We start from the raw sequence: 72089 nt of genomic DNA, 5'->3' as shown, positions 1-72089 counted from the left end.
TGTTTATTTTTGTGTTGTTAAAGTTGTTGGGACTTTATAACAATAACCAACCTTCCTCTAAAAAAAGTTAGGCCATAACATGCAGCCAATCTTTCCAAATATAGTTACAATGTACGTTTCATGATGAAATTAAGACAAGGTCTAAAATCATTTAATTTTGTTGCACTTGAATATTATAAGATACTATTCAACTAGTGTTACAAATTCTATTTTGACAGGTTTTGCGAAAGAGTTGTCTTGTGTTTTGGTTACTATTCCAGAAAAGCATATACCCTTCATATCCTTGTATTCGTAGTTTTGAAATTAGAATTTCCCCTTTTCAAATATTTTATTTCTTATCCTAATGGTTTAGTGGAATTACAAGACAACAAACACGGGAAGATGGAAAGATGTATACAGACATTGAAGACCAAAATAAACCAAGACGGCTTGCTCAAAGATTCTTTGAGGTGTTTGAGGATCCATGGTCAAATGCTTATGAAGTACTGAAACCAAAAAAAAGTATGAAAGAGGACGAGAAGGAAGAAATAGATGAGAAAACAGTTGAAATCTTACAACATGTTGTAAAGGTATGTAGGTGCTGTTTATAGCTTGCAGGGGCATAGTTAGGCCAAACTGACATGTACATAAAAAAATACATAAATAAATAGAATCACATTTCTCTCTGTTTTATTCTATAAGTGAACAATAAAATTGAGGATGGAAATGGAGAATTTTTCGAAGAGACAATAACCCGACCAAAGAGCAGAAAATAGCCGAAGGCCACCAATGGGTCTTCAACACAGCGGGGAAATCCCGCACCCGTCTTTATTTCAGCTTTTAATTCTCAAAGTTAATTCTGAGAATCAAAGCCATTTCGTTTCCTTTCTTCTACTGAATATGCCCATACAGTGTCTGCTGAAATTCACAGTATATGTTTAGTAGACCAAGCCCAGATAAACGATCGGTTTTCATTGTATTTATCAAGTCTTCTCATGGTACTGATAGACCGTTCTGCCGTTGCTGTCGGTGACCGTCATACATGCAAATACGTTAATATAAATAAGAAGAAAGGTATTTTTACCAAGTAAGGAAAATAAGCACGTTACATCTTGAAGCATGGAAAATTAGCCTTAACAATCCCCGTTCAACTTAAGTTTGAAAAAATCTGTTATTAGTAGGTTGCCCATTGCCCAAAAAGTCCTCGGAAGTAACGGATAACACACGGCTATTTTTTTTTTTGCAAATTAATGGAAAATCATTATATTTTAAAATTATGATTGTCGTCGTAAGTTCCCATGGTCACGATTTTTTAAATTTCGTGTTTTTACATGGTACCTTCAGATACCGTATTGTACGGGATATCTTTAACATGAAAAATAAAATTATTACGCTCTTTGTTGGTGGTTTAAATAGTACTTATAATATAATTTATACATTAAATATATCATATAACAAAAGCGGAAAGTATTTAAGTGCTTTAACTATTTCAGCATTTTAGTAAGACTAATTTAAAACTTTTACCCTAAATTTACCACATTTTCATCGAAAGCAAAATTATTACGTGTATCATCACGATAATTTTTACACAGATTAAAGCAATAAGACATGGTGCATGTGTGTGTGCCAAATTTCACGTGTGAATTACAAGATGTTTTGAAAAAATAAGCAGTTAAAAACACAAATTAAGTCAAAATTTTGACATTGATTAAACACAGATTATCCCTTGACATAATCATTTTGTTGCTTACACTATTAGGTCATTAACAAGGACAGTGGTCACTCATTACTTTTCTCATTTTTGCTTGTTGTGTGGTTGATTTATTTGTTTTGATTTATAAATTATTATTTTCTTCGGAAGAATATGTTTTGTGTCTGTTTTAAAACTTTTATTGAATAGATACATTGTATTTTTGTTATACCTGTAGTATAAGAATCAAATCGGTCGGTTTCGTGTCACACCCGGAATATGGCACATCAATTTCGACCTAAATCCCCCTCTACATGAAAGACAACAAAAATGTAGAACCGTTTCAGCTATAAGTTATACACCAGCAGAAACAACTGCAATAATTTCAAAGCTGAATTGGTAATAGGTTTGCATGTTGGAGCAAACCACTGAAGCCAATGACCTATGTGTGCCAAGCTGGCAGAACGAAACAATTTTCCGGATTGACCTTTATTCGTGATTTGTTACGCATTCTTATTTGTTTTCCGCGGCTTTGCTGCGCGTAAATTTATTATCACTTTTGTACACATTTATATCCTTAAATATCCTGCATTTCATGTTGCATAGTACTAGTATTCATTTTCATCCGGTTTTGTGCAAAATCAGTGATTTTCAGTTCATACTAGACCAAGTTATTGATTTTCAAGATCTTTCTCTCCTCCCTCCTTTTGTTCCCTTACTGAAAGCTAATGAAAGGAAGTTATCACTTGATAGTCTGAGAAAAGTATGATCATAAACACCATTACCGTAAAAACTAGGATTATACTTGTACAGCATATTTTACTAACCGACTGAACTATGTCGAAATTCTTAGAGAAAAGGATAATATACATTCTCGGCGCGATATATCCTTTTTGTGCTGATGCGATGTAAAGCTATCAACAATCAATCAATCAATACATTCTTTATATGCCTGTTCCAAGTCAAGAACGAGCCGGTATTCGAGAGGTTGTCGTTGTTTCAAGCCTGTCAATTGTTTTTTGGCAAATTGTTTTGTTATAAATTATGCCGTTAGTTATCTCAAATGAATTGTTTCATTTTTTTTTATATCCGAGTCTTTTATAACCGACCATACGTTATGCATTTTTCTCATTGTTGAAGACCGTACGGTTGCCAATATTTGCTTACTTCCGCATCTCTTTGATTTTATATCAAACAAGTATTACTTAAAATTAATATTACCAATCTTCCATCATGTCCATGCAAATGAGGTAAGGTCAGTTGAACTCGGCCACAAAGACATGTACACTTTGGTACCATCCCATACACCAAATATATTTAACCCACTACTTATAGTATCTGAGATAAGGACTTGACCACTAGAACTTAACCTTGTTCATTAATCCATTAAATGATGTGCAGGTTAGGTGAACCATGTATGACCGACATATAGTTGTTAATATCTGTGTCATTTGGTCTCTTGTGGAGAGTTGTCTCATTGGTATTTAACCACATCTTCTTTTTTATATATAGATGTAAGAAGATGTGGTATGAGTGCCAATGAGACAACTCTCCATCCAAGTCAAAATTTATAAAAGTAAACCATTATAGGTCACAGTACGGCCTTCAACACGGAGCCTTGGCTCACACCGAACAGTAAGCTATAAAAGGCCCCAAAAATTACTAGTGTAAAACCATTCAAACGGGAAAACCAACGGTCTAATCTATTTAAAAAACGAGAAACGAGAAACACTTATAAACCACATCAACAAACGACAACTACTGAACATCAGATTCCTGACTGGGTGCCATGAGGACAAGTGCAAACAAATGCAGCGGGTTTAAACGTTTTAATGGTAACAAACCTTCACCCTTTTTCTGAAACAATAGTGTAACATCACAACATAGAAAGACACACTATAAAATATCAACTGAAATAGCTTAACTCAATCAAAGGACATATTAACACCATTGAACATACACTGAACAAATAAATTTGACCTATGATACAATGTAAATAAAAATAAATAACTAAGAGAAGAATAATAAAAGACCTTGCAAGGATACCAAAAATTAGTTACCGAATATAGTTATCCTAGAACTCAATATAAAAGAGATGCGAAGGATAAAAAAGGAACATTCAAACTCACGAGTGAGACATTCACATAACGAAAAAAACTATACTGTTTTTTAGGAGTCACTAAACCATGAAAATGAGGAAAATGGAAAATAATAATATGGCAGACGGAACTTCGTAACACAATAGATATATAATATACAAAGTATGATAATCCAATTTCTCTACCCTCTGATATATATAGATTATAACATGGCATTTTCATATCAGACCCTTTATCAGCCCTAAGCAGAAGCGGATTTCGGGGGGTGGGGGGGGGGGGGGGGGGGGGGGGGGCGGGGCGTTTGTGGGAAAAATTTGGTTGATTATATAGGGAATCACTGAAGCATGACTGGAGCGGGCCCTCTCTTAGGCAGTCAGTGGGCCCCCTCTTATAACAATTTCAGGTCATGATATCAGCCTGAGAGCCGACAGGCTGGAGGGATGATTTTGACCATGGGCTGATAAGGGGTCTGATATGAAAACTGACATGTTATGTTCTTTTTATCATATACTTCAGCAGAAGCCATACAGACGAGAAAACTTTATAAAATTTTATAAAACTCATTTAATGTATTATTTGTTTTGCATTTTTTAATAATATATTTTCCTATTTCCTGCTATTAGTTTTTTATACTACTTAGATATGTTTTTAACTAAAATGTACCATTGAGGTTTATTTTCTGGAATTTGCAGAATGACGTCGAAATGCTTTGCGATAACGTTAAAGAAAGGCATGCGATAATAACCGGAATCGGTTGATATATACCGGAAGCAGTTCATAACGAAAGTCATATAACACGGCTAAGACAATTTTTCAAATTTAATGAATAAATATATGTACAAATTAGTTTTATCAAAGGGTACAATTATATCATTATTTTCTTTAAGTATATGATAAATACAGGTATGCGAATAGTTTACGGGGTGCCGCCTCCACCATCAGATTGTATGCTCTATGCCTCGCATTCTGCGACTTGCTTCGAATGCGATTTAAAAAAGAACAACTGAAATAAGCTCTCTTACCTAAACTTGGTCGATGGGCTTCCAACTAAACAGGAAATAATGAAACGTAATAGCTAATGCTAGCTCTGGCAATTTTTCTATGATGTTTCGATCTGATAAAATTCGGATCTATATTAACTCGCGTGCTCGTATATATAAGCTCATATGCGGATAATGAAATCAGAGATCTGTATTTTAGATTGATATTGTTAAAACCCTCTTTTTGTAGATAAACTTCATGTCAATTGTAGGCCAATTTATGCTCAATAAGGCATATACGTGTGTAAGATGAAGTGTTTAAACTGTTTCTAATTGTCTTTTTGTTTTCATAAATTTCTATAGAGCTAAGATATATTCAGACTTGCTAATTTAATCCATTATACTTTAATATTACACCAGTTTTGGAACTAAGTACAATTGTGTGTGCTTCCACACTCACCAAAAGAAAACTTTTTTCACCCAGAAAATCATTACAAACACCTATCAAAAGACGGATAAATTACATTTCGGAAGGGCAACTTATAAATGTTAATATCTAATAAAAATCTCTACATAAATATCAACTCAGTCCTAAATATAGAAACTATAGTTATAATCCTTTGAAATATTCGAATTTATTTTGCTATAAACGCATATATGTAGGGGCCAATAGCTGTCGTGACACTGCGTTTTCCTTGAAATTTTATAGCTTTGACCTATGACCCAAATTTAAGAAAATCGTGACCACCTTAGACAACGACGACATCAATATTTCGATGAGGCTTGTTCTCCTCTTTCCAATGATATCAAATACAGTCGTGTGTTATTCCCTTAACCCAAATCGATCAAATTCGTTGACTGGGCACCCTACTATATGACGATATATGTAAGTCAGGAAAATCATATGAATGAATCGTTGCCCATTATCTCTTTAGAACGTCAAATTTTATTTCAACTGTTATTTTGAAATCTTCAAAAAACAATTCAGGATAAGGAGGCATGGTGTAGACGTTGCAATTGTGTTCTAACACCCCTAGTTAGGTCTTTATAGCCATTTTAAGTGTTTGCATCAGCAACATATTCATGAAGCTGATTCCGTAAATGAAAAGATTAGACTAGTTTCCGAAACGGAATATAGTTACAAGGAGACTATTAACATATTTGTATGATACTTTTTAATTTGTTTTATTACTTTAGTTTTATTCTTACTAGATGTACCATATTTTTATTTTTGTAAAATTTTCGATGTGTACTCAACTGTGTTTTTGCGTACGTGTTGCTACGCGCCTTGCTTTGAATATTGTACACGGCTTTTGATTAAGTTGTTCACACTATACGGACTCCATATACAGGAGTGTGCTCCTTACGCAGAAACTGCTCCAACAAAGTTACGAGGAGGACAGATTAAAAATGACACTCCGTAAATTTAAGGGACACCATCACCAATTGGTTGATCCATACGATGTGTCTTTGTCCAAACTAACTAAGGACATGTTTACCACGTGTTAGATTATGGTTTGTCATTACGTCGTTTGATCTTTTAATTACCGAATGTGACTTATTCCCGATTGTGACTGTTTTGCTGAGTGTGAAACCGCATTGCTATAAGACGTGTCACGGTACCTTTCTTTCCCAAATTCATGTATTTAATTTTGATGTTATATTTGTTGTTCTCGTCGGATTTTGTCAAATGTCTTAACTTCTTTTCTGTTATATTCGTGTGTTATGGTAAAGATAATTAATCACCCTCTTCATTTATTAGATTTTAGTTTGGTTCAACGAAATTTATACGATATATTTGGTTTACAGTTTGATTCAGAAGAAACACCGACATAGCTAGATAATACAATTAACTATCTATTTACTACCATTTGATATTAATAAGTATTGTAATTTTCATTGTTATTAATAAATGTAATGTCAGTATTACAAATCTTATCTTTAATCAATCCTAATCCTATCTTATTTTTGGGAAATATTTTTACAAATTCAAATGTGACGTCACTCTGTGTTTTTTCTAGAATTTCAAATGTGACGTCACTTTGTGCGTTGAGGCGTTGGCTAACTCGGCTGTGTATTTTTTTATGTGTTGGATTAAGTTGTTTTATGTAATGTATCCGTTTTTATTCTGTAGTTAGTCCCCATTTTGGTTTTATCATGTATATCTATTATATAGTCATTTTATAAAATTTACTGTTTGCAAAATTATAAATTATTCTAAATAATAAGGATGTTCTTGTCCCAGGCAGAAAACCCTGGCCGTGTTAGGCGCTATTGACTTTTTGGAAGTTTTGGTCCTCGGTGCTCTTCAGCTTTGTACTTATTTTGGCTTTCAAACTTTTTTCATCTGAGCGTCACTGGTTGGTCTTGTGTGGACGAGACGCACGTCTGACGTATTGAATTTTAAGCCTAGTACCTTTTGTTAGCTATTATTCGTGTGTTTCTTTGTCCTATATGTTCTCCCATTTATTTGTATTGTGGTCCTGTCATGTGATGTTGTCGTTTGGGTGTTGTGTTTGACGTTGCCATAAAAGCGGGAGGTTTGGCATGCCACAAAACCAGGTTCAACCCACCATTTTTTTCTTAAAATGTCCTGTACCAAGTCAGGAAAATGGCCATTGTTATATTATAGTTCGTTTCTGTGTGTGTTACATTTTAATGTTGTGTTTTTGTTGTGTCGTTGTTCTCCTCTTATATTTGATGCGTTTCCCTCAGTTTTAGTTTGTAACCCTAATTTGCTTTTATCTCTATCGATTTATGAGTTTTCGAACAGCGGTATACTACTGTTGCCTTTATTGAGCATAAAGCTACAGGGAGATAACTCAGTAAAAATCAGTTGAACGCTTTTAATCACATTCTATTGTTTAAGAAATATTAAGCTTCTCAGTTATCAAAATTAGTGTTTGTCAAACTGCATCCAATAGATTTTTTTCCGATAAAGTGTGTGGTTCAAAGTAAAAATTTCTATGATTGTTAGAAAGTAATAAAAATTAAATTTCCCAGCATCAAAATGATTGGTTGTCTTATCAGGAATTCAACAAAATACACAAGACGATTTAGTACAAGACCCTTCAAGTAAAATATAGAACTCTTAGTCTCCAGAGAAACATTAATGAGATTTAAACAATGAAATATTATAGAATGACAAATCAAAGAATTCAAATAGAGAAAAATATTTCACAAGAAACCGAACAACACATTTATTCACGAAAGCGTGTAGCGCATGAGTTAATTATAAGTGTTGTTCGGTCGTGAGTTGTATATTTTTCAATATTTGAATACTTTGATTAGTTATTCTTTTTTTTAAATTGACAATGGGATTTTTAGTGGAATTAAAGTAGAAAATGTAAAAAACTATATCTATTTCTAAGCATTGTCATGGAAAAAGACAACATCTTGACAACGACTATTGTTTTATGACGTCAGAGTAGTGAAATTAGTGAAATAACCAAGTTTATTTCACATGTGAAATTATCTGTTTTTAATTCACTCGGAAATGGCGGTAACTCATTGCAAGCAATGTAATAAATGTTTTTATTTTGCAGGTGATATATGAATTCTGTAAGAAGGTTGCGGATAACCAAGTCTCTGAACTGATGATGGGAATGGTTCCACCTATAATTGATCCAATGAATACAAAGAAAGAGATCATAGTAAGTAGTTATAGAAGGTTTTATTGAAAGCAATGCATTTGATTAGAAATCGGAAGATGTGGTATGAGTGCCAATGAGACAACTCTCCATCCAAGACGTCACAATGTGTAAACAATTAAAGGTCAAAGTAGATTAATTTATATTTGCTAGCTATATACAATGACTACAACCTGACCCTATAAGAACAATTCTGTCTGTTTACCAGTTCATTCTCTTGATATCATAAAATTTATTTCTTGTACATTTATTTTCCCCCGTGAATGCGTTAAGGGTTAGGGTTAAAAAATACTGGTCATCCGTCAGTCCGTTCGTCAGTCCTTCTGTCCGTCTTTTTTCTGTCATACCGGTCTTGTTAGCGCTCTCATGTGTACAGTTCTGAACAGATGTTTTTGAAACTTATATCATAGCTTCATATCAGCAATGTTTTGGACGAGTTCTAAAATCAATGTAGATAAATATTGAAAAGATTTATTTCCCTTGGATATATGGATTTTACTGATTGAAAAATGCGTTGTAAGCGCTCTCATGTGTACAATTCTTGACAGAATCTTATGAAACTTATATCATAGGTACATTGTCTTCTAAAATCTGTGCTGATCAAATATTATTAACGAGTTATGCCCATTGGAAAAATTAATTATAGGTGTAATATCACCATTGATTTTCCCCTTTTAGTTATTGTTAAATTTGCACTTTAAAATTTCACATAATGTTTCATTGCATAAAAAAAATACCCATCACTGGAAGTTAACCAATCAAATGTTCACTCTTTCTTTTTCTTCCTGTGTACAAGCTTTAGTAACCATGTAACCTCAAGTTTCCAAAATATTCTATAGAAACACCAAATAAAAAAATAATGGTGCTTTGAAACACCCAAGATATATGTCTATGACACAGATTTTTTTTACTGCAATGAAATTTAGGATTAATTTCCTACAACTGTCAAATTCAAGGGAATATTTTTTTCAACCCTTTTTCGTATGCAAACGGATGTGACGTACTATGATTTGGTGGTATTGCACCTAAAGAGGACTTTTTAGTTGAATAAAATGAATGTGAATTTTTTTCTTCTGTGATACTGGTTATTTCAATATTACTGTTAATTTTTGTCATAATCAGTTCAATAGTTTGCGAAAAATCTAGTATAATGTAAGACGACATCTACAGCGATTTGTCAGGACAAAATGTCGTCGAAAAATCCAAATGAAGCCGCATTGTGATAGAAAATAGTATGGAACAATAAAGGATCAAATGTTTATCTTATCCGCCTACAAACAGTTGAATATGCTACAAAAGATGACTTTAAGATGGTAAATGCCACTAATGGACCTGTATGTCTTCATTAGAGATTTCCAATAAAATGACTTTACTCGACATAACCGACCTAACTCAACGTATTTCGTCCTATTGCATTGAAGCATGACGGAGGGGAGCATACACTGCATGCACTTTTTGCTTTTTGAACACGCATTTTTTGCTGATATAGACTTAATGTAAAAACCAATCCCAACTACTTTTTTTAATCTTTAAATATTTTGTTATTAAATTTTAAATGATTTAATTGACAAAAAATATTTTAATGGAATACTTAAGCTATCAACTTGCAATCAAATACACCCATCATTTCTTGTCATTTCACTTGACCCATATTTCAGTTCTTCTCAAAATGTGAATTTAAAAAACCACCAAATAAAAATTTGGCATGAAAATATTAAAATAATGAAATTCGAAGCGAGAAGTTTGTCTCTTTTGTTTTTATAAGTTTTAACGTTTAAAAAGTAGATTCCAACACACCCGAATGTAAAAGGTGTACGCGACTAACTTTTAAGAAAAAACATTTCTATAATTTAATTCAAGATAATTTGACAGAAATTTATATCATTGATACATTTATCAAAAAGTATTTTTTAGTCTTCAACTATAATAATGCATGGGACGAGGTTTTTGTCCATGTATACCTAAAAGTGCATTCGCAGATACAGGGGTAGAGGGCGTACTCCCCCCTTTCGATCGCCAAATAATTTTGAAAATCTCACGTTTTCCACGTTATCTATACAAATGTTTATTATAAAATCGTCTAATTTTTTTTTTCGCGTTGCTCCGCTCGGCAGTATAAATTTAATTATCGGGAAATATGCCCTCTTTCAAATATTTTGGATCCGGCTATAATCACAAATTGTATGGCACCAAAAACAAAATTAAATGATTGTCGTTTGACATTGATAAATACGTATTAAAAACAACAATGTTTGAACATTAATTTAGACATCTCGCACGAGATTTAAAAGTTTAAGACTACAAACTGAATTGGATTTTTTCCTGGATTTAGAGCTCACTTAACACGGAAATGTGATACTGGCGTGTAATCTAATGGACACATATTCTCGTTTCTGATGTTTCTTTTAATATAGATATTCATTTATTTAGCTATATATAATTCCACTAACAAATAATCATGTATCTTTTACTGATAAATTATCATTACATTTTATAGAAACTAATATAATCTGCTATACAGTTATGAACACTAATGGTCCTACAGACACTCTGTGCTTTTGACATAACACAAGGTCTTGCTTTTCTAGAGTGTTTATGTACTTTTTTACTCATTTTGTGATATGTACGAAAAAGTAGATGTAGTATGATTGCCAATTCGACAACTCTTCACAAGAGACCAAATGACAGAGAAATTAACAACTATATGCCACCGTACGACCTTCAACAATAAGCAAAGCCCATACCGAATAGTCAGCTATAAGAGGCCACAAAATGACAAATGTAAAACAATTACAACTATAAAACTAACGGCCTAAATAATGTACAAAAAAATGAACGAAAGCACAGCAACAAACGATAACCACTGGATTACAGGCTCCTTACTTGGGACAGTCACATCCATACATAATGTGGCGGGGTTAAACATGTTAACGGGCCCACTTACCTAATACAGTGGTGTAACAGTACGAAATAATTGATTGATATTCTAGACTGGATAATTATTCTGTATTTATTAGTTGTTGTTGTTTTTAAGATAGTGTTCAGTAGCTGTGAATACTCTAAGATCGGTACATGGAGTTTATTTGGAAATACTAGTAATTGCTGTTTTTGTGCTTCGTTTTAGTCGGACGAGTCAATCCCTTTCTAACTGTTTTAATTATGAGTAGACATGATCATTTGATAAACATACTTCTGTGATCTCTATTAGCTTTAACTTGGACATTTATAAAAACTATGTAGAAAAGAGATGCATGCGTGAAATAAGTTCTCGACATAAATTGGCTAAAATATAAGATAAGAATTTAGCCTCAAGCTATGATACTTACAAGCTATAATAAATACGACGAATATTTAGACTCAAGCTATAATACTTATGATGATGATGATGATACTGATGTTTGTCTTATATCCAGCGACAAATATTACATATATATTAAGGATGATGAAATGATAATGATAAATGATTATACCTTTTTGTACATGACCATCACTTACAGTCGCATTTTTATATGCTAGGTAAATTAGCGTACCCAATACAAAGACACACTTGTCTTTCTTCGATTAAACCAACACCTGCTCTTACTCGTGAATGCATCATGCTTGGTGGTGAAGCCGAAAAATCCAGTCTTAAAATCATTCGATCAAGGGGTCCAACAAAATAATTGAACCCGTAGTCGAGGCTAATCTGCTACCAGTCAATCCCATATTTGATAAAAACCTGTTTATATATTTCATGCATTATGTGCATATATTACTATTCTAGCAACACTTGTTTTGTTACATAATTTGTTTGGTTTTTCTCCTTGTTTCTTTGTATCAAAAAGCTTAGTTTTTATTGTAAAATGGTGTTTCACAGCTTCCATTATCCTTGTGACTTGCTATTGTATTAATATCCAGTAGGCATGCAATTATTATTCTAAATAGTATAAAATATTTTTTAATAAGTAAAGATTACCCCGTTTTGATCCAGACTTCCTTACCACTAGCATCTAAGATACATACACTGATAAAATATTGTACCTGCACTCATATTGCAAGCACTCTGTCTGTCCGTCCGCCAGTCTGTCCCGGTTCAACAAATATTTTCAATTTTCTCTTCAAAAGCATTAGTATGCTTAGCATGCATTCTTTTTTTTCGATTTATTCCTTACACTCCGACATGTATATACCTTGATCCGTTTGGAGCGTACAACTATCAAACAGAGTCCATATGGCGTGAATTACGACTACCATGGCTCGTGCTGTCGTCAACAATAAGCAAATACTAATACCGTATTATCAGATACTATAGTATATAAGGCATTGACTTTGAAAAATGTAAACAGTTCAAACGAAAATAAACATTTTTACAAGAGTAAAATTAACCCAAAAATGACAGAAAGTAACCAACGACATCCACTGAATTGAAAGCTCCTGACTTGGGAAAGCCAATACAGAATTTGGCCTGATTAAACGCGTTTACCAGCGCTCAACACTCTGGTGTAACAGCACATGCAATATAAGAAAAAAAAATCTGTAAAATTCAGTTGGAAACAGCTCAACTAATCAATATTGAATTAAGCCTAAAACAATTACATTTTTATAATGAAAGACAAAGAGAACCGATCTTAAAGTACCCACAGGTACTGAAAGCTAATTCTTACATGTTAAATTACCTGAGAATATTAAACGTATTTAGTTAAAAAAAATAAAAAAATAAGGAGATATGATATGATTGCCAATAAGAAATGAAGTGGATGTAAGCAATGATAGACAACCGTACGGCCTTCATCAATGAGAAAAATCCATACCGTATAGTCGACTTTAAAAGGAACCAACTTGAAAAATATGAAACAATTCAATCGAGAAAACTACCGGCCTGTTTAAAACAAAACAATTAACGGAAAACAAATATAACAGATATGAACCAACGTCAACAAGTGAACCACAGGCTCGTGTCATGGGACAGGCACATACGGAATGAGTGTTCAACCCCCTTCCCCTAAGCCTGGGACAGTGGTGCAACAGCACGACATAAGAACAACCTGGAGAAACCTGAAGGAGAGAGCTTGGTTTACATATGGAATTTGTGGTCCTCAATGCTCTTCAGTTTTATACTTGTTTGGCTTTCTAAATATTTTGATCTGAGCGTCACTGATGAGTCTTATGTAGACGAAACGCGCGTCTGGCGTATCAAATTATAAGCCTGGTACCTTTGATAACTATATACATATCTAAAGTAATTATTAATATAAAATGTGTTTTCAGCCGTGTATCACATTCACTGGTGATCCTATGCATGGATATGTCGTAGAGTTTAACTTTTATATGTCAATATATACCTCTAAGTCGAGACAAAAATTGAAACTAACATTTTTTGCTTAACTCAATCAATGTGTGATAGTTTTAGAATCCACTTCTTATTGGATTAGTAAGAGTCGTCTTAATCCAAAAACAACTATGAAAGTACCAAGCCTTACTAATTAAAAGTACATTTTAAAAAGAAAATTACTGTAAAGACTGAAGTGGCATTATAGTTGTCTTAAAAATGCAACAAGTATATAAATCTCGTCCACTTTTAATCAAAAATACTTGGGGACAGGACATTTTTTTAGCCAATTACTATGTACTATAAATTGATAGTTTACTATCCACAGCGGTCAATGTTTATATGCAGATTAGTCATCAATTTGCTAATCAAGTACACCTTCCAAATTTCAATCTATATAACGAATTGGTGTACATATTTATTTACATATATCATTATTAATTACAAAATTCTTTTTTTTAATGTTGACTTTCATTTGAAAGAAAAGTGTATGTCAACTATTAAAGTTAAAAGAAGTACAAGAACTGTATTAATATTTTTTTAAATATACACATCCCTTTGTCGAACGTTTTCCCTGGGAAAAAAATCGGAGATTGTAAATAAACCAAGATTAACTGCAGAAGAAAAGAACGTTTGAAATGATGCTTAATAAAGTATGATGCAATCCCAGTTATCAACTTTAACAGAGACAAATTCTGACTAACACTTTGAATTCGATATTTCTGAAATTGCTAGAAAAATCTCTGTCTAATAATAAATACCCACGGAAATTAAATATTATAAAACATTAAAAGACGAAAGGAAAAGGGACACCAATCTGATAACGAAAAACCAAAGCATGTCAAATATTAGATAATAAATGGTTCATTTGCAAAGTATATCGAAAAACAAAGTCATGGTCAAAACCATGATAGACGACTCAAATCAATTGTATGATAGGTCAAGATACGTGTATATACGTGGTCTTATGACAGTGAAGTTTTGGCGGGAATCTCAATAATCACGTGATATATAAAAATCATGATTTCTTTCGTTTTTCATCATCTTAGAAATATTTGATATTGATCAAATTTATCATGAATGGGTTTGATAGTGTAGGAATACTTAGTTAAAACTTAAGTGACGCATTTAACAAAATTAATAGGTTAGCAATAACCGGTCCCGTTACGTGCGTACGTCGAGTTAGGTACGTATGTCATTTTATTGGAAATCTCTATTATAACTTATAAGGTCACTTTTGGTCCATTTATACCTCTCATTTTCGTATAATTTCAACTTTTTAGACCAATAAATAAAAAATTTGGGGTAACTCATTATTGAAAGAAATGTGATAATAAATGAGTAATTGAAGTATTCAAGGTGAATGAACAATCCATATAAAAGTTTACTGACTCCATAGAGGTTTATATAAGTCTATACGTAAAACTCAAATTTACGCAGCGTTCCAGAGAGGGACATAAAAAGCTTCCCTTTAAGTGAATAATTTTGTTCTAATTGCTTTAAAAATAACGTCATTTACTTATAACTGCATATTTATTAAATAATTACTTAGGATAAAGTTTTTTTATTATAGCAAAATATATTTAAAGAAATAAGAAGAAAAAGTCAGAAAAAAGCTCCGCTGTGACAACACTGAGTGTGGCTTGCTCTGTATATTAATATTCATGGTACAGCCTATTTCAAGGCAATTTTCTCATTAAATGTGTTTTTGAGACTCAATCCATTCAGAATATTTAATTTTTGTAATATTTCACTCAAATATCATGAAATTATAACAAATTAGAGTACATTCAAGGTCAAAGGTGAATGTGCAGCTTCCCATATAAGGTGTATTCCCTCATTGATTTCCGCCTATGAGTCTTTGTTAAATTTGCACTTTTCAAAAAATTGTGCAGAATTTGTCGTTGTCTCAAATAAAGAAATATTTGGCATAAGTAAAGTTTAATCCTGTCCAGTACTATAGAAAAAATATCACACCATGTGACTTCAAGTTTCCAAAATATTCTAAAGAAACACCAAATAAAAAAAATGGTGCTTTGTAACACCCAAGATATGTGTCTACGATACAGATTTTTTTACTGCAATGACATGTAGGATAAATGTCCTACAACTGTCAAATATTTCGTATACAACCGGATGTGACGTACTATGATTTGGTGGTATTATACCTATAACGGAAATCGCATTGCATTTGCTGTGAAGTCTTCATTTCTCTAAGATATTTATAAATTGTTTAAAGAACAACAAAAAAATTGTTTGAGTTATTGCCTTGTACCTTAGATAGATAAAATATGTGCAAATAAACTCATCATAGATACCAGGATTGAAATTTTGTATTTGCGTCAGACGCGCGTTTCGTCTACAACAGACTCATCAGTGACACTCGAATAAAAAAATGTTAAAAAAGCCAAATACAGTTCGAAGTTGAAGAGCATTGAGGACAAAAATTCCTAAAAGTTTTGCCAAATACAGTTAAGGTAATCTATTCCTGAGGTAGAAAAACCGTAGTATTTCAAAAATTCGAAATTTTGTAAACAGTTAATTTATAAGTATGACCATATCAATGATAATTCATGTCAACACAGAAGTGCTGACTACTGGGCTGGTGATACCCTCGGGGAAGTAAAACCCAGGGGACATTGGAACTCATCTTTTATTTTTTTTTGGTTGACATGAAACTCACAAAATAAATAAGATTTTTTATACAACATCGGAATAATAATTGCACGTAATCTAATGTTCATGCAAACACCAATTTTATACATTGCAGAAATCAGGTGATTATGATACTGTAGCAAAAACAGAAAAGATGGCTAAAGACTACAGAAAAGCTGTCGCCCCAGCAACCATTCCTATCCTCAAACAGGTAATTCTATACAGTTAAAGAAAGTTCAGAAATTGAGACTCTTTGTTTTGTATGAAATAACAAATCAGATTAAACTGTGAGATCATGCGAATTCCTTGGATTTTTACCTTATACTTTTTAAAGTTTTAAATTCAGAATTCTTTTTATATTCTTTAGAAACTGTCATCTTATATATAAGAATAAGAAAATGTGGTATGATTGCCAATGAGACAACTCTCCACAAGAGACCAAATGACAAGGAAATTAACAACTTTAGGTCACCGTACGGCCTTCAACAATGAGCAAAGCCCTGTGGCACCGTTAAAGTCCACAATTCCTCTAAAATCCACAACACCGCTAAAGTCCACAACAAATTTCCGTTAAAGTCCACAACGCCGTTAAAGTCCACAAATTTTCTGCTAAAGTCCACAAAGTGACCTCCGCTAAAGTCCACTAAAAACACCGTTAAAGTCCACAATAACAAGTTCCGCTAAAGTCCACAAAAAAAACACCGTTAAAGTCAACACAACTTTTTTTTATTATTAAAAAATCAATTCCTTTTTTTTAATCCCGATGGTATAGATCTAATAAAAAGCATGGAATTCTGTTCTTGGAAAGTATTTCTTATCCGCTTGAATTATATTTTTGATAAATGAAAAGATTCTAATTTTGATCCCCATAAAAGATCTTTGTATTGTGATTTTCTATGAATCAAATAGGCAACATTTCTGAAAAGTTATCTAGCTATGGTGCTCTTTTTGTATTTTCTTTGGTAACCATTTATACACACTGACATATCTTGGAGCCTATATTTGACATTGAAATTTCGTTTGCAAATATCTTTGCAAATATCTATAAAACATAAGAACGAAATCCATTCAGTTTCTGTTATGCTCCACAGCAGCCAAAACGGTCCCTTATTCCAAAAATAGACTTAAATCATAATGTTCTTGTTTGAAATCCAAATAATGATAAATCAAAGAATTCCACACATGCATTTTGTGGTGCTAAGCAGATTTCGATCACTCATTAGTTTGCATGTTTGTTTGGTTTTCAAAAAGTAAATGTATTTGTTTCAGAATGCGTTGAAGATGAATTGAATAGATTATAAGCAGATGCGGTTCTGTATTATGTCTTACCATGATGAGTACAAGTATAAAAGATTTGCGCACATTTTTAGAATGAAGCGCTTCCGCGCTTCATACAAAATTTACTTCGATCAACGCTTTTACACCCCAATGAATTTACAAAAAGAAGCATTCAATTCATAAATACAGGCATTTGTTAAAATCTTAAACTAATATTGTTACAATTACATGAATAAAGAGAATAAGCGAACATTCAATCAATTGAAATGAATTATTTATTTTTCTTGTCTGGCACTCTCGCCCACAAGGAACATTAGATTTTTTACATTTACATGTTTTGTTCATGCATATTCCTTTCCATTTACATTTTTTAGTAAAGTTCCTAAATATTCTAAAAACTTTTCTTCCCACATTATGTTTACTTCCAATAACTTCAATTTCAGCGAGTATTATTCAATTTCGTGCATTACAGTCATGCTAAATACAGAAGATTACCATATCAAATGAACATGATTTTTTTGAATAATTAAAATTTTAAGTTTTTATTTCAATTGCAATTGAACTTTTTGTATTAATTTAAGATTTCTGTTATGTTGATCTGTAATATACATTTGTATCTAATACACAAAATTAGGCAGACCGTACGCGTACAGTCCGACCGTATGCGTATTTTGAAAAAGTACGCATTCGCTCCAGACCGTACGCGTACGGTCCAAATACTAATATGGTCTGGAACATATATGTTGTAGGTCACTGTAAAACAATTTGAAGATGCAAATTTGATCAAAACACTCCTAAATAAAATTGGCCGAAGTTGCATAAACTAGGTTTCAGATTTAGATGAGAAAATCATCAGACTCTAATACCATGAACTTGCAGATTACTTTAAGCAAGACCTTTGACCACCAACTTTACTTCCGGTTAATCAGTTAATAGGTCGAATGACCTGGTCGGCAAACATTCCAACTAACAACTTCAAAATTAAAATATTACTCTGATTTCAAGTTTGCCAGGAATTTCTAAACAAATCAAAGTGGCTGCTCGTGTCTTAGTTCCTTCCCTTGATTTGTATGGTATTAACAAAATAGGAAAGGCGATCAACATTACTTTCGTTTTTTGGTTTTATGAGAATTGATAAAAATGAAGTATAGAATGAACATTCAAATTCAATAAACAACAGGAAAATTCTGTATAACATATACATATCTAAATATTATTAAAACTAGAGTATCATGTGATCTTAAGCTTGTATCGTTCACTTGACCTTATATGATCATTGTTGGTTTTAAGGAACACATAGTTTAAGCTTTTTCTATTGAAGCGTATTCTAAACTTTGGACCTCTAGTGCTCGGTCCCCATGGACATGCATTTCTTAAAACTAAAATCTTCACATCCATTCTACTGAAGCTTCGTAAGAAAATCTAACGATTGTTGTGTATTCAACAACCACCAATGGAAATGGTCTGGGGGAAACGTGGTGACAAGTTCAATAAGGAAATGTTCCGCTTCTCAGGAAAGAAAGGAACAAAGTTAAGGCTTACAGTCTGGCCTGCAGTTTTATTTCATGAAAATGGACCTTTAGCTGCACCAGGATATGCAGTTCCAGAATAATTAAAAAAACAATAATATAGTGGCTGATTTTTTCATATGAATTCAGCACAATTGCTGTGATTATATATTTATTTTTTTACTTATAACTTCAAGGGATAATAAAACATCTGTATAGTTTTTATTATTTTTTTTAAACTATGTTACATTTTCTCCTCACATCATTAGAAATGCATTGGGAGTTCGATAGAAGCAGGCTAGTCATGAGTGTGGGAGGATTATAGGTTTTCTGTTTTTCTTTCCAGGAGGGGACATAAAGAAAATTAACTGTGACGTACACCATACAAGTTAAGTCAAAGTGAAAATACTAGTAATGTGTTGCAGTAGGATACTGTGGATTCATTTTTAATCGTGGGTACCAATTTTCGTGGGTTGAGGAAAACTTGCATATTCGTGGATGTTTAATTTCGTGGTTTTGGCAAAGTCTGCATACATTCTTTTAGAAAATTTGTAATTCGTTGAACATTTATATTCGTGGTTGTGGAACCCACGAAAATTGGTATCCAACGAATATTAATGAATCCACAGTAACATGCATTCATGAGGAATTCACTCTGTAGGTAGTACACTAAAATACTTCTTAAGTGTGTTTGGTATAAAGCAGGATTTTTCTTGTCACGTCAATATGTTATCGATCCGTATAAAATTTGAGGTCACTATATCTAAGGATCAGGTCATAGTTATGAAATATAGATTTGCGTGAGACAATATTACAGTTTAAATCAAAACAGAAAGAATCATACCTAAAAGTAATCAGAAAAGAACTAAATGTAGAGATTTTTTTTAAAAACTTTTTAAGGTATTTTCATTTAAATTTAATGTGAATTATAACAAATTTAATGCAAGCTTTCTCTCAATATACTGTAACAATTGACTATTCAACGATGCATCATTCTTCAATAAAATAAACGTAAACTTGTAATTGTATTCCACCTGGCTCTACTGTCACAGTGAGTCAGGGTGCTAGGATAGTGGTATTTGAGCTTGCTCACTAAAGACGACAAAAAAATCATAATCCAAAGTATAACAGACAACACTTCTTCGGTTAAAATTATTTACATTTTTTTGAAATATATGAAAACATATGGAAGCAAACATATGTTTTAAAAAATATGTTTACATATGTTTGTAAACATATGAAAAACATATGATTTTCATATGTTTTCATATGTTTTAAAGGGCATTTAAAAAAAATATTTTGAGAAAATGTCAAAATTTGTCATTTAATTATCACATACATTTCTTCATTCATTATCTATATAGTGTACTTCTCAAACAGGAAAGTGCACTCAATTCTTTTTTTTTTATCAATAATCCCATTAATCTCTATGATTCTTTATTCCATATTTCTGCTTTTTTTAGTATCTGTTCTTTATATTTTTTTGTTCTTTATTTTGCATTTTTTGTCATTATTTTCTATATTCTTAAACCCCAATCTTGATTCCAGACCATCATATATATATATACGTAAATGTACGAAAGCGTGCATGGTACGTCGAATACGGAAACCCGGAAATCTTTTCACCGTTACCGTTTTTTTTATACTATGATGCAAAATCCATGGACGCTCACGCGATCTGCTGTTGTCATTTAAAAAGTTTGAATGGACAGAGATAGATGATACAAAGAACTTTGGTTTTTCAAACTGGTGAATCAAAATTTATTATAAACAGATAAATTGAAATGGGTGACTTGTCGATTAACTGGAAGAAACCGGGGAACGAAACATAGAAAATTTATAGAAAGAACAACAAGAACTACGTACAGAATATTGGAAATATATTGAAAAAATGATCTGTGATATACCAATAAACGAACCTGGTCAATATGAAACATCAAAATCAAAACCAAAAAATTTGTTCAGCTACATCAAAAGCACACGATCTGATAACACTGGTGTTGCACCTCTGAAAAAAGATGGTAAACTCATTACAGACACTGAAGAAAAAGCGAACATTTTAAATCAACAGGTCCAATCAGTATTTACAAACGAAACAGATGATAACATCCCAGACAAAGGCAGAAGCCCCCACCCACAAATGCCAAAGATAACAATCAACGAATCAGGTATTACAAAATTACTGTCGAACCTTAATCCACATAAAGCTTGCGGCCCTGACAATATCAATGGCCGTGTCCTTAAAGGACTAAAGGAACAAATCTCACCAATCCTTACCGTAATATTTAAAAAGTCGCTTGAAACTGGAGAAACACCTAAGGACTGGAAACATGCTAATGTAGCCCCAGCCTTCAAAAAAGGTGAAAAATACAAACCCGTAAATTACAGGCCAATATCTTTAACCTGCATATGTTGTAAGCTCATGGAGCATATCATTACAAGTAGTATCATGTCTCATCTAGGAAAACATCATATATTATACGATCTTCAGCATGGCTTCAGAAAATCAAGGTCGTGTGAAACACAGTTAATAGATTTTATTCAAGAACTAGCACAAACAAATAATAGCAACACACAAACTGACTTAATCATAATGGACTTCGCTAAAGCGTTCGACAAAGTCTCACATCGTTGCCTCCTATACAAGCTCAACTACTATGGTATTGAAAATTACACACTAAATTGGATTCAGGCATTTCTACATGACCGAACACAAACAGTCGTCATCAATGGCATTTCTTCCAGCTCAGTACCCGTAACATCTGGTGTACCACAAGGAACAGTATTGGGCCCAATACTGTTCCTCATCTATATAAATGACCTACCTGAATATTTACAACACAGCAAGCTAAGACTCTTTGCAGATGACAGCATAATTTACAGGAAAATAAAAACACAGGATGATTGTCATAAACTGCAACTAGATCTAGACTTAGCAGCACGATGGGAGTCAGATTGGCTCAAGGCATTTCACCCTGATAAATGTACCAACCTTACCATCTCACAAAAGAAAAATAACTACCGGCATAATTACATCCTCCACAATCACATTCTCGAATCAGAAACATCTGCAAAATACCTCGGCATCACCTTACAATCCAATCTTAAGTGGAACAAGCACATAGACAGTATAGTATCAAATGGGAACAGATCACTTGGTTTTTTAAAAAGAAATTTAAAAGTTACTAACACAGAAATAAAATCAAGAGCATACCAGGCACTAGTAAGACCCAAACTAGAATATAGTTGTAGTGTCTGGGACCCCCATATGAAAGATCAACAGATAAAATTAGAAAATGTGCAGAGACGAGCTGCTCTTTATGTACACAACAACTACGATTACACGAGCAGTGTCACAAACATGCTTAATCAGTTGAAATGGCCACCACTAGCTGAGAGACGCCTAAAACCAGACTTATTTTATTTTACAAAGTAATACACTGTCTTGTAGCCATTCCATCGCATATTCTTGAACAAACAGACAGCAGAACAAGACAAAACCATACTCAGACATACAGACACATCCAAACTTCCAAGGACACTTACAAATGGTCGTACTTCCCGCGAACAATTATTCAGTGGAACTTACTACCACAAACTGTTATTGAAACCGCCACTGTTGACAGCTTTAGAGATCAGCTAACACCAGCTGTTCTCTCTAGCTTCAAATAAACAAATCCAAACCAAAACATGTACATAAATTGCATATTTTTTAATCACAATCTGTATATACAAACACTTAAATTGTTAGTAAATATTTTTATTAATTCATATAAAAAAAAAATTGTCAATCACGCATGCGCAACAACATGTATTCTTCAGTATTGAAGCCTTGTTGACCTAAAAGAAGAAGCAACGAAACAGCGAAAGTTTTTGTTTTGATGGATAGTTTTACGTACCATAAAAGCACAACGAAAGGTAAATATTATTATGCACATTTTGTTTAATTATTGGATAAAAGCAGGAAGATGTGTGTGCTTTATTTTTCACGAAAAACTATTTGACTGTAGTGTAGATATAATTTTTACAGCAATTAGTAGCTATTTTACAATTAATAGATAAGGGTGCCCCTGGGGATCAATTACTCCCCCTTTTCATTTAATTTAGATTTAAAAAATGTATATATACCTTTTCATACATTGCGTAGGTAATAATGTACATGTAACCTTTTCCAAATTTTAATTATGAGCATGATGAGTTATTCCAGGACATGCTGGAGCGGACAAGAATCACATTCTGGCATTACCGAGAAAATCATCACATTTGATTAAAGCTCAAATCTGAGGCTCAAATTCCTTATGTTATGTTAACTTAAGGCAAAACAAGACTTGCAACTAAGAAAATTACAGGGCTTTGCATATGACAAACTGTACAATAAGCCTTAATTATCCTGAGTCTGAGACTACTATTACTGAGTACTATAACAATAACATGAATAAACATCTAATAATTCTTAGCCTTATCATACATGTATTATACTTCTGATAGTTTTCCACACCTATTCACATATTTTTAAGCTGAAAAATATGACCCAGGCTATTACAGCGGCAGGTCTTATCACCTTGTACATTATAAGAAGTGGACCCCTAGAGTGCATGAATGGTCCACTTTACATATACTTTAATGTGAATATAAAAATAAGAAGATGTGGTACATGTACATGTAAGATTGCCAAACAAAACAAGGAACAAATAAACAAATATGATATACAGCAACAAAGTGAACAAACGATAACTTGAACCGCTGAATTACAGGTTCCTGACTTGGAACAGGAACATACAGGATGTGGTGGAGTCAGACAAGTTTATTGGTGCCAAACCTTCCCCTTAAGGGAGCTATAATTTGTTTTTTATGTGTGTGTGTGTGTGGGGGGGGGGGGGGGTCTAGGATGAAATTTGAAAAAAAAAAGCAGGATGAGACACTTTGCCCCCCAAAAAAGGCAGGGTGACAATTGATGTAAAACAAAAGTCAGAATAAACTATAAATAAAAAAAGACAGGACTGAATAGAGTGGAAAAATGGAAATGCAGGACAAACTTTTTCATCCTACATCCCCCCCCACTCCCTAAATCAAATAGTAGCTCCCTAACAGTCTAACATGGGATAGTGGTGTGAAAAGGCTTAACTCATCTGACATGAGATCTGTGCAAAGCAGATTTAACCACTTTGATTCATCACTTCATACAACGGTCATATGAATTTAATAAACATACATTGTAAGATGGATTAGAACATTCAAATAATTTAATACTTTTTACATAGTTATTTTTTTTTTCAGGGTAAGTCTAGATCTGTTGTTCTTGTTTTCAAAGATCAAAATAAGCCAATTTTGTCATATAAAAAATTTTAAGGCAATAAATTTGGCAGATATATTAATATTGTAACTTCATTTTATTATACATTTGTACATGTCATACATTATTTCTTTTAGCATTTTCAATGAAAGTACATTTTGTACTTCAAGAAGTAGAAGAATCTAAGCAACAGAACAGAATTCATTTGAGGCATTGCTTTCTAGATTATATAATGGATTCATAGATTGTCATATTGATTTATGTGCATATAAGGAGCAGCAGGCAATAATTATTTTGTGATGAGAGGTATGTAATGAAAAGGATAACTTTGTTTAAATATTTTGTTTATTCATGTAAAATAAAGGCAACAGTAGTATACCGCTGTTCGAAACTCATAAATCAATAGAGATAAAAACATATCCGGGTTACAAACTAAAACTGAGGGAAACGCATCAAATATAAGAGGAGAACAACGACACAACAAAAACACAACATTAAAATGTAACACACACAGAAACAAACTATAATATAACAATGGCCATTTTCCTGACTTGGTACAGGACATTTTAAGAAAAAAAATGGTGGGTTGAACCTGGTTTTGTGGCATGCGAAACCTCCCGCTTTTATCCTGGATTTGTACCACACTTGGACAGAAGCTTGTTTATGATCAAAAGCTAGTATCTAGAAGGAAATTTTGATAAAATTTTGTTCCATTTTTTCAGTATTTTACTTATAAATGGACTTAGTTTTTCTTCCAGTCAACATTACATACATTCTGCAGTTTAAGTTTTTAAAACATTTATTAGATTCATAAATTATCCTGGATTTTTACCAAACTTGGACAGAAGCTACTTACAATCAAAAGATAGTATAGAGAGGAATATTTTTATTAATTTTTATCCTCATTTTTGTTGAGCCTGCGATTAACACCAAAAGTAGGCGAGACACTGGGTTCCGCGGAACCCTTACAAATTTTTTAAACTAGATACCCTAATAATGATTATGGCCAAGTATTGTTAAGTTTGTCTCAGTAGTTTCAGAGAAGAAGATTTTTGTTAAACATATAAAAATTGACGATTAACGGTTAAAAATTGACTTTAAAGGGCAATAACTCCTAAAGGGGTCGACTGACAATATTTGAGATACATATAATTGTGTAGCGATTTTAGTTTGACAGTTTAATTTGTTATTATGTAAGATGTCTTTCTTTTAATACTTTGAGTTAAATTACATTTCAATATGAATTAAATTTCAATAGGGCACCGCCCGCTATTTTATTTATTTGAACGGTGTCTAATTTATTTAAATTCACCGCCCGGTACCCCATCTTTGGAACCGTCGGGGTACCGCCTGTAATTATGTATAGAAGGGGAAGCGAAAGAGATCAATAGAGAGATATATAGCTAGTTAGAAGAGTTGAGAGGATCGTTAGAGATCGAGAGGACAGTGATATTGTGTTAGTGAAATCGGGATTATTGTTAAGCTGTTTTATTATGTTAAACTGATATTATACATTTAACAGATTACATTATGATTTGAATTGAGACTTTGTGTTGTGATTTGTTTTCTTTGTGCCATTTGAACATGGATTTTACGTAATTTACGCTACCTCAAAATAACACATCGACAAACAAGAATCCATAAAAAAAAAACGACAACGCTACAAATGGTGGCAGCGGTGGGATCGCCATACACAAAGTTTTATATATTCGTAATGAGGATAATTGTTGGAATATCAGTGAGATTCAAACTATTTGGCTACAGGTTAGAATTTTCGTTCCTAGATGGATTTGGTTTATCTTAAGTTTGATACTTGTGATCGGATAGTTTTCTGTAACATTTCCTTTTCATGACATTGTTTGTTGGCTGAAGCAAAGCGTTATACTATTTGTGGCTACTCTACTGATAACATTTCTAGTTTCGGTAATTGTGAAGTTATTCAAAGATGAGACCTCAAGACGTTTGGAACACTTTGACAACCAAAAAGAAGACAGAAGAAGGCCAACAGATACCGTACGTCAGAAATTGAACTTCGACCAGAACATTCCACATTTTAGAGACAATAAAATTTTTATAATGCTTTCTTTTCTTTTTTTGTCTCTAAGATAGTTCTTGGTTGGTAGATGCTAAGTTACCCTAACAGTTCGAAGGTACCCGTTTTTGTGTTCGACTGCTACCCTGTTATTTATTCGTTCCTTATTCGCTTTTTATCCGTTGCATTTTTATAATGCTTTCTTTTCTTTTCTTTTCTTGTCTCTAAGATAGTTCTTGGTTGGTAGATGCTGAGTTACCCTATTAGCGCGAAAGTACGCGTTTTTGTACTCGACTGATATCCTTTTATTTATTCGTTCCTCATTCGGTTTTTTTTCCGTTGCATTTTTATAATGCTTTCTTTTCTTTTCTTTTCTTGTCTCTGGTACTAGTTCTAGTTTATTGGAGTTAAATTAACCCTAATAGCGCATATGTACCAGTTTCTGCCCTCGACAGTCACCCTGTTACTTATTCGCTACTTATTTGTTCCTTACTCGGTTTTTAAACATTGCATCTTTTTAATGTCTACTTTTCTTTTCTTGTCCTGGTGATAGTTATTGATTGATAGAGGTTAAATTACCCTATTAGCACGTGGGTACCCGTTTTTGCGCTCGACTGATACCCTATTACTTATTCGCTACTTATTCGTTCCTTATTCTCTTTTTATACGTTGCACCTTTTTAATGCTTTCTTTTCTTTAATTTGTTATGATGCGATTTTGTAGGACTGTATTAATGAGGAATAATATTTTGGAAAATGTTTTTTTTTCATTTTTTCTTCTTGGTAGGTTTGTTTTTCTGTAAAATCAGTTTGTTTTCAGAATGCTATATATATATATATATATATATATATAAGTCTGAAAATTATACCCAACAGTGTTAGAATTAGACTTTTATGCTGACAAATTTTTGTCCCTCAACGGGATTCGAACTCACACCTTTGATACACTACAGCACCAATCGCTTAGCCTCATGTCCAGCGCTCTAGACCACACGACCACATCCGCTATATTAAAATATAACTTCAATAGTCGTAGTGTTACCTTGTCACGTAAGGCGAATCTAGAGATAGACATAAGACATGTGTTTTAAGCGTGTGAAGATGTTATATTATTATTAAATACACAATGTATTTGTTATTTGTCAGCAATCTAACTCAACAATTTTTATATACCGTATGGGATAATGATTCAATTCATTATACAGTCACTAGAAATAAGTATATCATACAAACAAGTCTAAGCAAGTGACAACCATACAATATATATGCCCACTGGATCTCAGTGTGTTTGAGACGCAGGGTTAATACAAATATTTATATAAGTCTGAAAATTATACCCAACAGTGTTAGAATTAGACTTTTATGCTGACAAATTTTTGTCCCTCAACGGGATTCGAACTCACACCTTTGATACACTACAGCACCAATCGCTTAGCCTCATGTCCAGCGCTCTAGACCACACGACCACATCCGCTATATTAAAATATAACTTCAATAGTCGTAGTGTTACCTTGTCACGTAAGGCGAATCTAGAGATAGACATAAGACATGTGTTTTAAGCGTGTGAAGATGTTATATTATTATTAAATACACAATGTATTTGTTATTTGTCAGCAATCTAACTCAACAATTTTTATATACCGTATGGGATAATGATTCAATTCATTATACAGTCACTAGAAATAAGTATATCATACAAACAAGTCTAAGCAAGTGACAACCATACAATATATATGCCCACTGGATCTCAGTGTGTTTGAGACGCAGGGTTAATACAAATATTTATATAAGTCTGAAAATTATACCCAACAGTGTTAGAATTAGACTTTTATGCTGACAAATTTTTGTCCCTCAACGGGATTCGAACTGACACCTTTGATACACTACAGCACCAATCGCTTAGCCTCATGTCCAGCGCTCTAGACCACACGACCACATCCGCTATATTAAAATATAACTTCAATAGTCGTAGTGTTACCTTGTCACGTAAGGCGAATCTAGAGATAGACATAAGACATGTGTTTTAAGCGTGTGAAGATGTTATATTATTATTAAATACACAATGTATTTGTTATTTGTCAGCAATCTAACTCAACAATTTTTATATACCGTATGGGATAATGATTCAATTCATTATACAGTCACTAGAAATAAGTATATCATACAAACAAGTCTAAGCAAGTGACAACCATACAATATATATGCCCACTGGATCTCAGTGTGTTTGAGACGCAGGGTTAATACAAATATTTATATAAGTCTGAAAATTATACCCAACAGTGTTAGAATTAGACTTTTATGCTGACAAATTTTTGTCCCTCAACGGGATTCGAACTCACACCTTTGATACACTACAGCACCAATCGCTTAGCCTCATGTCCAGCGCTCTAGACCACACGACCACATCCGCTATATTAAAATATAACTTCAATAGTCGTAGTGTTACCTTGTCACGTAAGGCGAATCTTTATCTGCATCCTTTTTCCTCTCTTCTTCCTCCATCAACCCTATATATATATATGTATCTGGTTTATATAGTCCGTTCATCCTATTTTGACTCTTGAAAATTCAAGAATCTATCCTAAATTGAGGTAAATTATATGGCCTTCCAAATACCGTTTCGATTCCTAACATCACTGAAGAGACATTAATTGTCGAAATCCGGATATGGTGTACAAATTTTTGCACCTCATTTTTGCGGTATACCATCTTTTCCGCAAGTTTATTGTTTTCTGTTTGGTATTAAATTAATAATTAAGATCCATTTTGTTACATCACGACTTCTCAAGGAATTATTGCTCTCAAATAAGGATTTTGGATAATTTCTATGTTTTTGCTTATCATCTCGAAAACTATAATAGATATATAGAATCTGTAAACAGCTAAATTAATCACCAATACTAGATTTACAAAAATGTCAATATGACCTTATCAGTGGAAAACTTTTCAGGAGTTATTGCCTTTGAATGATGAGTTTTGATATATTTTCTTGTTTTGTCTATTATTTTTAAAACTAAACTAGTATATAAGTATTTAGTAAAAGAAAGTTGATATGTGATAGATATTAAAAAAAAAATGATACGGTATATATAAAAAAAAGAAGATGTGGTATGATTGCCAATGAGACAACTATCCATCCAAGTCACAAGTTGTAAAAAGTAAACAATTATAGTTCAAAGTACGGTCTTTAACACGGACCCATGGCTCACATCGTAAGGCAAGCTATAATGGACCCCAAAATGGCTAGTATAAAACAATTCAAACAGGGAAACCAACAGTCTATAGATGTAAGAAGATGTGGTATGAGATCAGATGACACAGAATGCTTACATTAAGCGTAATTGATACTTAAATTAAGGAAGCTCTGATTCGTATTTTCTGAGAAAAATGCGTTGAAAATTTCATTCATGACCATTATGTGTAAGATTGTATAAGTATTAGGGAAATAGGAAGTTGTGAGCCTGACCATATCCTTTGGTGCGTTTTCACTTCCATCAACTTCATCAAAGAAAGTGACCAGTTAAAAATGTTTGTGAGCTGTCAACCCTCCACCAGCCTGAAACAATTGTGTGATACAAACTAAAAATCAGTCGGAAAAGACTTGCATGACTCATCATAATCTTCGGGAGTAATACAATATATTAGAAAGTTGGACTTTTGAACTGTGCCTTGTGGTACCTGTTGCATTCTATACATATATGATTAACCTATAAACCTAGCTTATAAATGTGATCGCATATAAGAAAGGTTTATCTAGTACTGTTAATTAGAGAAAGATTAAATATTTTCAGCACAACTGTGTCAGTATTTACATGAACTACTATACGTTATTCATGTTATAAGTTTATTATGTTATTGAATTGATTTAATTTAAGTCTGTTGTAAGAAATTATGTAATTCAAATTTTTTTACTATATGAGGGGTTTACAAAATAGAAAATGAAGGGTAAAACATTAAAGAATAGAGAAAAATTTAGAGAATAATTGGGTCCTTAAATATAAAGACTAAGAGGAAAATGATCAAATATTTTAAATATGGAAATAAGGAGATGTGGTATGATTGCCAATGTGACAACTATCCACCACAGTTCAAATGAAGTGGATGTAAGGCAATCGTACGGCATTCAACTATGAGAAAAAACCCATACGGTATACATGGTATAGTCGATTATGAAAAACCCGATATGAAAAATATGAAACAATTCAAATGAGAAAACTAATGTTGATCTGGTAAGGTTCATTCGACTTTGACATGATTTACATGGATCATTGATAATGTTTGGGTGATGTGATATTTGTAGTAGCACCTTACAACAACCATAATAGCCCTATTTCTCGTATAAAACATAATCTAAAAGAACTCGCCAAGGAATTTCTTTTTGTCCCGGCTGATAAGTCGGGTTAATAATATCATTATTGTTTGACGTAAATTTTACATTGAGGTTCTGCAAAAGGAAATCACGAATTCACCAACATTAAAACTGACTCCATTTTCGGAAAATGACATCTGTAACAAACATAAACTTTTAGCTACTTCTTTACAAGCAGAATCAAATACAATGAAAGTTCCAACTATGTACTGGCTTTCGAAGCTGCACAAAACACCTTACAAATATAGATTTATTTCGTCTTCAAGCCATTGTTCCACTACTAAACTGTCTATTCTACTTACTAGTACACTTGGTACAATCAAAAACCTGGTAATAAATTGTTCAAATAAGGCCTTTGAAAATAGTGGAATTAATTACTTTTGGAGTGTTAAAAAATCGTTGGAAATACTTGATAAATTGCATGCTTATATTGATGATTTCGAATCTGTTCAAAGTTTTGATTTTTCTACTCTATATACCACTTTGCCTCATAATCTTATTAAGGAAAAAATCCCACACCTAATTAAATGGGCATTTAAAAAGTCAGAATGCGAATATATATGTTCTAACTCTTTTATGTTATTTTTTAGTAACAACAGACAAAATAACTATGTCAATTGGACCTGCTTTGGTACGACAACTGCCCTTGAATTTTTACTAGATAACATTTTTGTTCGCTATGGAGATTCAGTATATATCGTCAAGTTATCGGAATTCCAATGGGGACTTACCTGTTTCTGTATTGTTATGTATTACAATTTATGACCAAAATCAGCAAAGACCCATCGAAACAACATCTGATACAAAAATTAGATAACACTTTTAGATATTTGGATGATATATTGGCTCTCAATAATGACGACTTCAGTATGTACACTAAAGAGATTTATCCTGCTGAACTGACTTTAAATAAAGCTAATACTAACAAAGAACACTGTCCTTTCATGGATTTTGATATCTATATCTTTAACGGGAAGCTTAATACCAAAATTTATGATAAAAGAGATGATTTTTCATTTCCTATTGTTAATTGTTCATTTTAGATGATGACGTTCCCTTGTCACCATCTTATGGTGTTATATATCTCAACTTGTTCGATTCGCTCGTGTATGTAATCAATCAGTTTAATTGAGGTCTGGAGCTGGCATGTTAGTAACTGCTAGTAGTTCTTTATCAATTTATGTATCATTGTCATTGTGCTTAGTTTCAAAGTCTAAAAAGTAAACTCAAATCTTTAATTGTCAATGTATGTCCCAGTGGAACGTATATATTGAGCTCTTGATATAACCCTATACGAAACTCCTTACGTCGTTATCGTTCGGGTCATACTTCCCTTTCTCTACAAAGCGTAAAGAAGCGTAGCATTATGTCACCACTGTTTCGGAGTTTGTCCTTTTACAATACTGTTCATATTAAAATTCTAATAGGAACAATCATTTTCTATTTCTGATAAGACCAGTCTGGTCGTGCTGTTGTCAAGGCTAACTAAATCTTCAATAGTGTCACAAAATGATAAAGTCACCTTCTTTTGAAACGATTCGATGTGTATTGACCGGTCTATATCTTCTTGAACAATAGTTGAACTTAGTGGTGACTCCGGAATAGTTGAATACAGTGGTGACTCCGGCATAGTTGAAGGCATCGAACGTACTGAAAGGGTACATATCAACGGTAAAGGCTCTTTACTAGTAGATGGAACGGACGATTAAACTTTGCTGGTTACCGGAAGTGTAGTCATAGAGGGTACAGACTCTTTACTAACAGATGAAATTGCCGTCTTAACCTTGTTTGTAGATGTAGGAACCTCAATTGGTTTAATACACTGCCATTTGAGTAATAAACTATGAATATCTATAACAGTGTTTTCAATGTTAACAAGTCGACTTGAATCTAACTGTTGGTTAAACATGCTGATGTCAAATCTGATAAGTTAAGACTCAGTCTGCTCTCTTGCGGTCGTTGGTTGACCTTCGAAGCTGCCGATGGAGTTTCTGCTGGTTTGGCAGGTGATGGCGGATTAGATAGTTTGGCAGGTGATGGCGGTTCAAATGGTTTGGCAGTTGATGGCGGATTAGATAGTTTGGCAGGTGAAGGCATTTCTTCAAAATGGCCGGCTACTTTTGTAAGCATTGGTGGTATATCAACGTGATAAATAACTGATCTACTCAATTTAACTACGTTTGTTTTGTTGCCAATTGATCTCATTGAATGGCTGAAGTCACTTTTTTTAACTGCATTTTAAAAATTCAAAAAAAATATATTGTAGGTAAATGTGTTCAATATCCTAAATTTAATTTCTTACTCCATGTAAAATAATAGTAATAAATAACTTAATTCGTAAAGATTATGCATGTCACATTATTTATCCTTACAGCATCTATCGTATGCCAATAATTTATCAATGAAAATGACTTAAACCCTGATCAACGAGCCAGTATGTAGACAATATCTATATTGACAAATTAATAATAATTTATATTAGTTCGTGTATTGTAAGACGGTCCTCTTATACTAGCGGTACAAATAGAAGAACACAGATCTTGCCAAATGTTCACTAAATGGTTTTCAAGATATTAAACAATAACTTGCATTTTAGCCGGCATATGTTCTATATTTGAATGTGGCTGACACAAGTAGGATCATCCTGTAAAGTTTAGTTTTAAAAAGTGTAGTAGTTTTGGAGAAGAATATTTTTGAAAATAGTTTACATCAGAAATCGCCAAGTGATGTCAAAATTTTATCATAGCTCTTAATAGATATAGGAATATGTGGTATGAGTGCCAATGAGACAACTCTCCATCCAAGTTACAATTAAGCTAAAAAGTGAGAGCATAGCCTACAACAATAGAAGACCAATAACATTATACCACTGCAATGTTGTCAGATAAGAACAAAAGTAACATAGAATTATAAAGTTACAAACTAGTCTTCCACTTATTATCTTATGTTTTCTCTGCATATATATCATATTGAATATAAAATAAGGAGAATTGGTATGATTGCCAATGAGACAACTATCCACCAGAATTCAAATGACGTGAATGTAAGCAATTATAGGTCACCGTACGGTCTTCATTAATGAGGGAAAAACACATACCGTATATAAAAAGCCCCGATATGAAAAATGTGAAACAATTTATTCAAAATTACAATGTACAAAAAACAAATAAAACAGACATGAACCTTCGACAACCACTGAATTACAGGCTCTTGACTTGGGACTGGCACTTTAAGAATGTGCCGAGGTTAAAGATCTCAGTTGTGAGCAGATCCTTACCTCTGACAGTGGAGTAATAGCACAACATAAGAACAAACTGTAAAAATCAGTTGCAAATGACTGTATACAACAACAACAACAAAAAACCCAAAAACCAGCATAAGAAGTAGACACAATGCACAGATTTACCCATAGTTACTGATTTACCTATAGTTACTGGTTCACCCATAGTTACTGATTTACCCATAGTTACCGATTTACCCATAGTTACCGATTTACCCATACCATAGTTACTGATTTAACCATAGTTACTTAAATCAAGTTCAAAGCCAATAGTTCTGCTGTGCTGATTCTTTGTAGTTTGTAATCTTCTTTTACTGCTGTTATTTATTAGTGAAGGTTTAAGGCTTAACCCTGTACCACTGTCATGTATCTACTCGGTGAACGTTCATAATTGTCTTGCTCTTTGTTTGAAAACATGTTTCAATTAAAATTTAACTTTTAAATTAGATACCATGATAATTTGAAACATATTGGTTTAGGGATAATTAATAAATTGTCATGAAGTGTAATTGGACGACCATTTGATATTTGGGGATGGGGGCATGAGGATTTCGGATTGACTATTCATTTTCATCGGTTATTACGCATAAGGGTTTGTTTTTTTTTGCGGCTTTATCGCGTGAAAATTTGTTTGCACTTCTGTACACTGTGTTGCTGAATATACATTTTCAATTTTTTATGCAAGGTTATTTATTTCAGCTCTTAGCAAGCTAGGATATTCATCTTAAAAATCCTTCCCCCCCCCCCCCCCCCCCCCCCCACAGAAAATCAAATGGCCGTCCCCTATTTTTCAATTTATCATTGGAGGAGGTACAGTGTTCTTTATTTGCAAACCGATTTCTAGTTGTCTCATAAACATTTATTCCACTTTTCTTTTATTTCATTTAACAAAATCGTGAGTGTTGTCGTTATTTGAAGAGGATTTTAGAAGCAGGCTAAATAAATTGTCTTTCTTTTGAAAAAAAGATATGTGTGTGATTAAAGGTCACTGGGCCAACTCGATCTTTATATACAGCCATTTCACAAATGTTGTAGGACTTTCAATATCAAAAACATACGACCTTCGGTGGGAAAACTAACAATACCAGTCAATTGAGAAAGTCAAACGCACCTGCCACGTGTGGGACTCGAACTTACAACCCCACTATTGACAGGCTAGTGATACACTAGTTTGACTACTTAGACAAATCTAGATATGTCCTATTTTATCTAAATAAAATTTACATTTGTGGCATTTTACATTAGAAAACGATCATTTGTATTAAATTAAGCCTTTAAACTGAATTATTATATTCAATATTTATAATTTATTATTGTATCCGTGTGTCCGGCTAATTCATGCCAACTATTTTCTGCATCGGAACCTTGCCACTAATGGACAAATCGACCACCGAGGCATATACATATAAGTGGATATATCATGAATATTATGTCAGGGTTACTTTGAAATAGGTCACTTGAGCAACTACGTTAAGTTCATTTGTTCATGTCCATTTTCAATATATACTAGAAAAGCAATTGAACTTCATAAATAAAAATCTTGAGAAAGACACATTATACAACAATGACTGGTTACAATTTTGTTTACTCTTAATTAAACATTGCCTAAACCACTATTATGTTCTTCTTCGCTATACTCATACGAACATAAAGATTGTATTAATAACACGTAAATAAAACAAAAAGCAATGTGGGATGAGAAATTGTACTGACCAGTTTAATATAAATAAATTGTGACAATTCTGGTCATGTAAATCATGGTCTCCGAATCTCCGAATAATGGTAGGAAATCTACAAATATAAAAACGTTCAATCAGAAAAAGAGATAACTCTATTTAAAAACATATCATGAATGCAAAATATACATGTCGATCTGATCAGTGAATTTTCTCGACAAGAGAAAAGGCGCGAAATCCAGATATATATGTATGAAAACCGAATTACCGAGTCTAAGCATATGCGAATATATATACGCCAAATTAAGAAATGAATTTATTTATTGGAGGGTTATCAATGTATATACAAAGTTTTTTTTGGTTTTGTCTTGGTCTATGTAATATTAATATTATACCTTAACAGAAGTCCATTACTGATGTAAGATTAACAATTCTATTGGGTAACACATTATCACGTAACATGGAATGATTCAGTTAAAGGGGTACCCAACACATTGATTATTAAAAGAGATTTTGCTCGTTTAATTTTCATAAAAATTTGACAAAATATTTACTATGACCTGTTGACAGAAATATAAAAAAATCCAAAAAATTGAACCACGCAATTTACAGGAATGATTTCATTGGATGTATACTAATTTTGATCATTAAGAAGCTTGATTTCTCTTGACAAATAGTATGTAATCAAAACATTCAGCTGATTTTTATAGAGTATTTTTTAAACTCTCTTAGGTGTTCAGTATTTCTAACGTTGATTCTGTTAACGTCATTTAAACGCAAGCCGAAGGACGAATAACCCTTAAACAACATAACACCCAGCGATGAATAACCCTCACAGACGTATATAGACAAAATAGCAACGGCCAGGTAAGAAGCCAATCGAATGACGAGGAACAAGGCTTGGGAATTCATCAAGTGCCGATGATATCCTCATAAACGGCCCTATTCAGGGCCTTTAATATTTTACAGAAAGAAAATGATCTACCTTTGTTATACATACGAGAAATTCTTACGACAATAAATTATTTTCACAAGTGTTTAGACAATATGTTACTACAGTAAGGTAAGTGCCTAAATGGTTCAAACGGATTTTGCACTTTTAGTTCGGTATAATAAAAGCAATTGTGACCCCTTATAAACGATAAATATCCAAAATTGTCAACCGTAGAAAGTTATTTCACTTCGGGCTGCTCCCTTAGGGAAACAACCTTTTAGGGATGACGATTTTGAATATTGACCTGTTCTACGGGCCTTAATTGTATAATGTCTCACTGATGTTCTTGGGTTAAAAAAAAATAACTTACTGTTATATCGTCGTCGGGTGTAACAACTGTTATATCGTCATCAGGTGTAACAACTGTTATATCGTCATCGAGTGTAACAACTGTTATCTCGTCTTCGGCCGGTGTAACATGCTGCACGACAAATCTGTCCTCAGCTTCTTCTAATGCAGCAAGATCATCTACAAAAAAAATGTAATATACTTTATACAAATAAAAACAAATCTTTGTACCCCTCCATAATCCAAGCATAGCTAAATAGCAACCATATTACATCTTATTTTTATATCATATACGGTCCTGTTATAAGTTATATGGTTTGCTACTGACCCCCTACGGATTTATAGTGGGTTAGTAAAATCCATAGGTGCTGAGGCCGAATGCCTGGAAAAAGTGAGGGGCATTTTACAAAACGACTGAAATTATTACATAAATAAAAATGTTCACAAAAGCCAAGCCTTTTTCACCAAAAAGGCAAACTAGGGTAAAGAAATGAACACGTTAACCATCCGCCAGTAAAACGCATACTAGAAAGTGAATCTGTCTAGCGGGATGTATGAATTCCCATCATTTCGTTATTTGGACATTTAACCAGGTGCCTCATGCAGGGACAGGGTTATGCTTTATGCATGTTAAGAACTTTCTAGCGGGTCGGTAGCACACTAGGTACTTGGGGACAGGACAATTTTTTTTAGCCCTCCCCCCTTTTTTCCAAAATCCTTTTTTTTTTTTTCTATTGATTTCAATTATTTTCGCGTTTCTCTGTATTATATGAACAGAAATATACGTTACACCCCCGTTCTATTGTTATACTTCATAGTTTCTACTTCTGAAACAAGTGTAAATTGAATAGATCTATTGTTACGAATAACAATTGATTTTGACCACAGGGTGTGACGAGCGGGGTTTCTGGAAACCCCTGCTTCTACATCCCGAAAACACAGTCCATTGTTATTCATAACAATAGAAATTGATTATTTTTTAAATAGCATGAACATTATTAATAGTGTTCACTACAAGTTGTTTCGAGAAATGTTAAAAAAAAAACATTTTTTAGGACATTCCAATATTAAGCATCTGTTTTGAATAAAAACAAAAAAAAAAACCTTCCAATACTCCTTTGCTTGAAGCTAAAATTTTTGATCCCAGTCATACAGTGGCGGATCCAAAAGGGGGGGTGGGGGGTGTCAGTGTTTAAGAACCCCATCTTTTTTGGACGATCAATGCATTTGAATGGGGACATATAGTTGGAACCCTCCCTTTATTCTTGGTTGGAACCCCTTTAAAAAAAAAAACGATTCTAACTCCCGGACCCTCCTACTCCCCCTGGATTGCCCCCAAAAAGGGAGTTCTTAATATTCAATCTGTATTTTTGTATTATGAGCATGTCCGATCGTCGGGTTTCTAATTTAGACACACTTATCCATCAGTATGTTCGAATATGAATGTTTGTTTATTCTTGAGAAGAGGGGGGTCTTTTTTATTATGAAATATATTTATGATTGCCTTCATTAAACTGAAACAGGTAAGTTCTTTGGATTATAATATTGCCTTTATCTTTAGTCTCTTCTACCAAATCCAACGCTTGACCCAAAATGTCGTCCGTCTTATACCCGTCCATATTGACAACTGCATACAAGGAGCATGATGTTTTTTTTTTGTAATAAGAATACACGAAACGGCAACCTTGACTTGCTGATCCATATTAGCAAATGGATTTAACTGGAATATGCAAAGCAGCAACTTTGACATTTGTGAAATCTACTCACTTGTCAAAGTTTGAACGAAGATAGTCAAAGTAAGGGTACTAGAAGGGTTTCATCTGGTTTGATATTGTCAATAAATATGCTATCCGTTCTTTTTCATTTAATAATCACTGTTAACAAATATAGGGTTAAGCATCGGGTGTAAGTTAGTTATACGGGATACGGGGTTTCTTATCCAGACACACCTATCCCTCGGTGTATAACTATTACAGAAACATCTTGTGTTTGCTATTTACTATCAATTCCAAGTTTACTATTCACAGCAGTCACATATATAATATATAGAGAGCTCTTGGAGGGGTTAAAAATATGTGCAAGTACTTATTATGTCGATAGGTAGTGTATTGTTCGAATCTAGCACGAAATATTAATTAATATGAATTACTGTAACGTTCTCTTCTTAACTCTTTACATAGATTAGACCGATGCTTATATACTAAATATACATGTACACTGTGGTGTTTATTGTTGTAATTATCAATTATGTCAATCAATTGTAACTGATTTTATGCCCTTTATGGGCCCTGCAATTTGGGAAATAAAAATATTCTATTCTATTCTATTCTATAGATTCCTCCAACCTTGGGGCACACACAGCGGACTGTGTTTATATCATGATCGGAAACGGATTGAAAATAAACATATATAGTGTTTCAAGAATTACCCGTGATGTGACAATGTGTTTGAAAAGAGTATGCAACCATTATATTAAGATGCCAACTGATCGAGCACAGCTGCATAACATGATGGAAGGCTTTTATAGCATTGATGACTTCCCAAATATCGTCCGAGCAATCGACGGGACGCACATTAGGATACAATCTCCATTAGAAGATGAACATCTATATGTGAACAGAAAAAAAACTACCACTCTATTAATGTTCAAGGAGTTTGTGACTCTAACATGAAATTTCTGAACCTTGTAGCTAAATGGCCAGGTGCAACTCACGACGCCTTCATTTGAGCTAATTCTAGCTTAAATGAAATGTTTGAGGACGGAACAATTGATCATGGATGGCTGATAGGAGATAGTGGGTATTCACTTCGACCATGGCTTCTCACTTCTGTGCTAAACCAAACAACGAGAAATCAACAAAGATACAATACTTCCCTTATGAAGACGAGGAGCGTTGTCGAAAGGAGTTTTGGAGTTTTAAAATCACGTTTCCGTTGCATAGATGCAAGTACTGGCACATTGCTTTACATGCCATTAAAATACTGTGACATTTTTATTGCTGTGGCTGTTTTACATAATATGTGTATAGCAAATAAATCCCATTGCCGGTAGACATTGACGGGAATCGCCCAGACCAAGGACACATAGACAGACAACAATATGTGGTCCATTTGAATGATGGTGCAAATGTTAGGAACAGGTTGCTAAATGGAATATTTGGACATTGAATAAATTGTATCATCTAATTACTTTTTAATATTGTATTTTTTATCATTTCAACTACCAGAGATTTATTAAATCCTTTACTCTTTGTGCAGAAAGTTTATTAATCGTTCAATGCTTAGGTTGACAGCTTTGAAAAAAAAACAACACTATAGACTCATTAATAATTTAAAGAAATAAAGACTAACAAAAAAGGTGTAATATAACATTATGCGAGTTTTATAAAATTTAAATCTAGGCATCATCAGGTGTGCTCAGTGTTTGTTGGTCTAACAATTGGACTCCCATTTGTGCTAAATTAATGTTCATTGGTGCCAAATACAGTTGGTGTTTCTGCTGTTCAATGTTAAATCGCTGTCTTTCTATATCAAGTCTTTCCGACTCCATAGTCAATCTCTGTTTTTCGACACAAAGCCTTTCATCTTCTGTTTTTAGTCGTCTCTCTTCGATGGCAATCAAACTCTTTGTTGTTTTGTCCTCAAGTATCTTGATATATTTCATGCTAGGATGGAAGTGAAAAAAGGCAGGCAGGGGCGGATCCAGCCATTTTAAAAAGGGGGGTTCCCAACCCAGGATAAAGAGGGAGTTCCTAATTATTCAATCTGTATTTTTGTATGTTGAGCATGTCCGGTCGTCGGATTTCTAATCCAGACACACCTATCCCTCACGAATGTATGTTTATTCTCGAGAAGAGGGGGGGGGGGGGCTTTTTTTTTTTATAAAGCCGTAACATAAAAAATAAATTTATGATTACCTTCATTAAAATGATACAGGTAAGTACTTTGGGTTATAATATTGCCTTCATCTTTAGTCTCTTCTACCAAATCCATCGCTTGACTTGAAATGTCGTCCGTCTTATACCCGTCCATATTGACAACTGCATACAAGGAGCATGATGTATTTTTTTTTTGTAATAAGAATGCACGAAACGGGCAACCTTGAACTGCTGATCCATATTAGCACCAGGATTTAACGGGAATATGCAAAACAGCAACTTTGACATTTGTAAAATCTACTCACTTGTCAAAGTTTGAACGAACATATAGCCAAAGTAAGGTTACTAATGGGGTTTCATGTAAAAAACAATAATGTTTTCTTATAAATCATGGTTTGATTTTGTCAATAAATATGCTATCCGGTTTTTTTTCATCTAATAATCAATGTTTACAAATATAGGGTTTAGCATTGGGTGAAAGTTAGTAATACACCTCGGGATACGGCGTGTCTGGATAAGAAAGGCCGTCGGGGTTTCTTATTCAGACACACCTATCACTCGGTGTATAACTATTACGGAAATGCATACTATATTTACAAGAATTTTCGCATAAATCAATGTTTATATTGTAAATTTTAAAGAACTTGCGACAGGTTTAGGATATTTTTGCTAAAATCATCCTAAGACAGCTTCGAGGTCTGAGATATGTCCTAGGATAGTCATAAGAGGATCTTAAGACATGTCCTAAGATATGTCTTACTACACTTGTCAAAAACAAGAAGATCAAAGAAGCCAGGTTATTTAATTTCATTTTCAGATATATTGATGATGTTCTTTCCATTAACCATCCGAACTTTTCTGATTGGGTTCCATTAATATATCCACCAGAACTTGCAATTAAAGAAACAACAGACACGGCTTCCTCCGCCTCATTTTTAGACTTATACCTCGAATTTGACATACACAGTCATCTCAGTAGCAGAATCTATGACAAACGAGACGATTTTAATTTTGAAATTATCAATTTCCCCGACCTTAGTAGCAATATACCAACTTCACCTGCATATGGGATATACATTTCCCAACTTATTCGGTATTCAAGAGCTTGCAGCTCCTACTCAGACTTTGCAAAACGTCACCAGTGTCTGAGCAGAAAGTGGATGAACCAGGGGTATGTCAAAGAACGTCTCGTCCTTTTTCTAAAAAAGTTCATCGGAAGGTACCAAGAACTTGTTGATAAATATTCCGTATAAACTTCACAAATAATACACGATGGTCTTGAAGTATAGATTTTGCGTACTGACGTTGTTTATCATCTTAATAACGTGTTATAGTATTCTTCTATTTGTCTTTATTAATATTACTTTTACTGTTAAGTCTGTTTTTTGTAGATATACAGTTTGACGTGACTCTGTATTTATGTATCCCGTCATACTTTGAACGACAAAATTAAAGTATGTCTACCTGTGCGAATTTCAAACGCGCGATTTCACGCCAGTACTTAAAACCTTCCATCCTTTATGGGTGGATTTTACATAGATATATAAAATCGTATAATATAAGCAAAATGAGGATGTTAAATTTGATGTATGCCTTTTTGTGCTTCTTTGTTACATTTGTTTGTTTTTATAGTGATTAAGATGTTAACACAATGTTGACTGCTGTACCCCTATTTTTGACATTTTTACCTATTGTGTCTGTTTGTTTTGTTCACGCATCGTTGTCAATATAATGGAATTTGATGCGACTGTCATACAAGTGAGAGGTGTAGCTAGCTATAAAACCACCATTTTCTACATTAGAAATTGCCTGTACCAAGTCAGGAATATGACAGTTGTTATCCATTCGTTTGATGTGTTTTAACTTTTGATTTTGCCATTTGATTGGGGACTTTCCTTTTTGAATTTTCCTCGGAGTTCAGTATTTTTGTGATTTTACTTTTTACGACAGGTCTTAGGATAGCTTCGTGAAACCGGCCCCAGAGTACTATACACACCTGTACAAAGACTGTAACTGCAATTTTTGTACTCAACAGTACATTTTTCGTGCCACGAAGATAATATTGTAAAGCAGTTTTACAGTTCATAAAAAAAATAACAGTATTCAGGTTAAAGGCAGCCCAATCCTTGCCAAGGTTTGATCTCAGAATCTTTAAACTATTTAAGATTTTCAAAAATCTTCTCCTCTAGATCTACAACCAGAAGACCAATAGACTTTATCCAGACAAGGTTTTTATAGTTAGTCCCTGCCAATCAATTAACATGGCCATGCACTACATTGTATAAAAAATAACAAAAGGGATAAAACAACTGTAATTTCATGAAATTGTTTAACTCATGATACTGTTAACCAACTATTTTTTGTACAGATAATTTTTTTTTCTATTAAAACTTTTCTCACTGGTTTCACATGATATACTAGTACTCATGTTTGGAATGTACTCATAAAAGGCTTTATAAAGAGAGATCCAATTTTTACGGTTTTTGACGATTTATATTTGTATTGTTTTTCTGCACACAAAAATCTCAGAAAATAGATTGTTTGCAAAAATAATTAAGTTTACAGAAGTGATGAGAATTTATCAGATTTTTTTAGGTTGATAATCACTGAATAGATATTGACTGTTGATCAATGACTGATGTTTTAGTTACAATTCTATTTCTGTTGGATTTCATAATCAGGGAACGACTATTTAAATTTAGAAGGGGGGGGGGGGGGGGGTATGGGTTTTTACCTAAAAAAATATTCCGATCCCCAATTTGATGAAAAAAAAATAATGTGGTCAAGCAGATGACAAAAAAAAGTTCTGAATCCAGATTTCCCCCATACCTTATAGTGTTAAATTTTGAAAAAGAAACAATTGATGGATAGCGTCCAAAAAACAAAAACGAAATGGTCGCGCTGTGCGCAAAAACAATTTTCTGACTCACACAAAAACCCCCACACCCCCCCCCCCCCCCCCCCCCCTTCTCTGAAGTTAAATGGTTGCTCCCTTATTATTTAACCATCAGTCACACCAGATTGTCATGATAACTATACTTGACATTGCAAGTTATTTAGGTCATTGTCTTCAAGTTCTGAAGCTAAAATGGATGCGCAAATGTATTTTTCGAGTCATTTTGGTTTTTTTTGGCAAATAATGTCCGTTCAATGATGTTTACCATATAATATGTTGATCTATTTTCGGTTGACTGAAATGAGAAATATCCATTTTTGATTTAATAGTAAATAATTTAATTTTGGATGTACCGGTAACATGTCTCCTGATTGGCTGAAAGTTTTTTGTCTATCAGCTCAAAGACTTAATTTTGTCATGTGACCGTGATGTCATCAATGTTTTTTCATAATTACTCCTTGAAAATGGAATTTAGTATTAAATTATAAGGAATGACTGTAATATTTTTTCTGTCTATATTCGAAATAACCTGAAAAATGTGGTGCACTCTTGTAAATAACCCGTGTAAATCTACTACGCCGGTTATTTAGTGTGCACCACATTATTGATGTCATTTTTTCATAGGCAGAAATAACATTACAGTCATTCCTTAAATAATTACATTACATTGAAGTTTTATAAGATTCAGTAGTTTTGATTGTCGGAAACATTACAGAAGATAAATTTTATTTCTGTTTAAAATTTTACGACAATTTGCGGCAATTTTATAAACTGTATTTAATAATGATATAGTTCTCCAATGTTTTAAGAAATGTCTAGGCTTATTTTCTTTTGGCAGGCATGTAATGATTCCTTGTTTTTGCGTAACAGATAGTTCACCAATCTCAGTACTGTAGTTCAAGGAGTCAACAACAAAAATTTTCAAATCTTTTCAAAAAAATTTTAAAAACTCTGTGGAGAAACCATCAGATCCTGGCGTTTTATTTTTTTCATATTTTTCAATGTCAAACCAGCTTCTTCAATAGTTATTTTACCTTCAAGATTATTTCTCTCATCATCAGTTAATGTTTTAAACTTTATATCTTTCAATACTTCTACAAGTTTACTTAATTTATCTCCTTTTGACTGATCTTTATTCTTATATAAATTTTCATAAAAAAAATTCACTTCTTTCAAAATATCCTTTTGTTTTGAAATTACATCTCCATTTTCTTTTTTTCTTTTTCTACTTTTGGTATTATCTAACTTCTAGCCCACAAAAATAGCTAGCAGGTTTTTCATCCTCTTCTACCCATTGTATTCTTGATCTAATTATTTTCCTTTTTATTTTTTTTTATTTTCTTATATTTTCTAATTCATATTGTTTGTTTTTTGTTTTACAAAATCTGTATTTAACCTTCATCTACTCTTTCTTTCAAAGCTAGGATTTCATTTCTAAGATCTTTCTCTTTTTTTTTTCTTTTTCTTTTTTCTTATAATTTGAATAAGAAATAGTTTTGTCTCTAATTTCCATCAACAATGTCTTAAGAAATAAGTGACTGTTAATATTAAAATGGAGATCTTCATTATTTATGTCTTCAACTCTATCTAGATCATAAACAAGTTTTACATATTGTTTTTTCACTTGTACTATTTTTTCTTTAACAATCCTTATATATTCTTGATCATACAATAATGAATTATTAAATTTCCACAATCCTCTACCTCAATCAAATGGATTAAATTCTAGATTTAATGTAACCATAGAATGATCAGAGCGATAGCTATGCTCAATATTACAATTATTCAAAGAGCATAATAAATTTTCAGACAAAAGAAAAACAATTAACATTGCTTGTTTAAAAGGGGTTCTTTTTCTCCATGTGAAACGTTTCAAATCTGGGTAAAGTTCTCGGAAAGGGTCAACGAGACACCTTTCCTGAATGATTTCTAAAACTTTTCCCCGAGCATTTTGGTTATTAACATGTAAATAGTTAAAATAATCTATATCTTGGTTGAGAACAAGATAAAAATCACCACATATCATATAGCTTTCATTACCAAAATCATCTATAATTGACATAATGTGATCATAAAAAATTGGATTATCTATATTTGGTCAATAAATAGTTACAAGTGTAAAATGTAAAGTATCAACAACTAAGTCTAATACTTAATAATCGCCACCAACAACTTTTTTTTCTTTTAAGACCTTAAACTCAAAATTATTATTAAACATAACTGCTACACCTCTTGAATTTGATCTATATGATGAAAACAAACTATCATATCCCCACATAGCTCTTATATTATTTTCATTTTCACATAAGAAATGAGTATCTTGTAAACAGTAGATATTGTAATTCTTTGATCTTAAATAATTAAAAACATCTCTTCTTTTAACACTATCTCCCAAACCTTAGCAATTAACAGTTAATACCTTTAGGGCACACATGATATGACATAAATAAATACACTAGTCTAGCACATAACATGAACGTAAAGAAATGTAATAGTAATATCTGATTATTTTCCATATGTATAAAAATACTGAATAAATACATATCACTAACATATAGAAGCATATAAAACAATATTAAGCAGGATAACTCGCCATAAACTAAACCAAAATGCAATATTATGGCATGATTTTGCAGAAATGTAATAATAAATAAATAAAATAAAAGATTGGAAAGAAAAAGAAAGCGATAAAAACAAAAATTTAGCATCAAAATGGCAAACATTTTTGATAAAATTAATGTCAAAAATTGTTTTTTGCAGTATGATATTATTTTTGTTCTTTCAATTTTATATATCCATGATATCCTGTATATGATTTATCAGTTATGAACTTCAGCTGTAATGAATGATTTTTAATTAGATAATGATCACGTGATCGTGCTTACGTCATTGGTTACAAGCTGGGAAAATGTCTCAAACTGGACGATGTCGATCACTTTACTGCACAATTACACTATGAACGGTATTGACAGCACTTTTCCCTATTACTGACAAACTATAAAGACAATTGACCTCATCAATTTGAGCCATTGTGTGTGGAAAATAACCAAGAAAAAGACACTTATTCTTCTTGCGAAGAGTCCAACAACGAAGATTTTTCAGACAATACCGATCGGATTGTTACCATACATATGGGTTCGTCTGATGAATAAATTTAATAAAGCGCTTTCTGCACTTAAAACAAAAAATAAAACTACTTTATATAATGATTGAAAGATATAAATTTCTAATTATTGATGATCAAATTGTTCTTTTTTCCTCTCTGTTACGGTAACGTTGTATGTGTGCACTAATCAAATTATTGTAGAGGTAGTACCTTACAATCAATCTGGAGGAGAACTTATATACAACCTCATTGGAATGAGATGGAAATTAACATTACTGATCTGAAAGTCTGCATGGAATGAAATGATGTAGTGAATTAGATATTTGTGTATATTAATCGGTAAAAGGCAGAGGGGAAACTCATATAATAATAAAAAAACTATATTTCAATAGATGCTTCATAAAAAGTAAGATAATGTTTATTTTGATATGACTTTGGTCTACTGTGGGAGTATTTGCTGATTGTACTTTACCTTTTTCAAAATTTTTAGTATAATTTACAAAAACAAAAAAAGAAAAGAAGTGAGAGGTATTGGATATATTTTATTTTCTTAATTTGTAAATAGGGTGAGTACAATGTGCAAAGATTCATGTTAAGGACAAGAGGTATATATAAATTTAAAACAAAGACGAACTACAATGACCAAATATCCATGTAAGCAAATAATCAATTTATTTTCTTTTGTTCTTTATATTTTACTTAGTGATAGGAATTTTAATTATCATTAAGTTATCTATGGATATAAAAAAAGAAAACCTGTTAAATTTTATTTGATAAACAATCAATAGATACTGGAGCAATAATGCTTGACCTAGGATGCTGGGTTGCCATGTGTTGCTAAGGGGGGGGGGGGGGGGGGGCGGGGCATACCAGTAGATAATGGAAAGGTGTATCAACAGGTGAGACCGATTTAGAATGTTTGTTTGATTTTGACACATGATAAGGTTTATTAATCGTGTATGCAATGTTTCAACAAGGTTCTGGACATTTGGTATACCTTTTTCTAGAAATTTTACAAATAAAATGCAAGGTAACTTGAGACTTTATATGTTTAGGCAATTCATTGATACTGTATGCCTAATACTTCTGGAGTATCTTCAAAACAAAAGAAACAACTACATGGAACATGCTTGCTATGTTGTATGGATTTTGCTCATTGTTAAAGGTCGTATGATGACCTATAGTTTCTAACTTCTACGTAATTTGGTGTTTGGCGCAGAGGTTGTCACATTGTCAATCATACCAAATCTTTCTATTTTTACATAAATTAGATTTTGATAAGAAAATGAGTGGTTAAAAAAGTACTTCTACATGAAATTCAGAATATTACAAAGATTAACCTTGTGACTTATAAGCAGAGCTTTTACTCATAACGAGCAACACAACAGGTGTCACTAGTGGATCAGGAACTGCTTACCCTTCTAGAGCACCTGCATTCATCCTAAATGTTAGGTATGATAAGTACAGATTATCAGATGGTCTGCATATTGATATCGTAAAATATAAGCTGCAAGTCACAATATGACGCTTTTTGTTGAGAGAGCAAGTGAATGAGATAAAAAAGGCTTCATATTATGTCGAGCAGCTGATTATTTTACAATATATATTTGCAGAAAACCAGATAATCGATTTATCAGGTTGTATTTGCATATTTTGCATGATGGAAACAAGTGTATTCTTTGTTTCACCAGCAACCCAGAAGATGAGGTGATAAGTTCAGGTCAAACTTATCAACGTCGGTTCATATATTACGACGTCAAAGTAATTAATGCTGGGTCAACGTATTTGACGTCACAAAGCCGTGATATGCAATTTTATTAAGAGCTGAGCACATCTTTTTCATACAACTTATATTATTGACATATGTCTATAAATGATGAAGCTAGTATGGTGACTTCTAGCTGTCTTTTGTTTTTACATGTGTCATTTTTGACTTGCTTTTGGGGCGGGCCACACCTCCTGTAATTCATTTTAACACTAACTGTAAAAGTGTTAATGTTAACTGTAAATTCAGAAATTATTGTAAGGTTTTTAATAATGCTTGAAATTGAGACTGGTGGAGTATCGCAATTATAAGAACTGGCATTCTGATATCTGATTCTTATATATGTATGTAGATTTTTCTGAAATTTCAATAATTAATCTCACATATTTGTCCATTTTTTTTAATAATTGCAATATTAAATACACACACTTATTTCTGAATTTACAGTTATCGCAAAGGTAGAGCATTTTGAATTTTAGGTTGATGTAATTCTGAACAGGTCATCAAAGAAGTTAGACCTAAATGCTGGTAAAGCATCTAAAGCCTGGTAACAGTTTACAGACAGAGTGTAAGGAGAAATATCCGAATGTGATACAGGCTGGTGAGGTAGCCATAACATGGGGAGGTAAACTGAAATGTCAGAATGTCTTCCATACATCTTTATTGAAATGGAGTGAAACAAATTCAAAACAGGTATGCATTTAGGGATAAAGGGAAATATTTAATATGCTTCAACAAGGCAGCAATCCGACAACGTGTGTAGTAAAAAACTACAGTACAGGAAACCCTAAACACATATATAATTTTTTTTATGTTGGCCTTATTTGTGAACATCATAATATGATCAGTAACTTCATTTTTTTTAGTTGCATTCAAATACCGTAAATTGGGAAATTTTGGCGTCGGGATATTTTGGCGGTTTTCACTATGTGTTATTTTGGTGTGTGTAATTTTGGTTCTTCGTCCAAATGATGTGTTTAAATTTGGAACAATATAAGTGTGCGAGATCATTCTTATTTGCACTTATTTACCCGTTTATGTTTATTGACAAACAATCAATGACCTACACAAACTAGAAACACGACAACGTTAACTAAATGAAGGAATCGGATACGAATGCAATTGCAAATAATTCCGTATCTTCGGGTTGAACGCTAAAAGACAGTGATTTTAAATAGATTATTTATTTATTTTTTACAAAATTCATATGAAATAAATTTTAATCATTATTACTATTGCAGTACATGTTAATGATTGACGATCAAGGATTTAAATTTTAATCCTTATGCCTCTGGCAGTACATGTTAATTAATAGAAGATAAAGGATTACAAGGAGTTTTTTTTATATCATTCTAATTACCAAAAACAGTGTCTAATCAGAAATTGCCTGGCATATTTATGACATGTGTGAATACAAATTCATATTGTGTTTTCTTCACAATTTCAGATAATTAATTAAAAATCATATAGTGTTGTTGTCAAATTATACCCGGTATTTATTTGCAGATTTGGCTATTAATCATGGGAAATATACGGAAGATATAATAGCATAAGACGTTTCCCTCAACAATTAATATTACGATATCGTCGTACCGTTCCTCGATTTTGGCCTTTCAATAGTTAGTGTTTGTTTTACTTTCGTATTTTTAATTTTGGCACTTTCATTGGAGGTACCAAATAAACCAAAATAAAACTACAACCAAAATAACCCAATTTACGGTATACAATCTGTTAAAAATTATTGAAAATGAAGATTTTTATATACAAAAAAAAATTTGGAATGGTAGAACAATGAACCTATTAAAACAGAAAATGAAAAGACCAAAATGGACATAATTATATATAAACCTGAAGAGTTATTTGCTAAGCTGGGTAAAAAAATCCTGCATTTCCCAACCAATGATGCAAGTGTTCCCTATGTTGACGAATCAAAGCAAGGATATCCCTATAAATATCATTAAGACCATTCTGTAATATTTTGCATTCAAAATATACTTTATTTTATTATTTTATATTGGCAAGATTCACTTCCTTTCATACAAGTTAGTTTTGGTCACTACTTGTTTGAACTGACAAATTTCGGGAAAAATGTAGAGTCCTGTAAAGGGAGATAATTTTATAAAAAATCTGAAACAAAGACCCTTAATACTGATTTATTCTGAGATTTGTAACTCAGAAATTAGCTAAAATTTATATTATCTTCAGAGAGAGACAATTTGCACTACAGACAATATGACAAACTGCAATCTTTGAAATACATGTACTACGATATCGATCTATGCTTATTCTTTTAACATACATGTAAACATGAATATACATATATAGCCTGTAATTCAGTGGTTGGTGATTGTTGCTGTGTAAAATATTTAAATTGTTTTACATTTGTCATTTCAGGGCCTTTTATAGCTTACTATGCGGTATGGGCTTTGCTCATAGTTGAAGGTCATAGGATGACCTGTAGTTGTTAATTTCTGTATCATTTGGTCTCTTGTGGAGAGTTGTCTCATTGGCAATCATACTTTATCTTCTTATTTTTATACATACTATATGATGCAAAAATGGAAGTAAGGGTTATTTCCCTTACAACATGTTACGTATTTAATCACTCATTTTTAAGTATTTCAGGTCCACAAATCATTCATAGAGAAAAGCCTATCAAAAATGGACAGTAGACATTTGACATCAACGGCTAATCCAGGACTGACCACTGGGTACATCAGGTTCCCCAAGCGGGCAGCAGCTAAATCTAAATGTATCTACATTCAAGAATACTTAGAGAACCACACCAATACATCTATTACTGACATCAGATTTGTCATTCACTCTTCTGATCAAAGGACATTAAATGTATGTTTTATATATTCTTTATTAGATCACCTATACCACAGGTTCATGTGAACTATTGTCATCACTTAACATTCTTTTGTAATTGTAAACTGTAACAAATCATCTCTGTTAGGAAACCACTTGATAAATTTAAGCAAATGTTTATCAATACATGATTACTTTTACTTTTATCAACTTTAAGTGTTTTCAATTGGGGTATTAACTTGGAAACAGTAGTAGAAACTGTTGATAGAAAAATTGTATGAATCATTTCAATGGTCTTTAATAGTTTTCATATAAAAATAACAAGATGTTGTATGATTGCCAATGAGACAACTCCCCACAAGAGACCAAATGACACAGAAATTAACAACTATAAGTCAGTGTACGGCTTTCAACAATGAGTAACATCCGTACAACACAGTCAGCTATAATAGGTCCCGACTTGGAGACCTCATACCAATGTATTGACTATCGGATATTATCTCATATACATGATATACAAATAATCAATACCTGCCTGTTGATAACTTAGGGGTATCATATTATTGTACTGGCTTAAAGTGATGATCAGATATTTTGGTAATTTCCAGGCTTTTATTGCTGAAGTGAAGAGATGGAGATCTTTTATCAATCAATGTAAGTAAAATTTTACAGCTACAATAAAAGAAGACAACTGTTAAGATAGTGCTTTTTTAAAATTTTTGTTTTATCATTATTTTTATACGATTTTTCCCAATGGTATACTCATATCATTCTGAGTTTTCTTGTGTAATAATGTATGGAGAAGCAAACACCATCCTCTTGTATGATTATAACATTCTATCTCAAAAGAAAATATATTGCCATCTTTACAGTAAAAAAAAAGAAAATGGTGTATGATTTCCAATGAGACAATTCTCCACCAGAGACCAAGCGATGTAGACGTTTACAACTGTAGGTCACCATACAGCCTTTAACAATGAGCAGATCACATACTACATAGTAAGCTATAAAAGACCCTGAAATAACAATTGTAAAACAATTTAAACAAGAAAACTGACGTCTTGATTTACAGTACAAAGCAATAATGAAAAAGTAATATGATATGCAGCAACAATTGACAACCACTGAAATACAGGCTCCTGAAATTGAACAGGAACACAGAGAGTTTTATTATTAAAAGAAGGAATAAATTATTCCTTTAATGTATTAGTATTCTGTGACATTTCATTCCAGATTTTATGATGCATTTTAAAATATTTTTGAAATTCAAGTTTACTTTCTTCAATTATAGATAAATTTGCAGTGGGGTATGCCCCACACTTCTTTTATTTATATGAAAACATTATTACTTCTTAAAAACAGTATAATATTCTTTTTATTTTGGATTTCAGCTGTCCAGTGCAGAGATGTATTTACTACTCAGATAGGAAACACAAATGTCAATGTCAAAATAAACAAAATACAAGACCAAGTTGTGAGTATTCACACAGAAAATATCAACAATCAAAATAAGAAAAAAAAAAAAAAAAAAAAAAAAAAACACTGAGTCATTACAATTAAATTAAATGCATGATTTATGCTACTGAGAACCAATTATTTCCTTGTTGATAATTTTTTTCTTCTTTTTTTTTGAAAGAGTGGGCACCTATCTAGTAGACTACTTTAAATTCAGAATTCATTTTTTTAGCTTTGCTATGCACTATTTGGTAGACTCTGATTGAAACAATTAAATTTACATTTCATAACCACAAAGTTTGAACGACAATAATAGTCTCTAATCTTTTAAAATGAAGAAAAAAACGAATTTCTTGAATCTGATGATTTATAGATTGATTGATTGTTTGTGTTTTAATGCCACTTTTAGCACTTTTGGCTATATCGTTGTGGCCAGTTTTTATTGGTGGAGGAAAGCGGAGCGCCCTGGAAAGAACCAAGACCTTCGGCAGGATTTGAAGAAAAAAATGATATCCGAAAAAAATAGTATAATTTTATATGCCATAGATGCCTTTCATCTACAAATTAAAAGACCCATTTAGGCCATAAACGCCTTTCATCTACAAATTAAAAGACTCATCAGTGACGCACGAATGAAAAAAATTAATAGGCCAAAAAAGGTACAAGGTTGATGAGCATTTAGGACCGAAAATTCAGAAAGATTTTGCCAAATACAATTAAGGTAAAGAATGGTTTGTAGAAATGATGCACCATGTAGTTTCAGATATTAAAAGCTATGCATCTTTTTTTAATATGATATAAGAAGTAAATTAATATATTGAGTTCTATAATCAAAGGGGGATAACTCTAAGAAGAACTGAGATTTTCAGAATTTTACATTTGTTTTACAGGTTGATGTGATTGTGAACAGTGTCAATTCTCAGCTGAAGTTAGATAAAGGTTCCTTGTCTCATACACTGGTATCTGGTGGTAGCAATTCCTTACAGACAGAAAGCACAAACAAATATCCTAATGGTTTACAATTTGGACAAGTAGCAGTGACATCTGGTGGCAATTTAAAGTGTAAACAAGTCTACCATAGCTGTATAGGGGACTTTAAAATCAGGACAAGTCGGAATCGAAAAAGGTAAGAATAAGGACAAGACAAAATCTCAAAACATGAAAATATGTGGGACAAGAATAAAGAATAAATATTAGGAACAGGAACCAAAAAAGTAAACGTTTACTAACATATGAGCCAGTCCAATCGAAAAGGTACAAAAAGTCCTTTTGATAAACTTTACAGGACACGTTTAAGCTCGCTAAAATATTTTTGAAAAACGATTTTATCCGAAAAAATTGATACTAATGTAAACATTAATAAAATTGTCAATTCTGTCTCAAATTTGTCAGTTAAAATGGAAAAATACGTAGAAATATCTGAATTTTTGCACTTTAGCAAGCGTAAAATCATTTGTTACCGGGAACAATGCTATTCTGAACAGAAGTTAAACCATTTACAACTATATAGAGAGAAAAGGTCAACAATTTTCATCATCTCTACCTATGCCTAAAAAAATGAAGAAAAACAACAGTTTAACGGAAAGGAAAATGCAAAAACTATGTCATCTTGTGTTTTTGAAATTAAAGTTAAGTTAAGTTATTGAATATTATTTAAATCAACCGTCCTTGCGTGCGTTCATTTCGTGTGTGTTTAATTTTCGCTTTGTTTGCGGCACCTAAAGAAATGCGAAAATTTGACCCCGCACAAATTGTCCTCCCTATTCCTAGATTTGCAGCTGTTTTTTTAAAACGTTTCATTGATAAAACTGCTAATCATCGAGTTTATATAAAATTTATATGTAAACTCATTTAACCCTAAAGGTGAAATTACATTCTATATAAATTGGTCTTTTGTGTTGATTGAGATATCTGTTTTTATAACAATTAAATTGGTTAATCATACATGTCATACATTTTGACAACAATGAAGTCAGTGACATGTTCAACAATGTTAACTACCGACCTCTCTTAATTGTTGTCATAACCCAAACATTTTACATTTATTGTAAAACTAAATTATTTACACGAACATACTTTCAAAATGCTCTGTTATACCAGCACAAACTTGATTAAAAACTTCATTTTTTCCATGCTACAATGGACTTGATTTTAAATATTATAGAAGATCTCCGAATATGTGTATTTTATTTTGTAATACACGTATTTATATGTAATCGATTATCTGTCATTCATTCAAACTGATGTTGTTTACATCTTTAACAATACTGTTCTGTAACTCATTCATCATTTGTTCTTCATGGGATCATCATTTTATATTGTTTATGTTTCATTGCGTACATCACTTTATATGCTCCAGTTTTAGGAGTTTTATACAGGACAGTGTAGGAACCCATGTTACTTTCCCCTCTCTTCTGAGTGACGAAAACTGCTCAACAGGCCGTGTGCACAACTGCAAGGAACATTCAGCGGACACGTTGTCCAAAGGAACAATTCGTGGCTAACCACAGCGTGAGTTAAAACATTACAAATTATGTCTTTACATCAGCGATGAACTGTTTTAATATGTTTTCCTATGTTAAAAAGAAACTATGAACATTTAACCGTTCAAACTGTTCGTATCTGCTATTACACAATTTAATTCAGACAGAACCCGACGTGCAATGACGTGTGCAAGAATAATCATTTATTTATTATTATAAAGAACATTAACAGCTTTATATATCTACGAACTGTTTATCCATATTTTAATGGACTTTAACTATCATTGAACACATTGTAAAATTGTATTTATATTTGTATTTTCAGTTTTTCACCATTTGGATTGGTAGTGAAATAAAAGTCAGCTCCTGATTGTTTTATCTTTACATAAACCCAGTCTTCTTGGTTAAACTCGCTGGTCCGGCCAGTACAGTGAAAAAGTTACAACTTGCCTGTTGTTTTTCTTGGATAACGTACGCCACTCCACGACAGTCAGCAGACCCATAACGTAGTTTCAACGACAACGTTTCGTGCTAGTAAATTGACAACAACTTGTCTACACATCTCCTGATCAGGAAATACAACGGAGCATCGTTCGTAGCTGTTACCTTGACACTACGCAACACAGCTTGTGTTTTGGCAGCAAACAAACAACGTTGAGCCATCATGGATCCCAGTCAAGCGGAACAGCAAGAAGAGGTTCAACCCCCAGAGGGAGATGTCCCTGAAGAACTTATAGAGAATCCGTCTAATACCACACATTTAGATGAAAATCCCGAGACGAGGCGAGTACGAGACCTCGAGGAAAAAGGTAAAGGAGCTTTCACAGAAAAACGTGACAAGTTCTGTCAGGAACTAGAGGCCCTCTGGTCAGATGTAGAGTCCCGGTTATCGGAAGTCACCACGCCTCCTAACAAGATCCAGCAAATCTTGACAGCCCAGGATAACCTTGTTAAAGCCTGCACAAATTATCGTAGGCTCACAGATGAGTACCTGGACTTTCTGAAAAGGACCAGAACATTGGACAGTCAAAAAGACATAGACGCATGCAATCTCACATTGGATATTCGTCTGTCCAAAGTGGACCATGCCCTAGAAACATTGCACGAACATCGGCTCGACCTGACAAAGGCTAAATCTACTAAAACAAAGACCTCAAAAAGTAAGAAAACCTCACATAGTGGTAGCTCTAATGTGTCTGACATGTCAAGCCTAGCACGGAGGAAGCGTGCCAAAGCAGAGGCCGCTAAATCAAAAATAGCCTTTGTCGAACAACATGCACTTATCCTACAACAGGAGGCAATGTTAGAGGAACAAGCCCTGTTCAGACAAACTGAAATGGAACAGGAAGCCACACGCAAAAAGGCTAAAATGGAGCATGAAGCAGAGCAAGAGGCCATACGCAGGAAAGCACAAATTAAACAGGAGGCCGCACGTGTCAGCCGGGAAAAAACCGAGCTGAAAGCCAAGTTAAACCTTCTAGAAGCACAGAAAGAAGCTGCAGCCGCAGAAGCCGAGGCTCGTATCCTAGAGTACGATGACAGCCAAGCGCTAGACGATCTCCCTAAAGAGACGGAAGACCCGCTCCAACGTGTGCAAGACTTTGTTAATAAACATCCTGAACCAACCGCCATACAGGAAGCGACAGCCCCTCAACAGAAAAAACAAACGTCTGTTAAGTATGAGCTAAGTCATGAAGCGCCAGCGTTCGAGCCATCTGTGGCACTGAACTTGCCATCACAAACACCTGAGGTCTTGCCTACACATGCTAAGTCACCAGAAGTTAATGTATTCCCAGATCTGGGAACAATGACTGGCATAGGAAAACAAGGCGTTATAGAAGAGATCCCTGTTTCACACCAAAAACAAGGCGTAATAGAAGAGAACCCTGTTGCATACCAGCAACAAATCAATCCTACGTCGGAGATAACCAGATTTCTCCTACGCAAGGACCTGTTGTTCTCCCGGCTAACAAGCTTTAACGACCGGGCAGAATCCTTCCATACATGGAAAGCCAGCTTTAAAAACGTCATAGACGAATTACAAGTTTCGGACTCGGAACAGATAGACCTACTTATTAAATGGCTTGGACCAGATTCTGCCAAACATGCCATGAGTATAAGGGCATCAAATGCCAACAACCCAACAAGAGGCCTACAGAGACTATGGGAGAGACTTGACAACCGATATGGTGCTCCAGAAATGTTGGAGGCGTCTCTCGTTAACAAACTCGTCAACTTCCCAACACTGAGGAATAAGGACAACTCACTCCTTTACGATTTGTCAGATATTATCTCAGAAATAGAATATCACAAGGAAAATCCCAAGCTGGGATGTTTGCTTGCGTATTTCGACTCTTCATCCGGGATAAATCCTTAGTGGAAAAACTTCCATACGGACTCCAAGAAAAGTGGATAACAAGGGCTTCAAGATACAAGTCTAAATATGAAGTTGCATTTCCACCTTTCACAGAATTATCTGCCTTCATCAGGGAAATTAGCAAAATAAAGAACGATCCTGGGTTCATTTTTGGGTCAAGAGTCACACCAAGTACAAAAGGTGCTGCACCAAAGTTCACACCTCAAACATATTCTAAAGTCAATGTTCATAAGACAGCAAATGAACAGCAACCTGGAGACAGCAGTGAACAACAAAGTCTTTGCATTTTGCATAATACAAAGCATACCTTAAACGAATGCCGAGCGTTCCGTGCCAAATCAATAGAGGAACGCAAGGAACTGTTGAGGCAAAACAATCTTTGTTACAAATGCTGTGATTCGACTATGCACAGAAGTCGTGATTGCAAGGCAAGTATCAGTTGCAATGAATGCGGAAGTAAACAACACACCACCGCATTACACACAAATCGAGTGTACCAACCCAAAGGTGCACCGCCTTCACCGCCTATATCAGTCGACGGCGGGGAGCTAATTGATACATCCTACGGCGGGGAGCAACTTGAGTTAGCTGAAACCAAGCTAACCTCTGTTAGTTCAACTTGCACAGATATCTGTAAAGATGGCAACAGTAGTAAATCTTGTGCCAAGATACTCCCTGAGAATGTCTTTCACAAAAATAATCAGGACAAAGTAATTCGCATGTATGCAATTATTGACGACCAAAGCAACCGGTCTCTCGCTGCTCCTGAATTCTTCAGTCTATTCAACGTACAGGAAGAAACAAAAGACTATATGTTATCCACATGCTCCGGCAGCAAGGTTACTTCCGGAAAACGAGGAAACGGCTTTGTCGTAAAGTCTGTACAAGACAATACTAGATTCAATCTGCCTGAACTGATTGAATGCGATAACATTCCCAATAATCGGAACGAAATTGCTACAACTAAGGATATATTGCAATATCAACACTTGCAAGAACTACAAAAAAATATTCTTCCGATTGATGGAAAATGCAAAATCCTATTGCTCATTGGAAGAGACCTAATAGAGGCACATCACGTCCTTGATCAACGTCTAGGACCACCAAAGGCTCCATTTGCGCAAAAGTTAAACCTGGGTTGGATTATCGTTGGTGAAATACGCTCCGATAAGCAACATGTTCACCTTGAACTCACTACAAAGAAAACAAATCCAACTTGCAGTGTTGTGAAACCACATACAAAGAAATTACCTGAGTGTAATAAAACCAACACCCAGTCAAATGGAATTCGAACTGATTCGTTTAAACAATATCCCCGTTTACATGGGCAACCAAAAACGAAATCAGCGACTTCGATCGTCAAATTTGCAGAAGACGAAAAGTTCATTTCGGAAGCAACATCACCAAAAGTGAATGCCGACAAAGAAAAGTACATCCGAAAACATTCAATTCCCAAGGAAAGCTTTAATTTGCCTTTGGATACGCAAGGACAAGAGGAAAGTAGAATAGACAATTCGGACTTAAGTCACAGAGAAAAGGAACATGGCACCGGCTGGTCTACTGTATGCCGTAAACGTAAAGGAAAGCGTCCGTTTTGCAAGACGTTCCCGTTGGATCGCATATCTGTGTCGAAAGGAGATTCATCCATCAGAACTACAGCCATGAAATTGGATCTTAGATCGCCGCGATCTCGTCGGAAACACCACCTTATCTAGGAAAGAAGCTGTGAAATACCCAGCCTCCCGTTGGATTACTTCCAAGTTCATATAAGTGGAACTTTGGACGGCTGTTATATATTTAATATTTTATTTGTTTTAATAATGGAATAGTGATGTCAGATAGACCTCAGACGGGAAGTGTTATGTAACTCATTCATCATTTGTTCTTCATGGGATCATCATTTTATATTGTTTATGTTTCATTGCGTACATCACTTTATATGCTCCAGTTTTAGGAGTTTTATACAGGACAGTGTAGGAACCCATGTTACTTTCCCCTCTCTTCAGAGTGACGAAAACTGCTCAACAGGCCGTGTGCACAACTGCAAGGAACATTCAGCGGACACGTTGTCCAAAGGAACAATTCGTGGCTAACCACAGCGTGAGTTAAAACATTACAAATTATGTCTTTACATCAGCGATGAACTGTTTTAATATGTTTTCCTATGTTAAAAAGAAACTATGAACATTTAACCGTTCAAACTGTTCGTATCTGCTATTACACAATTTAATTCAGACAGAACCCGATGTGCAATGACGTGTGCAAGAATAATCATCTATTTATTATTATAAAGAACATTAACAGCTTTATATATTCACGAACTGTTAATCCATATTTTAATGGACTGTAATTATCATTGAACACATTGTAAAATTGTATTTATATTTGTATTTTCAGTTTTTCACCATTTGGATTGGTAGTGAAATAAAAGTCAGCTCCTGATTGTTTTATCTTTACATAAACCCAGTCTTCTTGGTTAAACTCGCTGGTCCGGCCAGTACAAATACAATACGGTGATTTTTTTGCGTGTATTTTCATGTTCAGCGAAAATAATACACAGCGAAAATTTAACTTGCTAATATTGTCATCAAATCGCGAAAAATGGCCAACACTAAAAAAACCCGATATACGGTATATGAAATAATTGAGCAAAATCTTTATAAAACAAGGGGGGCGGGGGGTCAGCACTAGAAGGTGTGTATAGTTTACAGCCTAAGGGTATAAGAAAAAGTAACGGTGCTTTACAGACCACAAGCCTGCTACCAATAATTATGCACACTTTTTAGAATTTAGTAATTTGTTTTGTTTTGTGCCTTTTTTGCATGGACTGGCTCATATGTAACTGTGAAATAGTATTCAAGTAATCAATCAGGATAAATCAATGTCCAATAGTCAGCCAATGTCCTATACATGTAGTTATCATTCAGCTTGTCTGTCTTTCCGTCCATCTATTCATTTGCCTTTTATGTGTTCTTCTGTCTGTCCAATGGTGCATCTTTCAGCACTATTATGTCTATAATTACAAGTTAAAATTTTATGCACTGCAGCACAATGTTAAATTTTCTGAAAGGAATTTGGTTTTTGTCGAGTCCGCGACTTCTGTCGCAGAAAGCTAGACATAGGGATAGTGATTTGACGGCGGTGTCCACAGCGCCGTTGATTAACTAAATAAAGGCTTTATATTTCAAAAGGCGGAAAACCTGGAAGCTTCATACTTTGTATATAGATGCCTTATGTAATGAGTTTTGGTCTGTCATATGCCCATTGTTCTTGACCTCATTTTCATGGTTAAGTGACTACTTTAAAAAAAGTTAAGCTTTTTTGTAAAGTTAATTTCCTTCTTATTATGAGTGAATGGATAAATATAATTAATATGTGCTTACCTTAGAAAGTCCTCGTGTCTGTCACACAGTTTTCATTTAACCTCGACCTCATATCATGGATCAGTGAACAAGATTAAGTTTTCGTGGTCAAGTCCATATCTCAGATACTATACGCAATAGGTCTACTATACTTGGTGTCTGGAATGATTGTAAGGTGTACATGTCCAACTGCCAGGTTTTATCTGACCTGGACCTCATTTTTATGGTTCAGTGGTTAAAGTTAAGTTTTTCGTTTTGGTCTTGGAAATGGAAACAGCTAGACATTTCTAAGGTATTTTCGTATGCTTCGACCAATATAAAAAATTCCTTCATGTTGTGCTTTATGCTCATTTAAACATGGGTAGGCATTATATTTGACCTTATTTTACACCTAACAGCGAGGTGTAAAATATGGTCAAATATTATGCCTACCATGTTGAATGAGCATAGAGCATGACATGAAGGAAATATTTCTTAAACAAAAGACAAAAGACAAGACACATACAGTAATTAAAAGCTGGTTTAAAGTTAAGCCTGTTAAACTAAATAAATATTGCCATGGAGCTTTTATCACATTTTTTTCCCTCAGCTATCCCTGGCATACATCAGTTTTTTTTGCGGGTGTTTAATTTTCGCTTTGTTCGCGGCAGCTCAAGAAAAAGAGATTGATTATCTGTCAAATGATAAAGTTAATGTTGTTTTCATTTCTAACAAAACTATAAAAAACTATAGACTGTGATTTTTTTCTCGGATGTTTTTTCCAATTCAGCGAAAAATTATACGTAATGAAAATTTAACCTGCCCATTTTATCATCAAAGTGCATAAAAAAGCCCCAACGTGAAAAAAACCAAATATACAGAATTTGTAGTTTAAACATAACACATGATAGACATATCACTGTGAGACATATCTATAAATAGAAAAAAAGAAGATGTGGTATGATTACCAATGAGACAACTCTTCACAAGAGACCAAAATGACATAGAAATTAACAAATATAGGTCATGGTACAGCCTTCAACAATGAGCAAAGCCCATACCGCATAGTCAGCTATAAAAGGCCCCGAAATGACAAATGTAAAACAATTCAAACGAGAAAACTAACGGCCTAATTTATGTACAAAAAAATGAGCGAAAAACAAATATGTAACACAGCAACAAACGGCAACCTCTGAATTACAGGCTCCTGACTTGGGACAGGCACATACATACAGAATGTGGTAGGGTTAAACATGTTAGCGGGATCCCAACCCTCACCTTAATCTGTGGTGAAACAGTACAAAATAAGAACGAACTATATAAATCAGTTTAAAAAGGATTAACTCGTCAGATGGATACAAATAGAAATATATCTAACAAAAACACAGAGTGGACGTGGCCGGGTTTGTTTTAGGTTTAATAAAGGTTTTATTTTCAGTCTATTCAAGAAATGGTGAAGACCTGTTTAGAGACAGCAGACACACCAACAATATGACGTCCATTGAATTTCCATGCCTTGGTACAAGGTACAGACATTACCCAGCCCAGCTGTCTGCCGACGCAATATTTGATGGTATACGTGACTTCACAGCTAACAATGTGTCATCATCTGTATCATCTGTTATCATTGTAGTGTATGGTTCTCATTGTGAAACAGTTGCAATGGTATTTCTCCTATATCATGAATTGATTTAGCTGAGCTTTAATTCTATGAAATTATACCCTGCTCTAGCTCTAAAAGGGGAGGGGGATTAACATATAGATTATTAGATTCTACAAACTGATATCATGAGATATCAGCAGCTAGCCTAGCCACAATTTGAACCTTTTTGGAGAGAACTACTGGTCTTTATTCCCCCTAGACAGTTTTACATTTTTCAAAGGGAAGCTTGATAACCTCTCTTCACACAATATAAGGTCAGCGATAAATTCTTGTCAGACATTGTGACCTTTCAAGTCTCAAAGCCTTGATATTAGAATTACAGAGCGTCTGAACAGGATAATATAGGGGTAGGAAAGGATGGTAATAATTTACCTTTGTCAGTCTATAGGTACATCTGTAAAACATTTCTGTCCCATTTTTCTTTGCAAGTGCACCTAGTAGATATAACAACCCTCCATTAGTCATAAAAGACTGTAACTAATTAAAATAACTGATTTCTTTTGAATATTTTGCTGCAATGGAAAACTAAACGATGACTACCATTTTATGTTCACAACATTTATTTTATGATCATATCAAATTTGCAATTTGGCATTTATAGTTATCTTGAAAAATATAATAAAAACAGAAAAACTTTAAATAGCAAAAAATGATCTGCAAGACAAAATCTACAAATACGTCATCATCATGGCAAATGTCGTCAGAATATTTCTTATTGGAGTTATTGCCCCTTAAAGACGATTCTCACTTATTTTCTGTTCTATCCTAATTATATTTTAGGATTACTTTTGTTTTGATGTTCATAATAGGGATCGGATGAATCGTTTTTCCACAAGTTTTAATAGCTTGTCTATTTATGTCTTTTATAGATTTATTTTATTGTTTGGTTGCCCTTTAGTTAATTTTTCATTATACAAGTATTTTTTTTATAATTCATTGTTACTTTTGTAGGCTCTTCAAGCAAAAGGAAATTCCAATGCTACAGGGGACCAATCAGTTGTTAAGGGAACAAAAGAGTTCTGTTCAATGATGTATCAAGCAGAATTATATCCCCCTAAAACTTGAAACATTTGACTTTTCTACACTTTACACAAGTATTCCCCATTCCAAACTAAAAGACAAATTGAAAGAGTTGGTATTACTTTGTTTCATTAAAAAGAATGGCGAACGTAGATATAAGTATCTTGTCTTGGGGAGGGATAAATCCTACTTTGTAAAGAATCACTCTGATTCAAACAAAAAATTCTCTGAAACTGACATTATCAAGATGCTTGATTTCTTGATTGACAACATATTTGTTACGTTTGCAGGACGTGTTTTTCAACAGACTGTCGAAATTCCAATGGGAACCAATTGTGCCCCTCTTCTTGCCGACTTGTTTCTTTATTATTATGAGGCTGACTTCATACAGGAACTTCTTAGGAAGAAAGATAAGAAGTTAGCAATATCCTTTAACTCTACGTTCCGCTATATAGATGATGTTCTCTCACTAAATAATACAAAATTTGGTGACTATGTTGAACGAATCTATCCCATCGAACTAGAGATAAAGGATACTACAGATACAGTTAAGTCTGCCTCATATCATGACTTACATCTAGAAATTGACAATGATGGTCGGTTGAAAACAAAACTTTATGACAAAAGAGATGATTTCAGCTTCCCAATAGTGAACTTTCCATTTCTATGTAGCAACATTCCAGCAGCGCCTGCATACGGAGTATATATCTCCCAATTGATACGATATTCCCGGGCTTGTGTTTCCTATCATGATTTCCTTGATAGAGGATTGCTGCTCACAAGGAAGCTATTAAGCCAAGAGTTCCAAATGGTGAAGTTGAAATCATCCCTTCGTAAATTTTACGGACGCCATCACGAGTTGGTTGACCGTTATGGAATAACCGTTTCACAGATGATATCGGATATGTTCCTTATGTCGTAACTACAATACCCTTCCCTTTTCACGAATGTGACTTACCGAATTAGACTATTTACCGGATTTGTAATAACATAAGCAACACGACGGGTGCCACATGTGGAGCAGGATCTGCTTACCCTTCCGGAGCACCTGAGATCACCCCAGTTTTTGGTGGGGTTCGTGTTGCTTAGTCTTTAGTTTTCTATGTTGTGTCATCTGTACTATTATTTATCTGTTTGTCTTTTTATTTTTGGCCATGGCGTTGTCAGTTTGTTTTCGATCTATGAGTTTGACTGTCCCTCTGGTATCTTTCGTCCTTCTTTTGGACCCATTACAGTTCATTAAAGTCAGTAAAGCAGTGGAAAAGTAGTAGACCTGAGAATGGGAAGTATTTTAAACTAAATTAATTGAAATTCATCCAACGGACAATGTTTACCAAGCCATTGAAAGTTTGGTTCAGGACACATGGGAAAGTGGTAAAGTAGGTCATGGTCATGCAGCAGGCCTTGAAGGTCACACAAAACCTGCTGTGAAGAAAATTGAAAGACTTGAAAATATTGATTTGTGGGAATCAAACGGCCATCTTAGGTCACAACTTTTTCACAAGACATCTGACATTGACATATTTGATCCACTTGAAAACTTGCCAAATTCAAAAGGACCAATCAAAACATCAGAAAATATTCAGTCCGTCCTAGAAAATGAAATTTACCCAGAAGTCAATGAGGTTTATCTATTTCATGGAACAAAAACTGACAACTTTTATGCAGTGATGTCTCAAGGATTAGATTACCGTATGGCAGGGGATAAAGCTATGTTTGGTACTGGAACTTACATGGCTGAAAGCTAAACAAAAGCTGACCAGTACACAGGTAAAATGTAATCTTACTTTGACGTATCTTCTCACATCTTCAAGTTAGAAATCTTCTATTTAGATAATTTTAATTATAATAGAAATGAAACCAAATTCGTTGTTAATTTCAGCATTAAATAAACCAAATTCATGCAACTCAGAAACAAATTATATGTGGCAACTCATGTCGCTTTCAATTGCGTTATTCATCATTATTGATAAATTTTTGTGGAATTATTTTTCTTATTTTAAAGCACCCAAACAAAAGTGTCTTTATTGGAACTCTTTAAATTTCTTGTCCAATGCTCAAATTTTGTATCTCTATTTCATAAGATATCCTTCCCAACCAGATTTATGATTTTGAGAAGTGAAGTACCAAGTTAGACCTGAGTCATTTAGCCTATCGAACATCACCTTGAGGGTCTTTTGGTAGCATTGAAAAGTATGTTCTGGTGTAAAACCCAATGTATCCAGGAGCTTGGTGGTGAAAAACCTAATTTGATCTTTGATGGAGAAGTAAACTGGAATTGATGATACAACCAAAAAAAATATGTCAGTCAATTACATACAAAAATGAAGGGTAAAAACCCAAAATTGTAAATTCTTATTTTGAGCTCTGTAACATAGTTACTATCTTGAGGGTAGGAATGCTGTCAGGCGTCAAAAGGTCATTTTCAGTTACCATCAGCATCAAATTGATTCAAATTTTACTCTGATTTATCAAAATATCCTTAACATTATTCGTTAGATATCTCAAATAATTATCATTGCTGCTATTTTTGCAAAAAATTTAACATGATTTGTCAAAATCAGTCGATTTTTTTATCGTCTAAAATAAAGTGATTATTATTTAGTAATGCACTAAAAATTACCGTTAACGTCATTTGGCAAGAATTTTTACCGTTATTCGCCATGAAGGTATCCCCATTACAACCCTCTATCTTGTGTTGCAGATCCCAGGAACAAAAGATCAACAGATGAGAAGAAGATGATTCTAGACAGATATTGTTTAGGGAAGATCTGCCTTTTACAGAAAACCATTGTGAACCCAAAGAAACCCCCATGTTCATCCTGTCAACAGGTGGCTTGTGAGCACGGCAGTGGGAATGCATGTGATAGAGTTGTTGGGGACGGCGGCCGGATCTTCAGAGAGTTTATTTTCTACATTCAATTTCAAGCCTACCCAGAATATGTCATTACTTATATACGACAGTAGACCTATTTACCAATAATTTAATTCTGGATGTAAATGTCTTCTGATTGGCTGAAAGTTTGTTGTTTATCAGCTCTTAGACATAATTTTATCACATGACCGTGAGGTCATCAACTTTTTTCTAATGATATCCTCCCTTAAAAATGAGAATTTAGAATTAAATTATAATTGTAATATTTTTTCTATCTATGAAGGAGTAACCTCAAAAATGGGGTGCACACTTTTAAATAACACGCTACGCTGGTTATTCAGTGTGCACCAAATTTTTTATGTTATTTCTTCATAGACAGAAAAAATATTAGTCATTCCTTTATCTTTAAAAATTTATATTAGATTTATATTTATATTTTTTTTATGATTCATTTGAAAATCCTTTAGGGACAAGTTTTTATCTTTGAAACTGATGAAGGCTAAGTGGCCAGATTATGTTATTTGTAATTCATAAATTATTATAGATGTACAAATATATATTTTTTTACTTATTTATGTATATTATGTCTTCTGGTTTATGATTTATATGTTAAAACAATCAGTTTCAAGCACAAATTTGACACATTTTTCAATCGATTACCATATGAAAACGACTCAATTCTGTTAACTAACTTATTTGTTTTAGATATTATTTTCAGGTTAAGCTTTTTCTAGATGACTTTGGAGCAATTTATTTTCATGATTTTCTAATTTTGTTTCTTGAATTTATAATGGAAAATTTCTAATTTTGTTTCTTGAATTTATAATGGAAAATTTCAAATTTTACATAATTCATGATGGATTATGTTCTCTTTATTTTTCTACTTACAATAGTTGTGAAAATGAATTGCTTGCAAATATTTATCGGCCTACAGCAATATCTTGCCCTACAAATAGCCCTATAAGAAATATTTTAGGGGATAATCCATTTGATTTTAAGCTCACCTGACCTAAATGTCGTTTCTAATCACTTGGCATCTGTCTTCATCTGTTAACTTTTACAAAATCTTCTCTAAAACTACTTGGCCAAATTTAGTTAAAACTGTCACAATGATCATTAGGGTAACTAATTAAAAAAAATATATCTGATTTTATCCCACCTGCCAAACAAGATGGCGAACATGGCTAAAAATAGAACATAGGGGTAAAATACAAGTTTTGCCTATTATTTTGACCATTGCTATAAATAGAGAAAATCTCAAAGGACCAAACCTGTTCTGAATGTTGAGCTCTTACCTATTGTACTTTAATGTTAAAACTATCTTCTTACAGGTGTTATTGCCTTTACATGTTGAATATTACATTTTTTTTTTAACAATTTCTGCCTTTTATCTGGAGAATTATAACAGATTGATAAAAATTTAAATAGCAAAATTGATCTAAAAGGCAACCTTAAAACAATTTTAACGTTGTAGAAATCTTCAATCGACTCCTTTTAAGAGTTATTGCCATATTTATGATGATTTTTACCAATTTTTTTTGCATTTTTGCCTTATACCTCATAACAATATAAATGTAAGATAGATAGAAATGTTTTATAGCAAAAATGATCAGCAAGACAAGATCTACAAATAAGTCAGGATAACTGATATTGTTAGTTGACTGCTTTTTGAAGTTATTGGCCTTCAATGAGGATTTTCCCCATTTTTATACGACCGCAAACATTTTTTTTGGTTCGTATAATAGTATGATGTCTCCGTCTGCCTCGTCGTCCTCTTCGTCTGAAGACACATTTGTTTTCCTGACGATAACTTTAGTTTTAGCGCATGCATCTCTATGAAATATTTTAAGAAGGTTATATACCACAAAAGGAAGGTTGGGTTTTGATTTTGGAGGTTATGGTACCAACAGTTTAGGAAAAAGGGACAAAAAAACAAGCATTTATATACGACCGCAAAAAATTTTTTGGAATCGTATAATGGTATGATGTCGTCGTCGTCTGCGTCGTCGTCTGCGTCTGCGTCGTCGTCCAAAGACACATTGGTTTCCGGACAATAACTTTAGTTTAAGGGAATGGATCTCTATGAAATTTTTTAAGAAGGTTCAAAACCACAAAAGGAATGTTGGGATTGATTTTGGGGATGATGATTCTAACCGTTTAGGAATTAGGGCCCAAAAAGGGGCCCAAACAAGCATTTTTCTAGTTTCAGGATAATCACTTGTGTATAAGTATTTCGATTGCTCTGAAATTGTACCACAATGTTTAATACCACAAGTAAAAGGTTGGGATTCATTTAAGGGGTTATGGGTCCAACAGTTTAGGAATTCAGGGCCAAAAAGGGGCCAAAAACAAGCATTTTTCTAGTTTCCAGACAATGACTTGTGTGTAAGTGTATGGATCTCTCTGACATTGTACCACATGGTTCCAGATAACAAAGGGAAGGCTGGAATTGACTTTGGGGATTAATTTCCCCAAACATGTAGGAATTAAGGGCCAAAATAAGGCCAAAAACAAGCATTTTTCTAGTTTCCAGACAATAAATTGTGTGTAAGTGTATGGATCTCTTTGAAATTGTACTACAAGGTTCCATGCTACAAAGGAAAGGCTGGGATTGAGTTTTAAGGTTATTGCTCTTAGGGGGGTTTCAAAAAGTTGGGGGGGGGGGAATGTTTTTCCCAATTTTTTAAAGGGATTCATATTTTTTTTACAACATTTTTAAAATTTCTTATTTTTAAAAAGTTTCAAGAAGAAATCTTCAATTGCACAGTATTGCGCAATGGATTTATAAGATCTTTGACCACATTTATTTTGTGTCAGAAACCTAAATTATTTCAAAAGTTTGATCACAATCCAAATTCAGACAGTATAAAGCTTGAATATTGTGTCCAAATTTGCTCAACTGTTCAGGGTTCGACCTCTGCGGTCGTATCAGGCTGCGCTCAGCGAAGCATTTTATTGTAGTTTCCAGACAATAACTTGAGTGTAAGTGTATGGATCTCTCTGACATTTTACCACAAGTTTCCATATCACAAAGGGAAGGCTGGGATTGAGTTTCGGGGTCTTGCCCCAAACAAATTAGGGGTAAAAAAGGGACCAAAACAAGCATTTTTCTAGTTTCCAGACAATAACTTGTGTTTAAGTGTATGGATCTCTCTTAAATTGTACGTATACTACAAGGTTTCATACTACAAAGTGAAGACTGGGGATGAGTTGGGGGGTAATTGCTCCAAAAGGGGGGGGGGGGGGTCAAAAAGTTTAGGGGGATTTTTTCCCCAATTTTTTAAGGGGTTAATATTTTATTTTCCAAATTTTTCAAATTTCAAATTTTTTGAAAAGTTTCAAGAAGAAATCTTAAATTTCACAATATTGCACAATAGATTTTAAAGATCTTTGACCACATTTATTTTGTGTCAGAAACCTATATTATGTCAAAAATGTTATAGCAATCCAAATTCAAACAGTATCAAGCTTGAATATTGTGTCCAAATTTGCCCCAACTGTACAGGGTTCGATCTCTGCGGTCGTTTCAGGCTGTGATCAGCGAAGCATTTTATTGCCTAATATCTTGAAAACTGTAAAAGATAGATAGCAAGACAAGATCAACAAATAAGCCATTAATGGAAAAAATCTTCAGTTAACCAGTTTTTGGAGTTATTGACCTTTAATTATAACTTATTCAAAACATTTTTTAGCGGTTTTTATCTACTTTTATCTTATAGTCTAAGATATAAAACTATTAAAGATAGGGAACATTGTTAGCATGATAGGATCCATACAAATATGTCAACATGAATGAAATTGTCAGTTAACTCTTAATAGAGTTATTTCCCTTTAATGATGTTTTTTGCTAAACGGTGGCCATTGTTGAAGATGCAGGTGAGAAACACAGGCTCTTTAAAGCCTCTATTAATGTTTTTATGAGTCTAGGCTGTAGTATGTTCCTTTGATATGTTCTTGTTCATTCAGGTAACATATTCAATGCTGTATCTCAGGTTGGATGGGGAGGCTTCAATTCTGTATTCTGTCATGTTTCATGCATTTTTCTCTATTCTTTCTAATTTTGCCCTTTATTCTCTGTTCTTTATATTTTAGCAGCTCATTATTCTTTAATTGATATATATATATATATGGTTTGTTCTTATGTTATGCTCTTGTTCCAATGTCCAAGGTATTGGGAGGGTCGGCCACCTCAAAATTGTTGAACTTTTTGTACATTCACCTGTTCCAAATCAGGAGCCTGTAATTCAGTAGTTGTGATTTGTCGCCATATATTATTTATGTTTTTTCGTTAATTGTTTTGTACATAAATCAGACTGTTCGTTTTCTTTGAATATTTTTGCATTTGTTATGTTAAGGCCTTACTGGGTACATAGCTTACTATAAAGTATGGGTTTTGCTAATTGTTGATGGCCGTACAGTGACCTATAGTTTCTAATATCAAATCAATTTGGTCTCTTGTGGAAAGATGTCTCAATGGCAATCATACTACATCTTCATGTTTTTGTCCCTCACGCAACGCATTACAGGGGGACATAAAATACCGAGTATCTGTCTTTCCCAGTCTGTTGGTCTGTATAGTCTTGTAAGCGCTCTTACATGTAAAATTCTTGCAGATTTTTATGAAATTAAATCATTGGTTTATATAAGTAATGTTTTGGACAAGTTTGTAAATCAGGGCTGATCAATTATTTTTAAAAGAGTTATGCCCTAGGAAACATTATTTATGGAAACTTGCGTCCTTAGCGCTCTCACATGTAAAATTCTTGCAGATTTTTATGAAATTATATCATAGGTTTATATAAGTAATGTTTTGGACAAGTTTGTTAATCAGTGCTGATCAATTATTTTTAAAAGAGTAATGCCCCTAGGAAACAGTTTTTATGGAAAATTGCATTATTAGCGCTCTCATATGTAAAATTCTTGCCAGATTTTAATGAAACTTATATCATAGGTTTATATCAGCAATGAATTGGACAAGTTTCAAAATTAGTGCAGATCGATTATTATTAAAAAGAGTTATGGCCCTTTGAAATATACATTATGTGGAAAATTACATCGTTAGTGCATTCATGTGTACAATTTTTGCCAGATTTTTAAGAAACTTATATTGTTGCGTTAGATTAGCAATGTCTTGGATAAAATAGAAACTTTTTGCTGATCAATTATTTTAAAAGAGTTACGCCCCTTGAAAATATTAAGTATATGGAAAATTCCCTTATGAGTGCTGTCACGTGTACAATTCTTGCCAGATTTTATGAAATTTATTTTATAGGTTTATACCATGAATGTCTTGGGTGAGTTAGAAAATGTTTGGCGATATTATTTTAAGAGAGTTATGCCC

The 72089-nt window shown here is 33.4% G+C and overlaps 1 protein-coding gene, 1 long non-coding RNA gene and 1 pseudogene across 2 annotated transcripts; all 3 read left to right on the top strand.

The window, feature by feature from the left end:
• Positions 1–39746: 39746 nt before the first annotated feature.
• On the top strand, positions 39747–40246 carry LOC127714075 (putative nuclease HARBI1; annotated as a pseudogene).
• Positions 40247–55263: 15017 nt separating this feature from the next.
• Positions 55264–55843, top strand: LOC127716675 (uncharacterized). Its single transcript, XR_007989070.1, has 2 exons — positions 55264–55500; positions 55798–55843. It is a non-coding gene; the product is annotated as an uncharacterized LOC127716675 (long non-coding RNA).
• A 2692-nt stretch (positions 55844–58535) lies between these two features.
• Positions 58536–60292, top strand: LOC127716663 (uncharacterized). The gene is made up of 2 exons (XM_052222913.1): positions 58536–59949; positions 60247–60292. Exon 1 carries the CDS (start codon positions 58569–58571, stop codon positions 59562–59564), a length of 996 nt encoding a protein of 331 aa, XP_052078873.1. The 5' UTR covers positions 58536–58568; the 3' UTR covers positions 59565–59949; positions 60247–60292.
• The last annotated feature ends 11797 nt before the right edge of the window (positions 60293–72089 follow it).

Source organism: Mytilus californianus, unplaced genomic scaffold (assembly GCF_021869535.1).
Source record: "Mytilus californianus isolate M0D057914Y unplaced genomic scaffold, xbMytCali1.0.p SCAF_9, whole genome shotgun sequence".
NCBI lineage: Eukaryota > Metazoa > Mollusca > Bivalvia > Mytilida > Mytilidae > Mytilus > Mytilus californianus.
This window is presented reverse-complemented; position numbering and strand designations above follow the sequence as displayed.

Coding starts and splice junctions, on each gene's coding strand:
- LOC127716663 (XM_052222913.1), top strand. CDS start 58,569: ATGTATGCAATTATTGACGACCAAAGCAACCGGTCTCTCGCTGCTCCT.